This window comes from Rattus norvegicus, chromosome 2 (genome assembly GCF_021556685.1).
Source record: "Rattus norvegicus strain SHRSP/BbbUtx chromosome 2, alternate assembly SHRSP_T2T, whole genome shotgun sequence".
Lineage (NCBI taxonomy): Eukaryota > Metazoa > Chordata > Mammalia > Rodentia > Muridae > Rattus > Rattus norvegicus.
Genome location: NC_141535.1, coordinates 135,922,581 through 135,994,669, shown reverse-complemented (window position 1 = coordinate 135,994,669; position 72,089 = coordinate 135,922,581). Strand labels below are relative to the sequence as shown.

General features: G+C 39.5%; 1 long non-coding RNA gene across 1 annotated transcript; it reads left to right on the top strand.

Annotated features, from left to right (window-relative positions):
- Positions 1–35,987: 35,987 nt before the first annotated feature.
- LOC147996239 (uncharacterized) lies at positions 35,988–40,686 on the top strand. The gene is made up of 4 exons (XR_015674480.1): positions 35,988–36,413; positions 37,248–37,422; positions 38,283–38,490; positions 38,889–40,686. It is a non-coding gene; the product is annotated as an uncharacterized LOC147996239 (long non-coding RNA).
- Positions 40,687–72,089: the final 31,403 nt, after the last annotated feature.

The following is a 72,089-nucleotide window of genomic DNA, read 5'->3' as shown; positions in this document are numbered from 1 at the left end:
ACAAACCCACAAAACAGATGCTCAATGAACTGTTGGTGATGACAAGGAGACTGGGGAGCCATGATGTGTTAGCCTGAGGTTTTCTTCATGGGGCTGGGATTGAGGAAAGGAGTTGTAAGGAAAGAGAGGCTTCCACGTTTATGCAGGCGATCAGGGCTCCAGCCAAACACTGATGAATGCTATAAAACGTCATAGCATCAGCAAGGCCAGAGCAGCCATAGGAACTTCCGGCCTGTGGGTGGAAGGAGGGGAAAGGAGAGGCATCTGATTGCTCAGCTGCTTGTTTGCAAAGTGGAGACCTCTTGAGCTACAGTCTATCAATTTGTCAGGGCTTTGTTGGTTTGTTTGTTTTCCAGAAGTAAAAGGAATCAGCCACTTCTCCAGGGGATAAAACGGCCCTGGTTGATGTCTAATGATACGTTTTAAAAAGAAATTTAATTAAGGTCGTGGGTTTTGTCATATTTTGTGAAGCTTTCAGCTTTTGCTGAAGAAAACCCATACAGGGTGAGTATAAAGCACCCTGTGTGTTTTGTTTGGAAGATGTTGGTGTAAATGGCTGCTCTTTGATGCCCGGGGTGTGAAATTTTGATACAGACATCTTGATAAAGTCTGAATTCTCAGCCTCCTTACAAGTGTTTGATGCCTTGCCATCAAGTGAGTGACAGCTGCTGGTACAGGGCAGGAACGGTAAACAAGGCAGCTTCCAGAGTTTCTGTGAATAAGTCCTTAGATGTAACAAGTTTCTTCTCTTTCAGGATTCCATTGGTTGTTGCTCACTTAATTCAGCTGTCTGATTCCAGGGCTGCACAAAGGAGGTGTCAATCTGGGTTCTTGGTTTATGTCTGTCAGAAGTGTTCAGTCATTTCCCATGAGACTCTCCTTTAGTCGCTAAGGTGAATCGAGTCTGTGCTGGTCTTGTCACATTTTGAGCCATCTATATTTTGTTTTTACACTGGCTCACCTCTGTCTTAACACAGCAGCCAGAGTTATCTTGTTCAAAAATAAGTCATGATATCACTTCTCTGTCAGAAACCTTCTGGTAGCTTCCTGTGTCTCCGAATTAAAGTCATAGTCCTTGCTTTAAGAAACAAGTTTGAATGACCCCTTCTCTGTACCTCTGTGATGTCATTTGTCCCTTCATTCTGATTGTTTGGCATCTGTCACAGTTGTAGTTAAGCTATGTTCTTGGAATTCCTGTCTCCTCAGAGCCTTGGTCTTTTCTGACCCTGCTGTTTAGGGAATTCCCTCCATGGCTGTGCTGTGGTGCGCACTTTCTCTAGGACTCCACTTGAGTTATCTTTTCATCAAAGTCTCCTTTCCTAGAAGTCTCAACAAAAATGTCTCCTGTCACCCCAACAACTTAGATTCCATCCTCTCCATCAACTTATCAACTAATACTCCATCTGCCCATTGCCCCAACAACTATTACTCCATCCTTTCCTTTACCCTAATAACTAGTACTCCATCCTCCCCACCACCCCAACAACTAATACTCCATCCTCCTCTCTGGCTAGGGTTTTGTCCTTGCATCAGTTTTACTATTTGTTTTGATACTTGTCTTCCCCATGAGAATATAAACTCAAAGGAAGGCTATATTTTTATCTCCCTACCCTTACCCCATACTCAACAACCAAAGAAGCCCCAACACCAGTGGAGATTTTCACCTCAATCTCTTGCCTGCTAAATGCTTCATTCTTTCAGCCATAGTCAGTCTTCATTTGCCTAGAGCCCAGTATTATGCTGAACACGTTTACAACAAAAAGGAACCAGAGACAGGGTCTCTAACCTCATAGAATTTAAAATCAAGAGTGAAAAAAAGGAATTAAGCAAGTGTCCGTTTCATGCAGTGAAATTTGAATTTCTTATAGCTAAATTTTACAGCATTGACAATTCTTAAGTGACACAGCAAAGATGAACACCCAGAAGCTGAAAATTAAAACCGCAACCCCTTCCTTTATGCAATGCTAGAGTTAAGCTCCCTTCTCTGGAATGCTGTTAATTGTATCTGTTAGTGCTTCTTCCAAATGCCCTTCCCCCGGCAGGAGCTGTGCTGTTTGCATCTATTTTAAACTTATTAGATGAAACTCATCAATCATTATTATCATGGATCAGCTTCATTTGATCTGCCCTTCAAGGACTTCAAAATAAGAATAACAACTATTTTATCTCACGCATTTAAAATTTAAAAGAAACCCTTTAGCTCCCAATAGCACAGAGCAATGTGAGAATGGACTCTCTTGCTAACTGGGCATCTTATAGTTCACACCAGAAGTTGTTTTTTGAAAGGTTAGGGTGACTATTAAATTTCAGCTCTAAGTGGTAATTCTACATTTTTCAGTTTGATGCTTTTGAATTGGATGAAATCTTAAAATATGGATCTTCTTTGAAGTCAGTTGTTACTGTGAACTCTGCTTTTGTGACGTTGGAAAATTGCAGAGAATTTCAAGCTTTCAAGACTTTAATTTTTTTTTTATTAACTTGAGTATTTCTTATATACATTTCGAGTGTTATTCCCTTTCCCGGTTTCCGGGCAAACATCCCCCTCCCCCTCCCCTTCCTTATGGGTGTTCCCCTCCCAACCCTCCCCCCATTGCCGCCCTCCACCCCATAGTCTAGTTCACTGGGGGTTCAGTCTTAGCAGGACCCAGGGCTTCCCCTTCCACTGGTGCTCTTACTAGGATATTCATTGCTACCTATGAGGTCAGAGTCCAGGGTCAGTCCATGTATAGTCTTTAGGTAGTGGCTTAGTCCCTGGAAGCTCTGGTTGCTTGGCATTGTTGTACATATGGGGTCTCGAGCCCCTTCAAGCTCTTCCAGTTCTTTCTCTGATTCCTTCAACGGGGGTCCTATTCTCAGTTCAGTGGTTTGCTGCTAGCATTCACCTCTCTATTTGCTGTATTCTGGCTGTGTCTCTCAGGAGCGATCTACATCCGGCTCCTGTTGGTCTGCACTTCTTTGCTTCATCCATCTTGTCTAATTGGGTGGCTGTATATGTATGGGCCACATGTGGGGCAGGCTCTGAATGGGTGTTCCTTCAGTCTCTGTTTTAATCTTTGCCTCTCCCTTCCCTGCCAAGGGTATTCTTTTTCCTCATTTAAAGAAGGAGTGAAGCATTCACATTTTGATCATCCGTCTTGAGTTTCGTTTGTTCTAGGGATCTAGGGTAATTCAAGCATTTGGGCTAATAGCCACTTATCAATGAGTGCATACCATGTATGTCTTTCTGTGATTGGGTTAGCTCACTCAGGATGATATTTTCCAGTTCCAACCATTTGCCTACGCATTTCATAAACTCGTTGTTTTTGATAGCTGAGTAATATTCCATTGTGTAGATGTACCACATTTTCTGTATCCATTCCTCTGTTGAAGGGCATCTGGGTTCTTTCCAGTTTCTGGCTATTATAAATAAGGCTGCAATGAACATAGTGGAGCACGTGTCTCTTTTATATGTTGGGGCATCTTTTGGGTATATGCCCAAGAGAGGTATAGCTGGATCCTCAGGCAGTTCAATGTCCAATTTTCTGAGGAACCTCCAGACTGATTTCCAGAATGGTTGTACCAGTCTGCAATCCCACCAACAATGGAGGAGTGTTCCTCTTTCTTCACATCCTCGCCAGCATCTGCTGTTACCTGAGTTTTTGATCTTAGCCATTCTCACTGGTGTGAGGTGAAATCTCAGGGTTGTTTTGATTTGCATTTCCCTTATGACTAAAGATGTTGAACATTTCTTTAGGTGTTTCTCAGCCATTCGGCATTCCTCAGCTGTGAATTCTTTGTTTAGCTCTGAACCCCATTTTTTAATAGGGTTATTTGTTTCCCTGCGGTCTAACTTCTTGAGTTCTTTGTATATTTTGGATATAAGGCCTCTATCTGTTGTAGGATTGGTAAAGATCTTTTCCCAATCTGTTGGTTGCCGTTTTGTCCTAACCACAGTGTCCTTTGCCTTACAGAAGCTTTGCAGTTTTATGAGATCCCATTTGTCGATTCTTGATCTTAGAGCATAAGCCATTGGTGTTTTGTTCAGGAAATTTTTTCCAGTGCCCATGTGTTCCAGATGCTTCCCTAGTTTTTCTTCTATTAGTTTGAGTGTGTCTGGTTTGATGTGGAGGTCCTTGATCCACTTGGACTTAAGCTTTGTACAGGGTGATAAGCATGGATCGATCTGCATTCTTCTACATGTTGACCTCCAGTTGAACCAGCACCATTTGCTGAAAATGCTATCTTTTTTCCATTGGATGGTTTTGGCTCCTTTGTCAAAAATCAAGTGACCATAGGTGTGTGGGTTCATTTCTGGGTCTTCAATTCTATTCCATTGGTCTATCTGTCTGTCTCTGTACCAATACCATGCAGTTTTTATCACTATTGCTCTGTAATACTGCTTGAGTTCAGGGATAGTGATTCCCCCTGAAGTCCTTTTATTGTTGAGGACAGCTTTAGCTATCCTGGGTTTTTTGTTATTCCAGATGAATTTGCAAATTGTTCTGTCTAACTCTTTGAAGAATTGGATTGGTATTTTGATGGGGATTGCATTGAATCTGTAGATTGCTTTTGGTAAAATGGCCATTTTTACTATATTAATCCTGCCAATCCATGAGCATGGGAGATCTTTCCATCTTCTGAGGTCTTCTTCAATTTCCTTCTTCAGTGTCTTGAAGTTCTTATTGTACAGATCTTTTACTTGCTTGGTTAAAGTCACACCGAGGTACTTTATATTATTTGGGTCTATTATGAAGGGTGTCGTTTCCCTAATTTCTTTCTCGGCTTGTTTCTCTTTTGTATAGAGGAAGGCAACTGATTTATTTGAGTTAATTTTATACCCAGCCACTTTGCTGAAGTTGTTTATCAGCTTCAGTAGCTCTCTGGTGGAACTTTTGGGATCACTTAAATATACTATCATATCATCTGCAAATAGTGATATTTTGACCTCTTCTTTTCCAATCTGTATCCCCTTGATCTCCTTTTGTTGTCTGATTGCTCTGGCTAGAACTTCAAGAACTATATTGAATAAGTAGGGAGAGAGTGGGCAGCCTTGTCTAGTCCCTGATTTTAGTGGGATTGCTTCAAGTTTCTCTCGATTTAGTTTAATGTTAGCAACTGGTTTGCTGTATATGGCTTTTACTATGTTTAGGTATGGGCCTTGAATTCCTATTCTTTCCAGGACTTTTATCATGAAGGGGTGTTGAATTTTGTCAAATGCTTTCTCAGCATCTAATGAAATGATCATGTGGTTCTGTTCTTTCAGTTTGTTTATATAATGGATCACGTTGATGGTTTTCCGTATATTAAACCATCCCTGCATGCCTGGGATGAAGCCTACTTGATCATGGTGGATGATTGTTTTGATGTGCTCTTGAATTCGGTTTGCCAGAATTTTGTTGAGTATTTTTGCGTCGATATTCATAAGGGAAATTGGTCTGAAGTTCTCTTTCTTTGTTGTGTCTTTGTGTGGTTTAGGTATAAGAGTAATTGTGGCTTCATAGAAGGTATTCGGTAGTGATCCATCTGTTTCAATTTTGTGGAATAGTTTGGATAATATTGGTATGAGGTCTTCTATGAAGGTCTGATAGAATTCTGCACTAAACCTGTCTGGACCTGGGCTCTTTTTGGTTGGGAGACCTTTAATGACTGCTTCTATTTCCTTAGGAGTTATGGGGTTGTTTAACTGGTTTATCTGTTCCTGATTTAACTTCGATACCTGGTATCTGTCTAGGAAATTGTCCATTTCCTGAAGATTTTCAAGTTTTGTTGAATATAGGTTTTTATAGTAAGATCTGATGATTTTTGAATTTCCTCTGAATCTGTAGTTATGTCTCCCTTTTCATTTCTGATTTTGTTAATTTGGACGCACTCTCTGTGTCCTCTCATTAGTCTGGCTAAGGGTTTATCTATCTTGTTGATTTTCTCAAAGAACCAACTTTTGGTTCTGTTGATTCTTTCTATGGTCCTTTTTGTTTCTACTTGGTTGATTTCAGCTCTGAGTTTGATTATTTCCTGCCTTCTACTCCTCCTGGGTGTATTTACTTCTTTTTGTTCTAGAGCTTTTAGGTGTGCTGTCAAGATGCTGACATATGCTCTTTCCTGTTTCTTTCTGCAGGCACTCAGCGCTATGAGTTTTCCTCTTAGCACAGCTTTCATTGTGTCCCATAAGTTTGGGTATGTTGTACCTTCATTTTCATTAAATTCTAAAAAGTTTTTAATTTCTTTCTTTATTTCTTCCTTGACCAGGTTATCATTGAGTAGATCATTTTTCAATTTCCACGTATATGTGGGCATTCTTCCCTTATTTTTATTGAAGACCAGTTTTAGGCCGTGGTGGTCCGATAGCACGCATGGGATTATTTCTATCTTTCTGTACCAGTTGAGGCCAGTTTTTTGACCAATTATATGGTCAATTTTGGAGAAAGTACCATGAGGAGCTGAGAAGAAGGTATATCCTTTTGCTTTAGGATAGAATGTTCTATAAATATCCATTAAGTCCATTTGGCTCATGACTTCTCTTAGTCTGTCGACATCACTGTTTAATTTCTGTTTCCATGATCTGTCCATTGATGAGAGTGGGGTGTTGAAATCTCCCACTATTATTGTGTGAGGTGCAATGTGTGTTTTGAGCTTTAGTAAGGTTTCTTTTACGTATGTAGGTGCCCTTGTATTTGGGGCATAGATATTTAGGATTGAGAGTTCATCTTGGTGGATTTTTCCTTTGATGAATATGAAGTGTCCTTCCTTATCTTTTTTGATGACTTTTAGTTGGAAATTGATTTTATTTGATATTAGAATGGCTAGTCCAGCTTGCTTCTTCTGACCATTTGCTTGGAAAGTTGTTTTCCAGCCTTTCACTCTGAGGTAGTGTCTGTCTTTGTCTCTGAGGTGTGTTTCCTGTAGGCAGCAGAATGCAGGGTCCTCGTTGCGTATCCAGTTTGTTAATCTATGTCTTTTTATTGGGGAGTTGAGGCCATTGATGTTGAGAGATATTAAGGAATAGTGATTATTGCTTCCCGTTATATTCATATTTGGATGTGAGGTTATGTTTGTGTGCTTTCACTCTCTTTGTTTTGTTGCCAAGACGATTAGTTTCTTGCTTCTTCTAGGGTATAGCTTGCCTCCTTATGTTGGGCTTTACCATTTATTATCCTTTGTAGTGCTGGATTTGTAGAAAGATATTGTGTAAATTTGTTTTTGTCATGGAATATCTTGGTTTCTCCATCTATGTTAATTGAGAGTTTTGCAGGATACAGTAACCTGGGCTGGCATTTGTGTTCTCTTAGGGTCTGTATGACATTAGTCCAGGATCTTCTGGCCTTCATAGTTTCTGGCGAGAAGTCTGGTGTGATTCTGATAGGTCTGCCTTTATATGTTACTTGACCTTTTTCCCTTACTGCTTTTAATATTCTTTCTTTATTTTGTGCGTTTGGTGTTTTGACAATTATGTGACGGGAGGTGTTTCTTTTCTGGTCCAATCTATTTGGAGTTCTGTAGGCTTCTTGTATGTCTATGGGTATCTCTTTTTTTAGGTTAGGGAAGTTTTCTTCTATGATTTTGTTGAAGATATTTACTGGTCCTTTGAGCTGGGAGTCTTCACTCTCTTCTATACCTATTATCCTTAGGTTTGATCTTCTCATTGAGTCCTGGATTTCCTGTATTTTTTGGACCAGTAGCTTTTTCTGCTTTACATTATCTTTGACAGTTGAGTCAATGATTTCTATGGAATCTTCTGCTCCTGAGATTCTCTTTTCCATCTCTTGTATTCTGTTGGTGAAGCTTGTATCTACAGCTCCTTGTCTCTTCTTTTGGTTTTCTATATCCAGGGTTGTTTCTATGTGTTCTTTCTTGATTGCTTCTATTTCCATTTTTAGTTCCTTCAACTGTTTGATTGTGTTTTCCTGGAATTCTTTCAGGGATTTTTGCGATCCTTTCAGGGATTTTTGCGATTCCTCTCTGTAGGCTTCTACTTGTTTATTAATGTTTTCCTGTGTTTCCCTAAGGGAGTTCTTCACGTCTTTCTTGAAGTCCTCCAGCATCATGATCAAATATGATTTTGAAACTAGATCTTGCTTTTCTGGTGTGTTTGGATATTCCATGTTTGTTTTGATGGGAGAATTGGGCTCCGATGGTGCCATGTAGTCTTGGTTTCTGTTGCTTGTGTTCCTGCGCTTGCCTGTCGCCATCAGATTATCTCTAGTGTTACTTTGTTCTGCTATTTCTGACAGTGGCTAGACTGTCCTATAAGCCTGTGTGTCAGGAGTGCTGTACACCTGTTTTCCTCTCTTTCAGTCAGTTATGGGGACAGAGTGTTCTGCTTTCGGGCGTGTAGTTTTTCCTCTCTACAGGTCTTCAGCTGTTCCTGTGGGCCTGTGTCTTGAGTTCACCAGGCAGCTTTCTTGCAGCAGAAAAGTTGGTCTTACCTGTGGTCCCGAGGCTCAAGTTTGCTCGCGGGGTGCCTCCCACGGGCTCTTTGTGGCGGCAGCAACCAGGAAGACCTGTGCCGTCCCTTCCGGGAGCTTATGCCGCCTCAGGAGTGCCCACCTGACCAGGCGGTGAGGTCTCTTTCCCACGGGGTCTGGGCAAGACTTTAATTTTATGTGTGTTCTATGACAGAAATTCTAATTGTCAGAAACAGAGTTTTAGACAGACACTGGCTTGTCGTGGGAGATCATGGCATATGTTGTTCTGCACCTGGAAGCATAGTCCTACCTCCCAAGAGCACAGCTTCTCATTTTGCTGCTGTGTGATGGTGTAGACACGAGGCTACGACTTGCTTGCCGGTGAGAAAGCAGCAGCACCTTTGGCAACAATCCTGCCACTTGTAAACAAAGCTTGATGTAACAGATGTAAGAAATGGGTGACTTTCAGAGTCATTGCCCTCTCCCTTTGGGCTGTGGCAGCACACGGCAGTGAGCATTTGGACAGAACTGCCATAACTGTGCTCAGGAAGCTAAAGGTAAGAAGAGACGGAGGCTGAAGTCTCACCATCTCTTTAAAGAGCCAGTTCTTTAACAACCCATGTATCTGATAAGCCACATATCTTATAGATTCCATCCCCTCTCAATATTACTGGACCATTGATTAAGCCGTCACACATGGGCATTTCTGGGGTTGTTTCAAGTTCAAATTACAACACAGCTTCATATTACTGTGTGGGCAAAAGAAGATGTGGTTCTTTTGGGTCCCTGTGCTTCTTCTACATCCTGATTTGGGGTGAAAGAATTAGAGTGTGGTTATATCTCCCTTCGTTTATTTATTTCTTCCTGTCTGAGAGTTGGGCAGGAGGGATCTTTTAGTGAATTCTGAAGAGCAACTCCTGTTCATCGATCAGAGTGGAACTGGATCAGACAGCTAGCTGCGGTGTAAAGTCAGGACCCTGAGGGAGGGATAAGCTAGTGGGAAAGTTGAAACCACAGAAGAAAGACTTTCAACAGACTGCCTTAGCTTTCCTTCACAGGTACAGATTCCAGAGTCCTCAAACTGGAGCCGTCCTAGGCAGGCTCTTGTTTCAGGTGGCTTGTAAAGACACATTTATCACATGGCCTGAACATCCTCTATATTTCCCCAAACTTGAAGACAAAGCATTGCCTCCCCCAAAGACATTAAATATAATATGAAGACATAAAGTAGTTATTAGATATAATTTTCACCAATCATGACATTCCCATAGAAAATAGTAAGAAAATGGTAAAAGTTTTAGATGGGTAAACTATTCTTTCCACACAGCCTCATTCTCATTAGCATTAATATTCAAACAAGGGGACTGTAGGGTGAATTCAGCATGTTGCCAATGGTCTTTATCATTCACACCAACTGTTTCTTTTTTCTATGAGGGCAAAGTAGGGTAACTGTATTTTGTCCTTTGGTGGTTTTGTGGATCCTGCTGTCTTAGAGTTCTATTGCTGTGAAGAGTCCATGATCAAGGTAACACTTATACAGGAAAGCATTTAATTGAGGCTGGCATACGGTTTCAGAGGTTCAGTCCATTATCATCATGGAGGGAAGCAGGGCAGTGTGCAGGCAGACATGGTGCTAAGAAGGAGCTGAGAATTCCAGTAGGCAGCAGAAAGAAGAATATGAGTTGCTAAGGCTAGGTCTGGTTTGAACTTCTGAGACCTCAAAGCCCACTTGCTAGGGACACATGTTTTCCAACACAGCCATATCTATCCCAACATGGCCACACCTCCTAATAGTGCCACTCCCTATGGACCTAAGAGGTACATTTTTATTGAAACAAAGCAGCTGCTTTTGGAATAAAAATGTCTGGTTTTCTGAAGAAGAGAATGTACTAATGTACTCTTTTAACTCCTTCAGCCTTACAAGTCCAAAGAAAACAACAGCTTTTAAAATTTATACTTGTAAAGAGATAAGACATTTCAAATTGGGTTCTAAATACTGTAAACATCAACCTTTATTGCAGAGACTGTAAAATCAGAATTATTTACAAATATTTAAAAGCAAGAATAAGTGAGATCTGGGGGAAGGCAGAAGTCTTTTTCTGAGGTAGTGAGATGTATAATGTGTATGCGGTGTTTGTGCTTATGTGCATGTTTTTGTGTCCTCGTGTGGGTTCATGTGTGTATGAGCACATGTGTACATGTGTAAGTACGCATGTGGATGTCACTTATCAGGTGTCTTCCTTATTTACCGAGGCAGGTTTTCTTGTTGAACTCCGTGTTTGCTGTTTCTGTGACTTGGGCTGGCTATCTTGGTTCAGGAATCTCCCGTCTCTGTTTTTGGGGTGCTGAAGATACTGGAATTACAAGTGGGCTGTTGTACCCACCTACCATCTCCTGGGTACTGGTGATTTGAACTCTAGTCTTCATGCCTGAACAGCAAACTCTTGAATATCTGAACCCCAGAGCTCTTATGGCAGACCTCTTTTCACATGCATTTTAATTTCTCTGAAACTGTTTCCTTAAATCAGTTTTGTTAGCTATTACGGCTCAGTGAGATGGTGGCATGTTTAAGTTGTTTCTATACTACTGTGAGTTATTTGTGTCTACTTATCAGTTGTATAATCATTTATTGGAAATTAACATAATCCAGTAAGAAGCAGCAAGATCTGTAGTGCTTGGTACATAGTTCTTAACAGAATGAGACTCATAAATTTCAGCCCGCTCATGCATATGTCTTGTGGAATAGCCCAACTTAACCAACACTTTCGCCACTGTGTGCTTGTCTAAGTGCTTCTTGATCATTTACTGCCCTGAAATCTGCAGTCATCCTGCTTCTAAAACAATTGTGATGTCCACACTATTCTGAACTATCTTGGGTGCTGGGAGCTGGTGTCACTCAGATTAAGCTTTTTCTTATTGACCTCAAAGATGGATACTAATAAGTTTATTACTCTGTACAAGGACTGTTCCCTAATGGATCAGAAGTGAACAAGGTATTATTTTGCCTATTGAAAGCTTCATTGGCAATCACGATTAAGATACTCTTGCCCAAATTTGTTTTCAATATTTCTCCTCCTAATACCAAGATGGGGCCAAACTTAGGCACCCTCCACGTCTCTGAGGAGTAAGGACATGGCATTGCTGGACAGTGGGTGAGCCTCTGCAACAGGTATCATCACTGTCAAATGTTTGAAGTAGAAAATAGGTGATCCGTGCAAATTGTATTTTCTGGATAATATTCGAATGAGACAACTTTACAAGGCTCTAGGGAGGTGAGAACCATGAGTTTTATATAGTACTATACAAACAATGGCCATAGAAACATCCATTCTCGAATCAGCTTCAGATGGTATGTTTTAAATATAGAGAGTTTTCAAAAGCAAGGGTCCATGGAAGAATTCTAGCTGTCATTTGCCAAAGACTGTCATTAGTTCATGTCTTGCATGTTTTTAACTCTTTCTCATTGAGGAGCCTTTGCATCATGTAGGCTCTAGAACTTTCCTTAGAATATACTACAAAGATATCTTTCGCCTCACTTTTAGATGTTTCCAAAGTCAAAGCAGTCTTACTTAAATGAGTGGCATAGTGTTTTAAAGTGGCCCATAGGCTCTTGCTAAAGCCACACAATTTCTAATACATAAACTGTACAAGCAGTTTTGTGTATCTGTGCATTAGATTATTTGAGACCACCCTTACTAACTGGAGGCCTACATTATTGAGAAACAGAAAACTTGAACAGAAATCCCCTTTTAGTGCTTCCTGGCTAATTGTTGTGCCTGATTTATAATCTCCAAAGCAGATATAACAGTATATACTTAAAATGATTTCCTTCCTTCCTCCCTCTGTCTCCCCCCATCTCTCCATTCTCCTTTCCCTCTTTCTCTCCCTCCTTCTCTCCCTTCTTCCCTCCCTCCCTTCTTTCTTCCTTCCTTTCTTCCTTCTGTTTCCCTTCCTCCCTCCTTTTCTCCCACCCATCCTTCCTTCATTTCCTTTTCTTTCTTCTGTTTGCTTCCTTTGTTTTCTCCCCCCTCCCTCCCTATCTCCCTCCCTCTCTTCCTTCCTCCGTCCCTTCTCTCTGTTTTCCTCCCTCTCTCCCTCCCTCCTTTCTACTGGAAATGACCTCAGGGAGCTGGAGTGCTAAACAAGTACTTATCACTTACCTATGATTTCTTCAAGGTACATTTTATGGTTATGGTTGTCATGATAATGATATGGTTATGGCTATCCTAATAAGCATATCTGATAGGTAATGCATTAGTAAACTGCTTCTATAATAATTCCATGTAATGAACAGTCATCAATGTCTATCTCAGAGAGAAGACTCTATCTCTAACTAAACAAAACGAAACAAAGCAAAACAAAACAAACCCAACAACAAAGTTGACAGTGACACAATACCTCATGCCAAAGGTTGTCCTTTGATTTCCATATGTACATGTACAAAGATGTGCGTACATCTGTGCACACTTATATACCCTCCCACACATGAACACCCATCTTTCCATTCTTCAACACATGAGCATATACATGCCCCTCAGTGTTCTGAGTAAAACAATGTAGTCTTTGCTCTTGAGATCAGTTACTGAGAAACTGATCTTTGCCAGACTCAGCTGGACTTAGAGTCAGGCCGAGGACTGACTTACAGTTTATCTTCTATAGCTTTTTTTTTTAAGACTAGCATCTTTTTGTATTCTCTAGTCAGGACCACAGGCAGGCAACCAAAATCCCCAAGGATTTGGAGCATGATGCTTACTTACATCAACTTTGTGAGCATCCCATTGGGGTCATATGTCCAAATCCAAGTGGAGGCTAGTGTAACAAGGGGTGATATACTCTAGCTAGTGTATATCAGTGTTTCATTGAATCACAGATTCCCTTTGTTCTCTACCTCCCAAGTATTCATATTACAGATGAGTTCCACCATATGTGACTTAATCTCATTAGATGTTTGAGAGTTTCAGTTCTTGCAAGAAAGAAACAATGGTGGAGTTGACTACAGTGTTGTGGTTTTTATACCTTAGTGAGTGCTCCTGTTTCTAGCAACATCAGTATCATGTAGAAGGACATTTCCAGGTGTGTAGGCTTCTACCCCTGACTATAGGAAGATATAGCAGGTTCAAGGGCTTTAAGGGTCTTTGCTAGGGAACCCAGATGGATTCTGGAGTGAACATCTGTTACAGCATCACTTACTGCCACCATAGGGCTCATGGTCAAAGAATTTAGGATAATGTTGGTGTTCAGAATTCTCTTTTCTTTCAGTTTCTGAGTTTAGCCTTGAAGATACTGATTTCCAAAAGAGAAGGTTCAAGTAATTTTGCATTGTGTGATTTTCTTTATTATGCAGAAGAGGATAAAATAAACATGAAGACTGAGAAGCACTGAGAGCTCATTGGTTTTCTCTTTCCTCCACCCAGCACAGTGATGGAACTGATTTGTGAAGATGTGTCCCAGGAGGGCTTAGAGAAATAAATAAAATACTGGTTTCAGTTTTAAGCTTTATTGCATACAGACCTTGGGTGGGCCCTGACTACCCTGGGATTTGGAACTGTCATTTCTTCAGATTCATTTTATTTTCGCTATATTTTTCTGATACTCTATGTCCTTGGTTACTTTAGCTAGGAGTTCATAGCTTTTGCTCTCTTTGGGATCCTTTTCTATTAAATTATCAGAATTTAAAAAATCAATTGATTATACTCTTATTTTGAATATCCTTCCTTTTAATTTTATATTTTTTATTCTACTTTTTTATGATACTGGGAATTGGACCAAGGATTTCATGAATGCTAGAAAACTACTCTACCACTGAACTATATGCCCAGCCCTATGTTCCTAATTGTTTACATTATTTAATTAGAGGAATAGCTTTTCAAACTTTTATCTATTTTTAATTTAGATATTGAAGTTATTGATTTTTCACTTGTCTATACTTTATAAATGAATCCATTATTCTTTAAGTATCCTTCTAGGTACTATGAATATGGTGACCATATTCATTTTTGTATAGTGTCCTTTCATGGAATTGCAAATTAAGGACTTTGTTTGGGATTCATTCCTTTGAAGCTACTCTGGGATACCTACGATTTTAAGCTTTAGCTGTCAACATGGCAGAACCCAGAATCTCCTAAGAAGAGAGTTTCAGTGAGGATTGTTTACTTTCGATTGGCCTTAAGGCATGTCTGTGGGAGACTGTCTTAATGAAGTTGATGTGGGAAGACCTGCCCATTGTGGGCAGCACTATTCTCTAGACAGGCACCTTGAAAGGTGTAAGAATGGAGAAATTGAAGGAAACATACATGAGCAAGTAAGCATGTGTCCACTCATTTTCTCTGCTACTGACTGTGCATATAATGTGATTGGTTGTTTGAAGTTTCTGCATTAACTTTCTCCCGAAGATGGACTATAGCCTAAACTGAAATAAACCACCTTTGCTATCACTTGATTTTTTTTTGTCAGACTATTTTTATTGCAGTAACAGAAACGAAACTAGGACAATGTCTAAGTAAAAGTATCAACTAAGAAACTATATGTCAGTACATTGGTTTCAGGAAAGAGAGGCGAGTGAAGACAAATTTTCATAGTATTTAGCACAAGATAATATAAAATACATGGAATAGATGAGGCTATCTAGGCAGAATAAATACCTGGGGCCTGGCAAATTAGAGGCTGGGTGTAAGGGGCAAAAACAGCAAATGATGCTGGGAAGAAGATATCAAATAAGTAGGAGGTAAATCAGAAGGTACAGACTCAGAGTTCCACATGGGAGAAAGTAGAAATGGGACACAAATTTGTCATGTATACATAGAGAAATTAGCTGGTACTGGGGCAACAGCTCTAGTTCAGAGGAAAGGTGCCACTCTGCACTGTGGGGATGGCTTTGTCAGCTCAACCTAGAGTCACATGGGAAGAGAGTCTTCACTAGCGGTTGTCCAGAACATTTTGGGGATTGTCTTAATCATCTTAATTGGTGTGGGAAGACACACTGAAGATGGGCAGTACCATTTCCTGGCTTTGAGCCCTTGTTTGAATAGGGGATGAGAAAGCAGAGTATTAAGCATGTGTCCATCCATTCCTCTCTGCTCTTGACTGTGGATATGACAGGACCAGAGTTTCTGACTTCTGCTGCTGTGACTTTGCCCACAGTAATGAGTTGTAACCCGAAATGGAGAACTAAAGTAAACCCTTTCTCTCTTAAGTTCCTTGTCATCAGGGGGTTTTATCATAGCAACATAAATAAAGCTAGGACAGCTGTAGTGAGCTTCTCCCCTTCTTCAAAAGACTTCTTGAGTTTTACTCATCCTCTTTTTGAGCAAAGGCATCTCTCAGCTTTTTGTTTCCCATCAGTGTGGCAATATGAAAAAATCATAACCAACGGCTGGAAATGGCATGAATCTTCTGTACAGGGATTCTTAGGATGTGTTTGCTAGAGTGCAGATTGCTAGGTCCAGAAGTCCCCCTGGGCCATGAGGATATTCTCTGCTCATGGCAGAAGAGATGGTTAGAAGGGAGTTCTTCCTGATGATTTTGGAGAACTGCCCATGTGCCCTTGTCCCTTCGTTCTACATGGAAGTTACTCTTTGCTAAGACAGTTTTATCCGGAAAGCCTAACACAGATCTAACAGCTGCACTGGCTCCTTTTCTCCATTTGGTTTTAAAGATAATTTTATTGTACTTTCCATGTTGAACAATAAATGTTCTATGCAAATAAACTAATTTTTTTTGTCTTCCCCTTCATAGCACGTATACTTCATTAGCTTTGGATTTCAGAACATCATTACACAAGAATGAACAAAGGAGACATTCTTCTCTCATTCTTGACTTTAATGAGAAGGCTGTTACAGATTTAGTATCTAGCACAGTGTTGGTTGTGGAGATTCTTCAAGTTTAGAAGGGAAATAATGACATCTGCTTTACTTTATGGAATTGTTACAAAGGTTAAGTACACGAGTTAATATAAAAATGCCATGTAACTGTGAGGAGTGCTCTATGTTTGTCTGACACATTGATTGCACTCAACCAGTGCTTTCAATGTTATTATTGCTGTTGGTAATTAATAACCTCCTATGCTTAATAGCATAAGGAGAACAACTGGGTCCATGGGAGAATGAGTTGAATTTACATCTAGGTGGAATCCATTGGTCCCTCAGAAATAACCGAAACATGAGAGCTGATAGCTGGGTTTATAATACGTTAGATATAATTTACATTTAATAACTTTACATAATGTGCTTCTTTTCTTTTTTATGTGTTTCTTTTCTTAATTAGACAAATCCCTTTGCTTTGATCTATATACAAGTACTTAATTACCTCTGCTCAAAAGTGAAAATTAGAGGCTATTATCTGGAAAATCAAAACAAAATCAGTCAATAAATCAACTGCAGAAATGCTTTATGCTAGATGTGTGAAATTTTCTTTCTTCTATGTTGCTAATAATTACCTTGAATAATTAACTTGAAAATGACTTTTTAAAATTAAATTCATCTAGTATAACTATTTACTGAATATATGTTAAGTGCTATGTACTCTGGTGTATGTCTGTGTCAACAACAGTAAAATAACCTTGTTGTATATTTTCTAGCCTATTAACTTGATTATCATACAGTCATCTGATAAGAAAAAATATTGTCACATATGATATAGAGAACAAAGGTATATTAGTCAAACTTCTTATTCATATGAGAATTATTGGCTGAAAACAGTTTTACTTGAGGATAGAGTTATTTTGGCTCACTGGCTCAGAGGTTTCAGACTACATCTGTTTCTGTTGCGTCTGGGCCAGGTGAGGCAGAACAGATTACGTGAAGGTATGACAGGATGAAACTGGTTAGGGAACTTGGTGAAACAGGAAGGGGCTAGGACAGGATACATGTTTTTAGGGTCTACCTCACTTTCTTTCTCTGACTATTCTCCACTTCCCATTTTACATTACAGTAAGTTCATCAAAGGTTTAGTCCATTCAAATTACAGTTCCCATGGTCCAGTGGCTGGTGACCATGCATTCTATACAATAGAATTTGGAGGAACATTTCCTAACTAAACAGTGTCAGAGGTTATCTCATAGATAGCAAGTAACATACATATACGCATATCAAAAAACCCTACCATTTCAACTTGAACCCAGAAGTATAAGATTTTACCTACAACTTTTATATCTATTTCTCTAATAGTCAATATCTTTGCCATGTGATTTTAAATATATTTTGAAATACTATCTAGTAGCTAAGGAAGAATTCTAATTTTGTTCTGATATTCTCAAGTTCATTCTAGTAGCTTCTTTGGTGGCTATTGCCCTCTGTGGGTGGCAACTGCTTTTAACCTCATTTGCCTATACTGGAGCCTAGTGAATAATCTGTTCCAGATCCGTACAACTATAAGCAGAGGAAATCTATGCAAATCCAAGCAAACCGCTAGAGGGTTCTATCTCTTAAAATATTAGATTACCACACTGATTCTTTAGGAATGTACCTTCCTCTTCTTGTATCAATTTTTGATATACCTCCGAGCAGATAAATTTTTCATTAGAACTAAAATGTATATAGGTCTCCTTGCCATGTGTGTAGATAAAACTGGAAGATGGCTCATATCCTCAGCTCCTAAACTCTAAAATCAAACGACACACTGATTTTTTTTCAAAGCTGTAGTGAGTTTGTGTGCACAAATGTGGACGCTTGCAAAAATCGTTTGATTCTTCAAGCTGATCTGTTCTCTGCTGCTGTGTTGATGGAAATAAATGGCAGAGACTGGATTTTACAGTCCATTTGCACACAGAGGCAATGTACAGATTCAGCCCACATCCAACTATTCTTGGACTCACTTTTATTGCATTCCTCGGAAATGCCTCCAGTGCTTTATAACTACTACACACGATGATATCCAGAACTGACCAGTGCTTTGGAGGTAAAATTTGGCTCAGGATCATGATCCCTTTGAGCTCTCAGCAAAATTACATTACTTTCTACTTTCGTCGTCCCATTTCTGAATCGTAGTGCAAGCCCATAGATCATCTGTCTTCTGTTCTTTCTCCAGGTCTTTCGTGTCACTGCTGCCTTCTAGGAGTTTGAGATTATTTTACCTAAGATATATTAACTTTTTTTTTGTCCATAACAGGATATGATTTTCTGTTCCCTTCCCTCTTATGAAAACCACCTCTGTACTTGCAATGATGTTTAGTACGTTTTTGTAGATTTTATTCTCATCACAGAAATATAACATGAAGCATTGATTACGGTTGACTTGTTCAAGTAGCAACTTTCTGAATCTGAATTTGCTCCTAATTTAGTGATTTTCTTTTCTTTTATTGGATATTTTTTCTATTTACATTTCAAATGTTGTCCCCTTTCCTGGTTTCCCCTCCGCAACTTCCCTATCTCATCTTCCCTCCCCCTGCTTCTATGAGGGTGCTGCTCCCCCACCCCTTCCTGCCTCCCTGCCCTGGTATTTCCCTACATTGGGGCATAGAGCCTTGACAGGACCAAGGGCTTCTCCTACCATTGATGCCTGACAGTGCCATCCTCTCCTACATATGCAGCTGGAGCCGTGGGTCGCACCATGGGTCACTCTTTGGGTGGTAGTTTAGTCTCTGGGAGCACTGGGGAGTCTGGTTGCTTGATATTGTTGCTCTTCTTATGGGGTTTCAAACCCCCTCAGCTCCTTCAGCCCTTTTTCTAACTCCTCCATTGGAAAAAATTAAATGTTGGTTTCCTGTTTCCGATCATTGGGCATCTACTATGTTCATGGCATACTGTAACTGGGAACATAAATGCGAGTTACAGGGCTGTGGTCGCTCTGAAACTGCAGATTGACTTGTGATCTGCCTCTTCAGTTGCTAAATGGCATTAAATCTATTTTGAAAAATTCCGATGAGCACTAATAGAGATTAGTATGGGAAATTTGCCAGCGCATACGAAGGCCGAAAATGCCTGTCAGCTGTGCAGTACAAACCATATATGCATAATTAATCTTTTAAATAATAAATGTGATTAATTTTATTCCAGCTTTTGCAGATAATTTGCCTGGAGTTAATGACTTTCCTTAAGATCACTTAATTGCAAATAGTTGAGCTAAACTTGGACCTCTGTCTGTTTAATTCTGAAACATACAAGTTCACTGCACTGGCCAAACTCATCAGTTAATAAGCAGCATGAAATGTAGTACACAACGTAAGAACTGAGAGGTGTAATAACTTGCATATAAATATAGCAGTGCCCAGGTAAGTGAAAAATGAGGCTGGTCAGTTAATGAGACATGAATGATTTGTGGCATTTATCTTGAACTTGGATGAGACAGAATTTGGATTTCAAATGAAAAATGATGCACTCCTACCTAAAGATTGGTGTCAGCACTTTCAAAGTCATAGGTCATCTGTGGGCAATAGCTGCCGATGTTTCCCACAAGTGAGTGAGTATAAAGGCAACAGAAATGAGGTTGCATGCCTTGAACAGGGATCTTGGTAGAATATTTTCAATATTAGATTAGCTGTTCTCAATTCCAACAAGCAATGAAGACTCATGGGAACATTCTGAAGGTCTGGGAGAATACTTTAGTGAGATTAGTAACAAATGTGTGAAATAAACATAGGGAGAGAGTAGAGACAAAGCACTTCATTAGGATGCTATCCCAATAGCACATCCTGTAGGCAGGTAGTGATCAGAATGAAAAGATTGGCATTTGGAATCGAGGAGGGGAAAAAGTTAGGTAGAAATAAGTTGCACAAACTGCTTGGGTTTGTGGAAGTTCCAGTTGGAATGAAATAGGGGCACTTTATTTCTGACACACTGAATTTGAAGACATGGTGAGCTTTATGATTAAATGGGGATGTGTAGTAATCCTTGGGGAATATAGGATTCATAGGAGATGGCAGTCAGCGGCGAGAACTGAAGCTACAAGATTGGATCACATTCTGTAAGTAAAGAAAGGGAAAGACGACACAAGAAGTTAAAACAAGTTCCGTCTCATGGTGATACTTACACATAGGGAAAGCCATTAAAAATATACTCGGTGAGCATGTACTATGTATTTGAAATACTGTAGAATACTTCACAGGTATTTTTTTAAACTTCAAAGCAACTCACTTGTTCCACAAAAGGGAAGGTGTAGAGAAAAAAGTGGTTAGAACGATTGGACAGATAATCATTCATAACTGAAAAGATAAAGCACTTACCCACTGTTTGCTGCCCTCCAGGCACCACACCAGGCACTGGACATAAGATTACAAAAACTGATTCTGGTCATGTTTGTATCTGCAATACAGACATAATGTCTGAAATCAATTCACAACTTGCTAGAGATATAGAGAATCAGAAGAAGCCAATCTTTAAGTAACTACATGGGAGACAGGAGCCATAATGTGGTTCTCAGTACTTTAGTAGTTCATGTCAAGTGACCAGGAGCAAACATATCACTGCTTGACAAGCTGTTGCTTATGTTTTCATCACTCTATTTTAATCTACTTACATTAATTTATCTACTTTACCGAAATTCACTTCAACTTAGTTGTCTAGAGATGTTTTCTAGGAAAGGTGTCTCAGTGTTTTTAAAAGAAACTATATGTCTGTCTGTCTATCTATCTATCTATCTATCTATCTATCTATCTATCTATCTATCTATCTATCTATCTGTCTATCTATCTGTCTATGTATCTATCTATGTATCTATCATCTATCATCTGTCTTATCTACATTATGACTATGTGTCAGCACTAAAGTAGTAAGGACATGGATCACTTAGACCAGCCTCACTTATAGGTAATAGTATAAAATGGTCTTAGCCTTTGGAAAGTTTTCTGGGAATGTCTAGACCTTGTCATTTCTTTCTTTCCTTATTTTAAAAAGTAAGTTAATGCACATATACTCACAACTCAACAAATTACCTCCTGAAAATCTACACAGAAGAAATTAAAGTTTTTCCCCAAAAGACTTATATGGGAATGTAAAAGCACTAGCTTAGCGCTTAGGGTTCACTCATTGCTTCTATTTTCATAATAGCCAGAAACTGGAAACATCCTACATGTTCCACAGCAGAAGACTGGATAAAGATACTACATTTATACAATGAAGCACTGTTTAGCTCTTAAATAAACAAATAATGAAAATTTCAGACAAATGGTTGGAACTAGAAAAATATATCCTGGGTGTGGTAACCTAGACCCAGAAAGATAAACATGGTGCCTATTTGCTTGCATTTGAATATTAGCCATTAAATAAATGATAACCAAGCTACAATCCACAGACCCAGAGAGATTAAGCATAGAGGAAGGGACTTGGGTTAGGGGACACATGCGTCTCCCTGGGGGAGGGATATAGAATATATTTTATAGGTGGATAAGGTGTGGCTGGGTATGGAAACAAGAAGATCAAGTGAGAAGGGGAAGGGTTAATAGGATTAAGGGAGGGGGTGAGGGAAGAGATAGTATGGAAATACAGTGCTGTGGAAACTTCCTACAATATGTGAGTGTGGTCCTAGTGAAGTCTCCAAATAATGAGGGAGATAGAATCCCTCCTGGCCACCTCTTGTCATCAAATGACACTTGGTACAGCTACAAGTACATGGCTTGATCTATTTGAGTTGTTCACTGAAAAGGTTACATGAAAATCCCCGAACAGCCCAAATATAGTTTGGTCTTCACACTTGATATCAAGACCCCGTTGCTGAAAGCATCATACACTCAAGTCCTTGAACATGAATTGGTCAAGCTTATGCCTATATAGGGTCTTCTCCATGTTCTAGTGTCTATGTCATGGAAAGGTATTCTTGTAGGCTACCAAAAGTGAAATATAAACACCAAGCCAACCACAAAACCTTTGATCTACAATCTTTCCTGCCTGCAAAATATGTTAGGGCAGTGGTGATATAAACCTTAGGGAGTAACTAACTGATGTCTGATTTGACTTAAGGCCCACTCCATGCAATGGGACCCATACCTGACACTGCTGGGTCAATCAAGAACCAGAGACTAGACACCCCAGATGCCTATGGTAAACCCAAATATTACTGCTCTAAAATACAATAAAATGACTCCTAATGATATTCTGCTTTACTTTACTTATAGATCAGTGTCTTATTCAACCATCGTCAGACAGACTTTTCCTCCTGGATCAGATGGGAAGAGAGACCCACTATTCAGAGAGAGAGAGAGAGAGAGAGAGAGAGAGAGAGAGAGAGAGAGAGAGAGAGAGAGAGAACGTTGGGGAAGGGAGATCTTGGAACACACAGCTCCAAAGGAAACAAGTTCATCAAATCCCTCCTCTCAGGGCTCAGGGAACTCCTTGGAAGAGGAGGCAGAAGGAGTCTGGAAGACAGAGGGTATGGAGGACACCAGGAGAATGAAATCTGCAAAACAACTGAGTAAAGATGGTGCGAACACGGAGACTGAAGTATCAATCACAAGGCCCACATGGGTCTGCCCCAGGTCCTCTGGATACATATTACAGCTTTCAGTTCAGTATTTTTGGGACTCCTATGTATGTGAATGAATGGCTTTCTGATTCTTGAGCCTTCTCTCGGGCTCTTTTCCTTCTGTCGGTTTGCCCTGCCCTACTTGCTGTGATGACTTTTGTTTTATCTTATATTTTATTTTGTTATATTTGGTTGTTTTCACTTAAAAATTGTTCTTTTCTAGGAGAGACAGAATAGGAGTAGATCTGGATAAAAGAGGAGATGGGGGAGGAATTTGGAGGAATAGAGAGAGGGGAAACTCTAATCAGGATATATTGTATGAGAAAAGCATCCATGTTTAATAACGGAAAAATCTTTTGTGCTAAAAGGACTTGAAATCATAAAAATAAATAATTCAACAAAAGAAATTTTTTGCCAACAGCATTGCATATCTCCAATGGAATACCATTCAATAATGTACAGGAATGCATCTTATACATAAAGGCCACATGCTGAATGACAGGATCCACTCATGTGAAATTCTGTGTTATGCTAGTTAATCTGGCATGAAAATGTCAGGTTGGTGACTGCCTTTGTGCACGATGGCTAGAAACTGAGAAGTGACAGGAGGAGGCTTGCTGTGTTGTACAGTTGTGTGCAATTCTTATGACTTCTTAAGACTTACACTTAAGATTACTATATCCTTCAGGCCATTTTTTAAAATGGAGCAATGGAGGCTTGGGAGATAGTGACTCATTTTGTAAAGTGCTTTCTGTGCAAGCCTGAAAATCTAGTTTCAATGCCCAGAACCCACATAAAAAGCTAGATGCAAGGATGATGTGCCGATAATTCCAGCCCTGGATAGGTAGAGGCAGGAGAATTGCTGGGACTCACCAAACAGCTACCTTGTTGAAACAGTGGGCTCCAGGTTCAATGAGAGACCTTGTCTCAAAAAAAAGTAGGTGGAGAGCAATTGAGGAAGATGCCCAATCTCGGTCTCTGTCCTTCACACAGGTACACACATGTGTATATATACTTGATGGCCACCCAGCCTAGCCTAATGGGCAAAGTCTGGACCTATGGGAGAGCATGTCTCAAGAGCCTCAGTGAACACACTGGAAGAACAATACTGAGTGCTGCCCTCTGTTTCCACGTGCATGCATATATATGCATGCGTGTGTATGCTCACATTCATGTGTTTCCCCCCGACACAAATTAAAATCAATGAATAAGTGCATAAGTAAATAAACAGTACAGTTCTCGAGAGTATATAACAGCAACTTAGAGTTTATATAGTAAAAGATTTGATTCTGTTAATCTTTAAGTAGGTATGAAAGGGGCTACAATAAAATGTTAAAGGAAAATAAGACTAGGTAAGCATTATGAGATTATTGACCATCTTGTCAGTCTTACAGCAAATAAAATACTTCCCATGCACCATGCTCTTGTCTCAAGAGTTCTTCTAAAAACCAGAATGTTTACTACTGGCTGCTTGTTTTCCACAAATTCCGTGGATGGGTGGATTGAAGAAGATGAAGACAGCTCTGGAGGGAAATGATAGAGAGTACCTTACTCGGACATAGATCTTGGGAACAAATCCCTAAAATTTTTTCACCTCATTACTGAAATCTGTGTTGCTAAAAGTGGCAGGGCCTTATTTATTTATGGCTCATGCTTCAATATAGACAAAGCTGTCCAATAAAACCTATTCTTATTAATTGGTTCACAACTTAGTCGATGCCAAAAACTTCTCACTGTATAGATGCCTTTGTTGTACCTAGCTTTCATATTTATCAATTCGATTTCATGCTATAAAACAGATGCATTCTAAAAGGCAATTTAGAGCATAAGGATGTTCTATTAATCTCAAAGGAATAAAAATCAATGATCTTTACATTTAATCTGTTTCACTTAAGGTCCCACTAAGGCTCCTTTGTGGGGGGTCACTGGGCTTTATATCTTTTGCTAATTATCTACATAATCTTACACAAGGCATTTAATGTATCCAAGTTTCATTTTCTTTAGGAGTTTGTCAAATTGATTCTAATGGGTTAACATTTCTGTAACTTTGTTATGAACCTTACGAATCCAATGGAAGCTTTGAACAATTGCGCTTACAGTTTTATTGTTATTGTTGGTGAACATTGGCGTGTACTCACTGTACACAATAGTGGGTTCCATAAGGATGTTTTCATACAAGTAACTTTATGCACTTTAGCCATATTATCTCCCTTGCCTTCTTACCCTCCCCTTTCTCCTTCCCTTTCCCATGGACAGCTTCAGCAATCCTTTCATGTCATGCATCTATATGAAATCTACTAACTACAAATGAGAGAAAATGCATGCATGATGTTTGCCATTCTAAATCCAATTGAACTCACTGAACAAGATAATCTCATTACATCCATTTTTTCCCACAAACCACATGTTGATTGTTCATTATGACTGAAAAATCCCATTGTGCAAATATTCCACATTTTCTATATTTATTCCTCTGTGGTTGGAGACCTAATCTTCCTGATAGGCTGATTTGAAATCTTCAACGAAATTGTGCAGGAGAGGTAAATTGTGTCACAAAGTAGATCTATTTCCAGTTTTCCTACGAACCCTAGGGGTGGGCTAATTTATGTTGCCCACTGCAGTGTGTTAAGGCTCCCTAGTCTTCAGCTTTTCACTAACAGGCTTTTATTTATTTTCTGGATGATTGCTATTCTGATGAAGGTGAGATGAAAGCTCAATGCCATCTATGTCTTAGATGTTTGCCATGTGTTTTCTTGTCCGCCTGTGACCCATCTTTCAACAACTGTGTGTTTATTGATTGGGTTGTTTTGAGTTCTTACTGTTTAGTGTTTGACTTCTTTGTACATCCTGGAAGTTTCCATCTTGTCTTCATTCTTTAGTATAGGCTCTCTCTCTTAGAAAAGTAACCGGACAAAGAAGAGAAAAGGGGTAAAGAGGACGATTCTTACATGTTTAGGCAATGTCTATGCAACCTGTGGACAGATATAAATGACTTCATATTAGCTTAGGTAAAATCACAAGAGCAACTAATATTTGTCTACTGCTTATTGGATTATTTACTCTTATTACTGTTTTATGTGTATTAGCTTATTTCATCATCAGGAAACTTTATGGGGTTCAATAATGTAATTGAAATTCTGCAAACAGGGAAAACAAAGGCAAATTTATATACCGAGGCCATTCAGTTTGTGAGCAGGAGTTCTAAGGGCTAAATCTGATTATTTGTACTGAAAGCAACATGTTTAACTGTTAAACTTAACTGTTCTCTGGTGACTATAAAATCTGTGTTTATACCAATATTCATCTATCTATCTGTCTATCTATCTATGCACCCACCTTTCTCCCTGGATCCTGCTGGCCACCAGTCCATGAGGTCAAAGGGAGCAGATGTGTAGAACAGTGTTCAACCAGCTGTGTGTGTAGCAGAAGGATTTTCAGAGACCTCTGCAGTGAGACAAGTCTATTTTTTCCAAGGATTGGGGCTATAAGGGCCTTTTTAAGGGTATGGATAGAAAAGGATAATTGGTCTTAGCATCAAGTGAACAGGAAGAGCTGATTGGTTATAATACAGCATCTAATTATCATGCAGGCAGGAAGCCAGAGAGGGGCACTTGTGCTTGCAGAGAGTTCTATACAAGGTCACTTTTCAGACAAGGCCAGCCACCTGTGTTCAGGGACACTCTCCAGATAAAGGAAGAAAAAGAGAAGCCCTGATTAGAAAGAGATTCCCCCACTTTGCCCTGAGCTCAGAAAGCCATCCAGTCACAGGAGACTGCTACCTTAGTAGCAGGGTTCTCCAACATCTATCTATTCATCCATCGTCTATCTATCTATCTATCTATCTATCTATCTATCTATCTATCTATCTATCTATCTATCTATCTATCTATCTATCTTATCTATCTATCTTATCTATCTATCTATCATCTGTCTATATCTATCTACATATCATCGATTATCAATCTTCCGTCTATAATTATCTCTATGCACTGTCTATCATCTATGTATGTTCTATTTATCTATCATCTATCAATCTATAATCTACCTTTCATGTTTTTATTCATTAATCTTCCATAGAGCATGATATTACATAGCAAAAGCTTAAGGTTTCCTTATAAAGCACATTCAATTCAAAGCAAAGTCTTAATTGTTGGTAACCATTAATTTTGAATAATTATTTTAATTTTTTTATTATAATATTATTGCACTATTTCTCCCTTCCCTCTCCTCTGTCAAGACTCTCCCATGTATCATCTCCCTTGTTTTCTTTCAATTAATGGCTTCTTTCATTTAACTGTTGTTACATTGTATATATGTTACACATATGTGTATAATAAAATTACAACTTGCTTAGTCTAAATATGGGTAACCACTACTTTTAAAGTGTCTGTGAATTTTAAAAATTGCTTTGCTAAATATTCATAAAATCAAGTTAAGACTCTTTTTAGAATGGTTGAAGTGAAAAGATTGGTATTTATTAAGTATTAGAGAGATGTTAGTGGATAGACCCTTAATTTGGAGGCTGGAGGAACTACATGAGTAGATCAGCTTCAGAATAGATTCACCACAAAAGCTGAACATGTGTTTGTTTTCTGGACCAACAATTCCATTGTTGTATGCCTTTGAAATGTACTTAGGCATGAATAGGGCTATCCATCGTAGCCCTATTTACAGATGCCAAACTCGGGGAAAAGCTCAGGGCTCCTCAACAGTGGTTATGTATTTGCGGTCTGTTTATCACTGATTAATCAGAAGTGAGGATAAAAAACCCTTCAAGTAATGATGAGACGGACTCTGACAAACAATGCCATGGCAAAAGGCAGCAAAAGTCCCCGATGAGAGATTCTGATCCCAGGAAGTTACCAGAGCACGAACCTTAGCGCTCAGTAGTCTTTACCACTGTGCACAAGGGTTCAGGGAAGCCTTGAATTAAATCTACACTTCTATATCTGAATCAAATGGCTGCATTCAAAGACGTATTTACTTTTTGAACTATTTTGAATTTTTTATTAGAATATTATAGCTTTTCAAAACAGTTTCACCAGAAAACCCATGTGAGGCTTAGGGAGTCCTGTCTTGTTATAATACCCACAAGGTTTCAGGCTTGTTAAGAATACCATTTTTCCTGTCCTTTCTCTAGTTTTTATCTTCCCTTCCATCTCAATAGGACCCTTACTTTGAATTTGTATGAATTAATCCTATTAACCCACCATATCATGTTTTAAAACAATATATTTAATACTTTTTTGTATTGTGTTGCAAGAAATTAAATCCATGGCCTTAGATAATAAAACCTTGGTCTAAAATAATCTTTTTTTCCCATTTTTATTAAATTGGGTATTTTTAATTTACATTTCAAGTGTTATTCCCTTCCTGGTTTCCAGGCCAATATCCCCCTAATCCTTCCCCCTCCCCTTGTATATGGATGTTCCCCTCCCCATCCTCCCCCCATTACCACTCTCCCCTCAGGAATCCTGTTCACTGGGGGGGGGTCCAGCCTTGGCAGGACCAAGGGCTTCCCCTTCTACTGATGCCCTCACTAGGCTATTCATTGCTACCTGTGCAGTTGGAGCCCAGGATCAGTCCATGTACAGTCTTTGGATAGTGGCTTAGTCCCTGGAAGCTCTGGTTGGTTGGCCTTGTTGTTCATATGGGGTCTTGAGCCCCTTCAAGCTCTTCCAGTCCTTTCTCTGATTCCTTCAATGGGGGTCCCATTCTCAGTTCAGTGGTTTGCTGCTGGCATTTGCCTATGTATTTGCTGTATTCTGGCTGTGTCTCTCAGGAGAGATCTACATCCGGTTCCTGTCAGCCTGCACTTCTTTGCTTCATGCATCTTATCTAGCTTGGCGGCTCTATATTTATAGGCCACATGTGGGGCAGGCTCTGAATGGGCGTTCCTTCTGCCTCTGTTTTAAACTTTGCCTCACTATCCCCTCCTAAGAGTATTCTTATTCCCCTTTTAAAGAAGGAGTGAAGCATCTGCATTTTGGTCATCCTTCTTGGGTTTCATGTATTCTGTGCATCTAGGGTAATTCGAGCATTTGGGCTAATGTCCACTTATCAATGAGTGCATACCATGTGTGTTTTTACGTGATTAGGCTACCTCACTCAGGAAAATATTTTTCACTTCCATCTATTTGCCTATGAATTTCATAAAGTCATTATTTTTGGTAGCTGAATAGTATTCCATTGGGTAGATGTACCACATTTTCTGTATCCATTCCTCTGTTGAAGGGCATCTGGGTTCTTTCCAGCTTCTGGCTATTATAAATAAGGCTGCTATGAACATAGTGTTATATATTGGGGCATCTTTTGGGTATATGCCCAAGAGAGGTATAGCTGGATCCTCAGGCAGTTCAATGTCCAACTTTCTGAGGAACCTCCAGACTGATTTCCAGAATGGTTGTACCAGTCTGCAGTCCCACCAACAATGGAGGAGTGTTCCTCTTTCTCCACATCCTCGCCAGCATCTGCTGTCACCTGAGTTTTTGATCTTAGCCATTCTCACTGGTGTGAGGTGAAATCTCAGGGTTGTTTTGATTTGCATTTCCCTTATGACTAAAGATGTTGAACATTTCTTTAGGCATTTCTCAGCCATTCGGCATTCCTCAGCTGTGAATTCTTTGTTTAGCTCTGAACCCCATTTTTTAATAGGGTTATTTGTCTCCCTGCGGTCTAACTTCTTGAGTTCTTTGTATATTTTGGATATAAGGCCTCTATCTGTTGTAGGATTGGTAAAGATCTTTTCCCAATCTGTTGGTTGCCGTTTTGTCCTAACCACAGCGTCCTTTGCCTTACAGAAGCTTTGCAGTTTTATGAGATCCCATTTGTCGATTCTTGATCTTAGAGCATAAGCCATTGGTGTTTTGTTCAGGAAATTTTTTCCAGTGCCCATGTGTTCCAGATGCTTCCCTAGTTTTTCTTCTATTAGTTTGAGTGTGTCTGGTTTGATGTGGAGGTCCTTGATCCACTTGGACTTAAGCTTTGTACAGGGTGATAAGCATGGATCAATCTGCATTGTTCTACATGTTGACCTCCAGTTGAACCAGCACCATTTGCTGAAAATGCTATCTTTTTTCCATTTGATGGTTTTGGCTCCTTTGTCAAAAATCAAGTGACCATAGGTGTGTGGGTTCGTTTCTGGGTCTTCAATTCTGTTCCATTGGTCTATCTGTCTGTTTCTGTACCAATACCATGCAGTTTTTATCACTATTGCTCTTTAATACTGCTTGAGTTCAGGGATAGTGATTCCCCCTGAAGTCCTTTTATTGTTGAGGATAGTTTTAGCTATCCTGGGTTTTTGTTATTCCACATGAATTTGCAAATTGTTCTGTCTAACTCTTTGAAGAATTGGATTGGTATTTTGATGGGGATTGCATTGAATCTGTAGATCGCTTTTGGTAAAATGGCCATTTTTACTATATTAATCCTGCCAATCCATAAGCATGGGAGATCTTTCCATCTTCTGAGGTCTTCTTCAATTTCTTTCTTCAGAGTCTTGAAGTTCTTATTGTACAGATCTTTTACTTGCTTGGTTAAAGTCACACCGTGGTACTTTATATTATTTGGATCTATTATGAAGGGTGTCGTTTCCCTAATTTCTTTCTCGGCTTGTTTCTCTTTTGTGTAGAGGAAGGCTACTGATTTATTTGAATTAATTTTATACCCAGCCAGTTTGCTGAAGTTGTTTACCAGCTTTAGTAGTTCTCTGGTGGAACTTTTGGGATCACTTAAATATACTATCATATCATCTGCAAATAGTGATATTTTAACTCCTTCTTTACCAATCTGAATCCCCTTGATTTCCTTTTGTTGTCTGATTGCTCTGGCTAGAACTTCAAGAACTATATTGAATAAGTAGGGAGAGAGTGGGCAGCCTTGTCTAGTCCCTGATTTTAGTGGGATTGCTTTAAGTTTCTCTCCATTTAGTTTAATGTTAGCAACTGGTTTGCTGTATATGGCTTTTACTATGTTTAGGTATGGGCCTTGAATTCCTATTCTTTCCAGGACTTTTATCATGAAGGGGTATTGAATTTTGTCAAATGCTTTCTCAGCATCTAATGAAATGATCATGTGGTTCTGTTCTTTCAGTTTGTTTATATAATGGATCACGTTGATGGTTTTCCGTATATTAAACCATCCCTGCATGCCTGGGATGAAGCCTACTTGATCATGGTGTGATGATTGTTTTGATGTGCTCTTGGATTTGGTTTGCCAGAATTTTATTGAGTATTTTTGCGTCGATATTCATAAGGGAAATTGGTCTGAAGTTCTCTTTCTTTGTTGTGTCTTTGTGTGGTTTAGGTATAAGAGTGATTGTGGCTTCATAGAAGGAATTCGGTAGTGCTCCATCTGTTTCAATTTTTTGGAATAGTTTGGATAATATTGGTATGAGGTCTTCTATGAAGGTCTGATAGAATTCTGCACTAAATATTTCGGACTATTATCAAGGGTGTCATTTCCCTAATTTCTTTCTCAGCTTGTTTCTCTTTTGTGTAGAGGAAGGCTACTGATTTATTTGAGTTAATTTTATACCCAGCCACTTTGCTGAAGGTATTTATCTGGTTTAGTAGTTCTCTGGTGGAACTTTTGGGAGCACTTAATTATTCTATCATATCATCTGCAAATAGTGATATTTTGACTTCTTCCTTTCCAATCTGTATCCCTTTGATCTTCTTTTGTTGTCTAATTGCTCTGGCTAGGACCTTGAGAAATGTATTGAATAAATAGGAAGAGAGTGGGCAGCCTTGTCCAGTCCCAGATTTTAGTGGAATTGGTTCAAGTTTCTCTCCATTTAGTCTAATATTAGCTACTGGTTTTCTGTATATGGCTTTAACTATGTTTAGGTATGGGCCTTGAATTCCTGTTCTTCCCAGGACTTTTATAATGAAGGGGTGTTGAATTTTGTCAAATGCTTTCTCAGCATCTAATGAAATGATCATGTGTTTTTTATCTTTCAGTTTGTTTATATAGTGGATTACACTGAAGGTTTTCCCTGTATTAAACCATCCCTACATACCTGGGATGAAGCCTACTTGATCATGATGGATGATTGTTTTGATGTGTTCTTGGATTCTGTTTGCAAGAATTTTATTGAGTATTTTTATATCAATAAAATATTGAGTATTTTTATGTCAATATTCATAAGGGAAATTGGTCTGGAGTTCTTTTTCTTTGTTGGGTCTTTGTGTGGTTTAGGTATAAGAGTAATTGTGGCTTTATAGAAGGAATTCAGTAGCTCTCCGCTTGTTTCAATTTTGTGGAATAGTTTGGATAGTATTGATATGAGGTCTTCTATGAAGGTCTGATAGAATTCTGCACTGAACCCATCTGGACCTGGGTTTTTTTTGGTTGGGAGACTTTGAATGACTGCTTCTATTTCCTTAGGAGTTATGGGGTTGTTTAAATGGTTTATCTGTTCCTGATTTAACTTCAGTACTTGGTAACTGTCTAGGAAATTATCCATTTCCTCCAGATTTTCAAGTTTTGTTGAGTATAGGCTTTTGTAGTAGGATCTGATGATTTTTTGAATTTCCTATGATTCTGTTATTATGTCTCCCTTTTCATTTCTGATTTTGTTAATTTGGACACATTCTCTGTATCCTCTGTTTAGTCTGGCTAAGGGTTTATCTATCTTGTTGATTTTGTCAAAGAACCAACTTTGGTTCTGTTGATTCTTTCTATGGTCCTTTTTGTTTCTACTTGGTTGATTTCAGCTCTGAGTTTGCTTATTTCCTGCTTTCTACTCCTCCTGGGTGTATTTGCTTCTTTTTTTCTAGAGCTTTCAGGTGTGCCATCAAGCTGCTGATATATGCTCTCTCCTGTTTCTTTCTGCAGGCACTCAGAGCTATGAGTTTTCCTCTTAGCACAGCTTTCATTGTGTCCCATAGGTTTGGGTATGTTGTACCTTCATTTTCATTAAATTCTAAAAAGTTTTTAATTTCTTTCTTTATTTCTCCCTTGACAAGGTTACCATTGAGTAGAGCATTGTTCAACTTCCATGTATATGTGGGTGTTCTTTCCTTATTGTTATTGAAGACCAGCTTTAGCCCATGGTGGTCTGATAGGACGCAAGGGATTATTTCTATTTTTCTCTATCTGTTGAAGCTTATTTTGTGATAGATTATAGGTCAATTTTGGAGAAAGTACTGTGACGTGGTGAGAAGAAGGTATATCCTTTTGTTTTAGAATAGAATGTTCTATAAATATCTGTTAAGCCCATTTGGTTCATAACCTCTGTTAGTCTGTCTATGTCTCTGTTTAATTTCTGTTTCCATAATCTGTCCATTGATGAGAATGGGGTGTTGAAATCTCCTACCACTATTGTGTGAGGTACAATGTGTGCTTTGAGCTTTAGTAAGGTTTCTTTTATGTATGTAGGTGCCCTTATATTTGGACCACAGATATTTAGGATTGAGAGTTCATCTTGGTGGATTATTCCTTTGATGAATATGAAGTATCCTTCCTTATCTTTTTTGATGACTTTTGGTTGAAAATCGATTTTATTCGATATTAGAATGGCTACTCCAGCTTGTTTCCTCAAACCATTTGTTTGGAAAGTTGTTTTCCAGCCTTTCACTCTGAGGTAGTGTCTGTCTTTGTCTCTGAGGTGTGTTTTTTGTAGGCAGCAAAATGCAGGGTCCTCATTGTGTACCCAGTTTGTTAATCTGTGTCTTTTTATTGGGGAATTGAGTCCATTGATGTCGAGAGATATTAAGGAAAAGTGATTGTCGCTTCCTGTTATCTTAGTATTTGGAGGTAAGATTATGTTTGTGTGCTTGTCTTCTCTTTGTTTTGTTGCAAAACAATTAGTTTCTTGCTTTTTCTAGGGTGTAGCTTGCCTCCTTGTGTTGGGCTTTACCATTTATTATCCTTCGTAGGGCTGGATTTCTAGAAAGATATTGTGTAAATTTGGTTTTGTCATGGAATATCTTGGTTTCTCCATCTATGTTAAATGAGAGTTTTGCTGGATACAGTAACCTGGGCTGGCATTTCTTTTCTCTTAGGGTCTGTATGACATCTGTCCAAGATCTCTTCACTTTCATAGTCTCTGTTGAGAAATCTGGTATAATTCTGATAGGTCTGCCTTTATATGTTACTTGACATTTTTCCCTTACTTCTTTTAATATTCTTTCTTTGTTTTGTGCATTTGGTGTTATGATTATTATGTGACAGGAGGCATTTCTTTTCTGGTCCAAACTGTTTGGAGTTCTGTAGGCTTTTTGTATGTTTATGGGTATCTCTTTTTTTAGGTTAGGGAAGTTTTCTTCTATGATTTTGTTGAAGATATTTACTGGTCCTTTGAGCTGGGAGTCTTCATTCTCTTTTATACCTATTATCCTTAGGTTTGATCTTCTCATTGTGTCCTGGATTTCTTGTATGTTTTGGGCCAGTAGCTTTTTCCATTTTACATCATCTTTGATAGTTGTGTCGATGATTTCTATGGAATCTTCTGCTCCTGAGATTCTCCTTTCTATCTCTTGTATTCTGTTGGTGATGCTTGTATCTATGGTCCTTGTCTTTTCCTTTGGTTTTCTATATCCAGGGTTGTCTCCCTTTGCACTTTCTTCATTGCTTCTATTTCCATTTTCAATTCCTTCACTTGTTTTATTGTGTTTTCCCTTTCTTTCAGGGATTTTTGTGTTTCATCTCTAAGGGCTTCTACTTGTTTACTTGTGTTTTCCTGCATTTCTCTATGGGAGTTCTTTATGTCTTTCTTAACGTCTTCCATTATCATGAGCAAATGTGATTTTAAATCTAGATTTTGCTTTTTTGGTGTGTTTGGATATTCAGTGTTTGCTTTGGTGGGAGAATTGGGCTCAGATGATGCCATGTAGTCTTGGTTTCTGTTGTTTGGGTTCCTGTGCTTGCCTCTTGCCATCAGGTTGTCTCTGGTGTTACCCTGTTTTGTTATTTCTGACAGTAACTTGACCGTCCTACAGGCTTGTTTGTCGAGAAAGCTATAGACCTGTTTTCCTGTTTTCTTTCAGCCAGTTATGGAAAGAGAGTGTTCTTCTTTCAGGCGTGTAGTTGTTCCTGTCCACTGGCTTCAGCTGTCCCTGTAGGTAGCAACCAGAAGGGCCTGCCCCTCCTTCTTCTGAGTCCCTGTGCAAAGGGGTCCCAGATGGTGCTAGGTGTTTTCCTCTAGAGTCAGAAACGTGGGCAGTAGTCTTCTCTGGTTTCCCAGGCATGTCTACCCCTCTGAAGTTCTAGCTCTCCCTCCGACAGGATTTGGGTTCAGGGAGGTGTTTGATCGGGTCCCTTCAGATCTGGGCGCAGCCTGGACCGCAGGGCTCCTGCAGGTTGACTGACCCTAGCTTTCTGTGCCCAGAGGCCCTATACAGTTTCCTCTTGGGCCAGGGATGTGGGTAAAGGCGGGCAGAAGTGGTGCTTTCTCCTGTCCTGTAGTCTCAGGATTGCCTACACATCTAGGTGATCAGCTCTCTCTCCCCCGGGGTTTGGGAGCAGGGAGCTGTGGGCTGGGATCAGCGAGGTTTGGGCGACAGCTAGCAACCATAAGTGTCTGGTCCCAGAGGGATTTTGCCTTTGTGTGTCCTGAGTCTACTAGGCAGGTCACTTAGAGTAGAAAAGTTGGTCTTACCTCTGGTCTCGGGCCTGAAGTCACTCCTTGGGGCTAGGTTTCAGCTCTCCACGAGGGCAGCAACCAAAAGGGCCTGTCCCTACTTCTGGGACCCTGTGTGCAGCGGGCCCTGATGGCGCTAGGTGTTTTACTCCATCACTACTCCTCTAAGGCACACAGATGCAGGGGTCAATACACATCCAACTAATCCGTCAAGATTGCTCAGGAACAAAGCTGACTAAAATAATATCTTTAAATACATGATTATTTGTGTAGCTTTATTGACTTTTTATGTCTCATTTATTCAATATGAAATGCATATTTACTTATTTCCCTTTGTTCATACATCCTGTATCTAGCTGAGAGAGGTTTGAGAGCAGTGCAAAAGCTTTTCCACACTCTGTATGCTTTGGATAATTGTGGAAGAAGGCACAGACCTTAAGCATGGTTCAGAACAACGATCTCAACTTCATATATGTAATTAAATCAATAGTTTCCAAATTTTCTTTTTACTTCTATAATGTGTTTTTTTGAAATGCCTTTAGTGGTGAAAGTTTCATGATTCAGATCATACTTATGTGAGTATATAACATACAGAATGAAGACATCTTTTCTTTTTTGTTGTTGTTTTTCAGGATAGAAACTCACTATGCAATTCTGGATGCTCTGCAACACGCTATATTGACCAGGCTGGCCTCAAACTCAAACAGTTCTTAAATTTTTTTTATAAATGTAGAGTATCTTTTACATTTATTTTTATTTATGTGTATGTGCCTGGTGAGTTTATATGTATCATCTGTGTGGCGGTGCTTGGAGAGGCCACAGGAGGGTGTCAGATCCTCTAGAACTGGAATTACAGGTAGGTGGTTGTGAGCCACCTGAACTTGATATAAGCATTTGGAACCAAATTCAGGTCTTTGGAATATTACATGGCAATCTAAAAGACTGGGCCACCTGCCAGCCCTGATGCAGAGAATTTTGAGACAAGGACAAAAATGATTCATGCGGCAAGGAGCGTTCATGGCCTCACTTTTCATTCACAGCAAATTATGGTGACTCAGGTAAGCAGAAGAGTCAAGAGACAACCATGAAAAGAATGACCTTGTAGGAATCTCTGCTCAAGAAAAGACAGATAAATTCTAAACATAAAGAATGGGAGCAATGGGAGGAGAAGCTCTTGGTCCTGCCAAGGCTGGACCCCCTAGTGTAGGGGAATGTCAGGGTGGGAAGAGGGGGTAGTTGGGGAGGGGGAACACCCTCATAGAAGAAGGGGGAGAGGGGATGGGATAGTGGAATTATGGATGGGAAAGTGGGAAGGGGAATAACATTTTACATGTCAATAAAAAACATCCAATAAAAAAAGAATTGAGAGAAAATGTGGAGAATAGGTTAAAAATTAGAAGCAAAGCAGGGAAGGAACTGGTGAGAACATTAGGAGTGGACATGGAGTTGCTTTCCCAGTGACTTGCAGAACAGCATCACCTGGCTCTATCTATATCATCCTCCTGTGGGATGTTAAAATTAGAATAGCTTTTGTTTTCAATTTGTCTGTCATTTGAAAGTTACAAATGGCTTGGTCCAAATGAGGCTTCGCTTGTAGATGGGCTGCAGTTTTATAGTCAAAGCAGCATGAGGACATTCTAGGAAGCAAGAGAACCAAATGAGAATGACTATCTGGAAGTCTTGAAGTTATGCTAATTAGGCAGTGATTAGGCTTCTCCAGCAAAGGGTGGCGTTTTTATAGTGAAGCATTTGAGAAATGAAGCCGGCACACTGATTGCAGATTTTAATGAACTGAGATGATTAGGTTAAGAAGCTGGTTTGTAATGTACTCAGGATCTTCAAGTCCCTTTTACTTCTCATTGTTTAATCCTATGTGGCATGAACTGCGAAAGGAACAGTGTCAAAGCCTGTAGAACTGCAATTATAGAAATTCGTTACGGAAACCATGACGTTTGCAGTGGCATTATGACAGAGCAATCACACAGTGAACACAGGAGGGAAAATTCACTGAAGAAACATCAGACTGGGTGTGTAATCAGAGAGGAAAGGAAAGCATCAATGACTAAGGTAGGTTTTGAACACAAAGAGAGTAGAATAGAAAATTAAAAACAGGTAATCATGAAATCATTTAAACACTGAAATATTATTGATTCTTAAAAAGTATTCTTATGTATATGCTATGTGTGTATGTGTGTGAATGTGTGCACCTATGAGTTTAGGCATGTATGTACTCTAACGTGTGTGGAGGTTAGAGGGCAACATGGGTCTGCCTTTGCCTTCTGTCAGCTTTAAGACAGAATCTTTTGTTCTCTGTTGCATACAGCAGCCTAGCTGGCCTGTGAGTTTCTGGGTTTTGGGTATTCTAACCCTGATCTTTATGATTGCAGAGCAAACACTTTACCTTCTGAGCTACCTCCTAAGTCTTTTTACTTCTTGAGTAAACATGTTTATTGAGAAGGTCTATCAATCATTCAGTTCCTGTGGCTCACCAAGCACCTGATAATAAACAATACCACCAGTGAAAGCAAGGTCCCTTTGCCATTGTGTTTATGATTAAAATATTTTATTTTTAATTATGTAAATTGATAATATATTGTAGAGATATAGATGTGTGTGTGTGTGTGTGTGTGTGTGTGTGTGTGTGTGTGTGTGTGTTTCCTGTGGAGACCAGAAGAGGGTATGAGATCACCTGGAGCTGGAGTTACAGGTGGTTGTGAGCTACGCAAATGTGGGTGCTGGATACTGAACCATAGTTCTCTGCAAGGATGTACAATCTTTCAACCTTTGAGCCATTGCTCCAGTCCCACTGTTTATCATTTAACTGGAGACCTATACATTGTTCCAGTTCATGATGGCAGTTAAAGGAAATGTCATAAGACATTATAAGACTGACAGATAACAGACATTCTTTTCTTACCTTTTTGGAGATTGTAAATTCAACATCAAGGTGCTGGAAGACTGTGTGTTTGTTGAGTGCTGGCTTCTTCACAGCCATTTTCTCACTATAAACTCGTGTGGCAGAAGGAGCCAGAGATACGCCTGATGTCTCTTCTATAGCGTCTCTTCCTCAAGATCTGTCTAATTACAGCACACCCACCACTGTCTGGCAGATTAGATGTCAAAATAAATTTTGAGGTACGTAAACACTGAGTATGTCTCTGATGCATATTATCACAATTACACACAAATGTGCAATTATTAAAGGAAATGCTTATGAAAGGATGACCTTTTGGTTCTCTAAGAATGTTTAATATAAGGATCATATTTGGCTTGGGTGAGTAGGGCTACCCAGGGTTGAGGAAATGGCTCCGTGGGTAAAAATGCTTGGCATGGAAGCACGACTGCCTGCGTTGAAAGCCAATGCACGCAGAAGCTGGACACACAGAACAAGCAGCAGTAACCACAGTGCCCCCAGGGAAAGGTGGGACTTAGGAGCAGGAGGCTGATGGGAAATTAGCCTTTGTACCTCAGTAGTGAGAATTGGGCGGGGCCGCCCACAAGACCAATCTAATGGTAATTCTCCCGCTTTATAGGATGGTGAAATCAGAAGAAAAGACCTGTGGGAAATGTCCCTCACAGAGTTGGTTGTTGCACTGTGCAGCAGGTAACTGGAGTCTTGCATACGGAGATCACAGCAGCTCAGTTTGCAGCTCTCTGATGACTGGAGCCGGAACAGGAAGGCGCTACTGGGGAGATAATGATGTGCAGGCAGGCTCCAGTGCGTCTCAGTCATGTCAGACTCATAGAGGAACCCACAGCAGGCCCTGGGGACAGTCTAGATGAACGATTTATTTTAAAACAGTTTGGAAGCGTAAGTCTGTTTGCCAGCAATTGGTTAAGAAGTTTTGACTTTTCATTTGAACTCTATCACAAACATTTTCTTCCTCCTGTGTGGTATTTGAGTGGCCAGAGAGAAAGAAATACTTTTAACTTAGCTAGGGAGAAGCTGAGTCAGGGTGAGGATGAGATTAGAATGAGCAGGGTGTAGTTATTTGGTTCCCAGGCTCTTGCAGAAATGCATTTTAGCTAGCATGGCAATCTGTGGAGAAGGTTCCCTGAGGCCTTGGAGGCTGCTCAGATCTGTGTGATACTTGTCCTTAGAAGGCAGGAACCCAGAATGCTTTTAAGGATGCTTCTGGTTCCTTTTTATCACCAACAAGCTTGAGCTAGATTTTCTTCTCTACAGTCCTGCTTTGAAAGACTTCACCTGCTTTGAAGTCACTTTCCTTGAATCCCCTAGACTTTTCTCAAAGATCACCCATATCCAGGTCCCAGAAACCCAGGTTCCAAAACCCCATCTGAAATACTCCACAATGGCCTCCCTACCCATCTTTCCCTCCCCTGCTCAGCTACCTCATAAGACCTTGAAGCTTCACATGAAGTAGTTAATGCCTTTGTCTTTCTTTTTATAGTTTATCACATAGATAAGATAATATATTTTAATCACATATGCAAACTTCAGTAGTCTTTGAAGGTGATGGGTGACAGGACACTTTGAGTGGAAAGGTGTTGCAGATCTGGCAATGGGCATCCAATAATATTCAAGATACAGTGTGAAAACTTAAGAAAAGGTCTAAGAAAGGGGGCAGGGTTTAACGGCAGTGTAGAAGAGGAAAAGGGGGAAAAACACCAGGAAAGGTAGGGAAGGTAAGAAACAGTAATAAATGGAGTGGGTGAATATGGATTTTTTACATCTTATACATGCATGGGTATGCTGTAATTTAACTTGCTTTGTCTAAATTAATATACAGAAATGTAGCGGTGAACCACTGAGCTCCTGGTAGGTGATCACACTTCTTGCCACCAGAGTTCTCTGGATTTGCAAATGAAAAGACACATACAAGAAAAACCTATATACTTAATAAGCTCTAACTTGCTCAATGGCTGTGCACTTCCAACCTTCCCACATCTAAATTTATTGTTCATCTTTGTTGTCCTGTTTCCTTCTGGGCAGCCCTCCCATAGGGCAACTTTCTCTTTGCACGTACATTTCAGATGTCTCACCCTCCTGTTCCTTCACAGCAGGGTCTGTCCTAAGACCCTCTCATGGTGTGGCCGAATCCCCTCACCTTCTCCCGTATGTTTCTTTCTTGGGAATTCTAAAAGTCCCACCTCTTTTCTCTTGCTCAACCATTGGCCACGGGCAACTTTATTTCCCAATCAGAGTCAACTGGGGACAGGCTTCCTTTAGCCTACAGGCAGGCCACTGCAAACAGGTTCTTTTGGGTAACACAATTAGCATGAGAACACAAACCATTATACAGAAATGTTTATAAAAATGTTTTTAAAATAACTAATAAAGCCCAAACATTACGTTTGAGTTGAACTTTGGAAATTATTTCAGTGATTTGATAACTCTTGGTATCTGGGATTTGACTTTTGGGAAGCTAAGAGGATGTGCTGATAGAAATGGAACATTGAAAGAAATTATAGTGTGATATTAAGACCAATCATAGTCACAGCAGTGACAGGTTTAGGGGAAGAGGTATATTTGAAGTGTGTGTGTGGAGATGAGGGGTGGTGTGGGGGGTAAAATGTGAGCAGGATGAAGGTACCAGGTGTCCTCTCTGCCTTATTCTTTTGAGACAGAGTCTCTCCTTGAACTTGGGGTTGTCTTGTGTAAACATGTAAACTTTATTTGATCTCCACAACTCACATAAAAATACTGTGCCTGAAGGTTCATGCCTATCCCAGTGCTGGGAGGTGAAGTCTGATGGGTTTATGGGTTTGTTGGCTAGCCAGTTTAGTCAGTCTATGAGGTCAAAGTTCAGTAAGTGACCTTTCTGAACTACTAAGGTAAAAGAGAATAGGAAGACACTTGAGGAGTACTGGCCTCCTCTGATAACCACCATTTGGAGCTCAACTTCCCTCACACATGTCTATATGCACATAAAACACATGCACATACATCTTTTAAAAAGAAATTATACTTTAGAGTCCTTCAAACAGTCTGAAAGACATGAGATGCACTTGGTAAAAGGCACAGGAAAACTGAGTCTAAGACAGGAGGCCAGTAGGTTTATGTTTCTTATTTCACATTCCCTCTGGGGCAGATCTCCTTGAGGAGAGGTGGAAGGAGTCCTGGTTGGATTTTCAAAGTTTTTATATTAAAGTGATAAATGATTTCTCTGCTCTAAGTGTCTTGGCCTCAGAGCACATGGAGGAGAAAACTTGATGATTGGTCCCCACTGAATCCTTAGGATTTCCACGGCATCTGACTTAACTAGAAGTCTGTGCGGGAAATGTTTGGCCAAGTTAAGAGAGTTAAATCACAGTTCCTTCCATCAAATGCAAACAAGCCCTGCTCCCAGTCATTTGGAGATTCTGATCTTATACATGAAAACGTGATGATTGGCGTGCTTGAATGTGGACACTGACTGTTCGCTGTCTGAACCTAGGCAAATATCCACTGATATAAAGCCCACAATCACCAGTATAAAGGATGCATTTGGGGATTGAAGGAATTTATCAGGCTTGAGGATTGCCTTTGTGCTGAGCTGGAAGTAATCACTGTACAGTAATTAAAGCATTTAAAATATCCATGGTGTAATAAGGAAAGATTTTAGCATTTGCCATTTTCTGCACAATGGTCGATCTGCTACATTATTTCTTTTTCTTTTTTCTTTTTTTGTCTTCCCTGTGAATTCATTTATTGCCAATGTTTTTAGTAGTATTGTGAGCTTCATTGCATAATTAGTGGTATTCAGTTGCTGCTGTTTAGCTTGAAAGAGCTGTAATTAGTTTTCATTCACGATTGGCGTTTATGAACCATCAGGGTCATTGTCAAAAGGTATAAAGACTATCATTCTATCACCAGGCTTAAAATCCCTAAAACCATAAAAATCTATTTTTCTCATCTTTAGTAATAAAAGAGGACACGATCTACAAATGATAGAATTTATTCTGCTTGGAAAGACAGGAATATAGGATTTGAGTGAGCGAGCATATGTGTGTGTTCTCAGTAAGGAGTCCTTTGCTGGAGCGGGGAGTTATAATCCCTGCTAGGTAGGAGGGAAATTCTAAATAACCTTGATCATACTTAACAAGTCTCTGTCTCATGTCTTCTTTTCTACTTGTAAAGCTGACAATTTTACGAAGGGGAAAACCCTCCAAAACAAACAAACAAACAAACAAACACCCTCCCCCCAAAGGAACCCACACAAACACCACAAAACAAAACCTTAGTGAGTTCTATACTCAAGCCATCCTGGATTTAAAATGAAAACCACTTCACATATATAGTAAGCTTGGAGAGTTACTTCCAGACAAAAGTGAACCATGCTTGTCCAGCACACAAGACAGTGATTTTGAATAATATTTTAATTTTATTTATATTTTCAATAATACCTTAAATGTTATTTAAAATCACTAAATATTTCTAATGGTGTCACCAGCTCTCATGGTTTTTAAGCTGGGTTGAAAGATTTTGGTTCAAAGCCTTGAAGTCAGATAAACTTATTAGTGCCTGAATGTTTTGGAATATTAAACAGGGCAGAGGATGGTGGAAGCAAATGGGAGAATGTATCTTGAAATGTGCTTGATTAATACCGGGGCACGTATTGTGGCTCCATAGCAATGGAGATGCTAGGTTTCTATCCCACATGGGCACTTGTATTCGAGTCTCAGCCCGCTCCTTGGTTATAGTCCTGAGAATCCTTGTCAGTGTTAAGTATGTGGACCTACAAGTGGTGTATATGTGTGATGTGGAGATACTGTGTATGTGTGAGTGTGTGTGTGTGTGTGTGTGTGTGTATGTGTGTGTGTGTGTGTGAAATATAGATAGATAGATCGATGTGAGAATAATTAATGTGTGTATGTGTAAATGTGTGTGTGCTTTATCTGATTCATGATGTTGGGATAGTGTGTGAGTGTGTGTGTGTATGTGTGTGTGTGTGTGTGAAATAGAGATAGATAGATAGATAGATAGATAGATAGATAGATAGATAGATGTGGGAATACTTAATGTGTGTATGTGTAAATGTGTGTGTGCTTTATCTGATTCATGATGTTGAGATAGTGTGTGAGTGTGTGTGTGTGTGTATGTGTGTGTGTGTGAAATAGAGATAGATAGATAGATAGATAGATAGATAGATAGATAGATAGATAGATAGATGTGGGAATAATTGATGTGTGTATGTGTAAATGTGTGTGTGCTTTATCTGATATATGATGTTGGGATAGTGTGTGTGTGTGTGTGTGTGTGTGTGTGTGTGTGTGTGTGTGTGCCCTTAGTGGGGAGAAGAGGAAGAGTTACCCTACCCATTCCAGGAATCTCCTTATCTTCAGGACATAAGTGCTCTGCCTGTGTAATGAGTAAAGAGTTCAGGTAAATAAAAGCATTTCACCTCTTTCATTTTTGTCTCCCAGGTTGGAACCTTTGCCTATTGGCTATATATACCACAATATGGACATCATCGTCTTACTTTAATGGACATTATCAAAAATGGGTCCAGAGTTTGAAAAGAAAAATTTCTAGGTGCAACGAATCTACTGAGTGAGCAAGAACTATAAGAACTATTATCTGGCAGCCCTTGATTTGTACTAACACCAGGCTTATAGCCATAGCAACTTACTTCATACACTGATTCTAGGAGGCCAGAGCATCTCATGAGAGACAAGGCAACAGAGACATTGCAGAGATATGGTCATATGGTCTCTGCTCCTCACTCGTCTCCCTGTTGCCTTGTTGTCATAGCTGCAGAGACATTCTTACCTCTTTCTGCTGATGTTGTGCTGCCTGGACCTGTTCATCTGTGACACTGTCTGAGCCAATAAGTTAGAATCCCTTTTTGCATACAATGATTTTTTTTCTGAAATTAAGAAAAAGACACACTTTGTGTAACAAACACAGTCAGTTTTATACTTAATGTGGACTGTTCTTATACAAAAAGAAAAAGAAATTGGCAGTTGAATTAAATATTTGGATATTTAAGCAAATGAACAAACTCGTTTTTTGATGAATGTGAGATTGAGTTAGGAAAGTCAAAGGCACGGATTGGTCATGTGCACATGTGTTGGTGAATCTTGCGGCCATGAAACTTGACTCTATAAGCCTTTGTTACATGGTATTTTTCTTTTAATTTTTAGTTTTAATTATGTACATTTAAAATATGTTTCTAGAGATGCAAGGGTTTTCATTTTTTTCTCCTGGATGTGGAGCCCAGAGAGAAGATAATGTGGGAGTGTTAGGAAATTTTAATTAAGGAAGAGGCACCAGAAAATGGGAGATAAAGTAGTAGAAAAAAAAAGGCTATAATGTCATTCTTGCTGGTACTTTTAACTAATTGATAATTGGCTGAAAACTAAAGAATTTTAATTGTTTATTCAAATGATCTGTCTTTAGGGAAATAGAATTTCTGTAACAGACCACTGAAGGTGTTGCTGAATGCCCTGATAGAATTCTCATGGGCTGAATACAGGTAGGCAGCGGGTGTCAGCTGCATACCATGTGAGCTCTCTCTCCCCTCTCATGGCCATCTCCATGGGTGGTCTCATACTGCAATTTTATGTGCAGATCAATAATGATTGGAATTCCAGGCACAGAGCACAAAATCTGTGGGAGGTGTACCAGATCCGGCGTGTGAATGTCCATGTCCTTTTAATGCTCAAGGATTTGGTTAGTATATAATATTTGCATGACAGAAAGAGTTTGATCATGGCATCTTGAAGGATGTTTATAGCTGCTTTGACCATGGTCAAAGCTCTTACCCGTCCTTAAGCCCTGCCCTACAATGTCTAGTTCTCTCCCTAATAGTCTTACTTCTTTCATATCTTTATTTCCTTCTTAAAATATTGTAGAAATGGGCGAAAACTTGCTAAGCAACTGATCATTTTGAAATGTTTATATCCATGCATAAGCATATTTCATATACTTTATCTTACAAGTAGCATCTAACTTTATTTTATCATGATCTGATAAAATATAAAAAGTCATTTTAATTATCTTATATGCATTAAGATATGATTTACTATCCTAAAATGTAATATACTTTAGATAGAGTCTGCTGGGCTGCTGTCCTAGTTAGCTTTCTCTATTAGTGTGACAAAATATCACAACCAAAAACAACTTGGAGGGTAATGTCCATCATTAGGGGAAGCCAGGGCAGGGGATCAAGCAGGAACCTAGAGACAGGAACTGAAAGAATGTTACTTACTGGCTTTCTTCTTCTGGCCTGCTCAGCTACCTTTCTAATATAGTCCATGCCTAACTACCAAAGAATGATGCTACTCAAAGGGGAATGGGCCTTCTTCTAAGGATGGTGCTACCCACATGGTATATATGCTCCACATATATGCCTGTAGACCAATCCAATGAAGGAAGTTTCTCAATTGAGGTTTCCTCTTTCCTAGTGTTTCAAGTTAACAACCAGGAGTAGTCATTGAAGCTGCTGTTGTGACATGTTGTTCTGTAGCTGTCTGATAAGTCTATTTGCTGGTCTATAGCATCACTTAATGTTTCTTTGTTGGCTTTTAAAGTGCAGTTGACTTGTGTATTCCTGAGAATGAGGTTGTAAAGTTACTGTTACTTCATCGGGTCCTATCTGTAGGTTTATAATCAGCAGTGAGTTTTATAAAATAGGTATGCCAACATTTGGTACATACATGCTGATAGATGTCATATTGTTTTTGTTAAATGACTTTTGTCTCTTTGCCTTGAAATATACTTTTTGGATGTGAGTCTCTAGAAATCTAAGCTTGCTTTTGGGTACCATTTGCTTGGAATCTTTGTTCATCCTATTGTTTTCAAGCTCTATGTATATCTTTGTGTATCTTTGCCAGTGGAGTGCATTTCTTGTTGACAGCAAGCAGTTGGGCCTTATTTTTTAAGGAGCCATTTTTTGTCATTTCATTGGAAATTTGAAACCATTTATACCCAGAGTTATTTTTGAGATATATGCATTATTTTCATAAATTTTATAGTTTTTGTAATATTTTGACTAATTCCTGATTACCTTTTGTTTGTCCATTTTTTATGACTTTTATGTTTCTTGTATTTTCATGGCTGTCTATATTTTTATTTCTTATCTATAAGATTTCTTTAATAACATTCTGTAGTACTATCTTAGCAATCATGAATTCCTTTGATTTGGGTTATCATGGGGACTCTTTATTCTTCAATTTGAAGGAGCACTTTTAGTGTATGGTAATCTAGGATGGTGGATTTTCTTTCTGGGATTGAAGCACATCGCTCCACATTGTATTAGCTAGTATTTTGTTGCTGCGATAAGGTTATCTGACAATGCTACACAAAGCAGGATGAGTTAATTTTGTTTATTTATTTAGTTTGTTTGAGGGTTATAGACCATCAAAGCCTAGCAGCTGTTGAAGATGTTGAGGTGGCTGGTCACATGGCACCTTCAGTTAGGGAATAGAGGGAAATGGATGTGGACGTTTACTTTGTATTTAGTGAGGGATTACAGCCTGTGGATCAACATTTGTGGAACTACTCAAAAATACCCAGAAGTATGCTTTCACAGTGATCCTAAATCCAATCAAGTTAATACTGAAGATTTCAGTGGTTATCACATGCCATCCCAAGCATTAGAGTTTGTGCTGATAAATCTGCTATCATTCTGATGTGCTGGCTTTATAGGTGACTTGAAGCTTCATTTTTGCATTTTCAATATTCTCTTTATTCTGTATATGTAGTGTTTTAGTTATAATGCGGTTTGGGAAGATTCTTTCCTGGTTGTATCTATTTAGGCTCCAGAATCCAGATCCCCACCTCTTCCCCAATATTTGTAAAATTCTCTGCAAGTTTTTATTAGATATATTTTTCTATGCTGTAAGCTCACACTTTTTCTCCTTCTGTAAATATAATTTGTAAGTGTGGAATTTTATTGGTATCTGAAAAGTCTAGGCAGTGTTGATCCTTTCTGTTATAACTGTCTGAATATTCTAAGTAATCCACCTTACCTACGAATGAAGTGACCTATTTTCTATTTAATCTAGCTATTAATTGAGTTATTTTTTAAATTTAACTTGTTGAGCATTCCATTTCCGAAATTTCAGTTTGGTATTTTCCTTCAGAATCTCTGTATCTTTATTGGATTCTCTGTATATATCTTGCATTTTCTTCCTTATTTCATTTAGCTCTTTATTTTTATCCTATTTTAACTCATTTAGGTATTTAACTATACTCTCTGTAAACAGCAAGCATTACTATAGTTACTCCTTTTAATTCTTTATCCAGAATTTTATTCACCTATCTATCATTAGAACCAGATGAGTATTTGGAGGAGTCACATTGCTTACTTTTATATATTTTAATTTGTCTGTATTGAGATTTATGCATTTAGGATAAGTCATTTGCCTGGAATTTGAATGTCTTATATTCTTTGACATGAAGTAATCACTGAGCAATGGGCAGGTCTAGGCCATGGCAGGGAAGGTAAAGATTTAATTTATCATAACTCTGCTGGCCACTTAAACCACAGTTAACATCAAGGCAGCAGGCCCAGTTCCTCAGACCAATCTGAGACAACAGAAGAAACCACAACCTATAGAGAAACCACAAAGTAATCATGGTCGTGATTAAGTACAGTCAATTTTATAATAATCCCATTAAAATTAGAAGAGGAGCAAAGGCATTGTTAAATTTAATATGACATTAATGAGAAGTGGAATGGCAAAATTAAGGAAAGTACCAGAAGAAAGAAAAAATAGAAAGAGAGAAGAGTAAATTGAAAGGACAAGGAGAAAGATGAAAAGACAGAGAAGACATAGTTAAGGATTAAATAAAAAAAAAAGGAATATAAAATAACAAACCAACCAACCCCACACAAATAGAGACAGAAAACAATAAAAAAAAACTAAAAAAGAAAAAAAAACCCTAAAGGTCAAAAGATGAAAAATGGAGAAAGAGATTATTATCGAAGAAATAATTTTTTTACGATGATTAAGAATAAAGGAGAGAAATTAAAAATCAAATACTACAAGGGTGTGGTGGCCCATATTTATACTGTCATTGTTCAAAAGTATGAGACTCTTAGTTCTAGGTCATCTTGGCCTCTTTGAGAAGAGTCTTTCTTAGATTAGAAGATTTGACAGGATAAAATGAGACAAAGAGAGTAGACATTAAAAAGATAAAAGAATAAGAAAAATAAAACACACAAAAAAGAGCAACTTTCTTAGTCAATATTTAAACTGAATGATGACAACATACTGGTCTATGATTAACTCCTTCTTTCAAGCCATTTTGGCTGTGTGCTACCTTAGAGGGCTGAGTCTCTATGTAGATTTGCTTCCTCTTTCTCTTTCACTGTGTCGACCACAAACTGGAAGGTGTAGCTTGTAGGCAGAGCTGCCTATACTTAACTCTGAGTTGCTGTGTTGGTCAGGTAGGAAGGGGCAGAACAGAAATCTTTCTCCATCTGGTCCAAGTCTCAGATGTCATTAGGTGTTTGCTCATGGATATGGGAGGTCCTATGTGGATGCCATCATCCAGTCTTGACCTTCTCCTGCTCCACTTTCCAGGTCTGGAACTTTTCCAACTTACTTCCTTTACACATTTACTTGCTATTTCTTCCTACTTTCAGAGCTCTGCTAGCTTTCTAACTTGATGGCAGCCAGTAAAAAGTTACCTCTACACTCAACTAAATTTCAGTGTTTCTCAAAGGTTGATCAGATTTCAGGACTATACTCATTGGTTTTGTACTTAGACACAGTGGTAGTTTCTGAATAAGTCATCAATGGCTTCTAATAGAATGGCTTTTTATAACTTTCCCAGTGACAGCATGGCATATAAGCTTGAGGTCTGTTCTCAGCAGCACTGAGATGGATATTAATTGTAGGCTTTTTATTTTTATTATTTTTTAGTGTCTTCCCTCCCTCCCTCTCTTTCCCTCACTCCATTCCTTTATTCCTTCTTTCTTTCATTCATTTTGTCCTTTATTTTAGTAACTTAAATCAAGGCACTCGTTTTCTGGAACACTAACTTTTTTTTAGCCTGCGCTCACACTCTCTGTCACTGCCTTTGGCTTTCCTTCCACCTAAGCTTTCTCTATTCCATTGTCTAAGTTCTCTATTTTAAAATTCAGGCTCCATCTGAGGGCTTCCAAACCCATAGAGCCTGCATCATACACAGGAAGCGTCTCTCTTCTTCAGACTTTCTAGATGTACTTCCTCAAGATAATAGGTCTTGGTGGGTGACATTGCTCTGTCACTTTCTAAGACTCTGAGTTCTTCTTCTCACTTCTTCATTTATTATCTGTGGTCCTTTGGAAAACTGAAGGATTTTTCTCCTATAAAATGGGTAACATATGTGCCACTGGTCACACAGGCACTTAAAAAAAGATGATAAAGCAACTACTGTATGAAGACTGTTTTGCAAAACTGTCAGAGCCAGAACAAGAAAAAAGCTTAGGTGAGCATGGTGGAGGCTGCTGCCTGAGAGTAATTAAAAGGTCAAGGCCATCCTGGGCTGCAGAAGAAGACCTTGTCTTAGGAAAAAGAAATGGAAAAATGATCAGGGAAGAAAAGAAGGCATGGGTTTTAAAATTTCAGTAGCAACTGAACAAAGACTAACATGAGGAATTCAGTTCCTCAAGGCCAGTAGTTCAGCCTTGAGTACATGTCTTCTCTAACTCTCTCTAGCCATACTAATACCTGCTCCCTACTCTAGGAATCTCAAGTGTTAATTCTGTGATGGAGCTCAGCTGTAGACTTTGTTTTTTGTCTTTGCCAAATTCTCCAGGTGTTTCTACAGGGGAATCTAGGTTAGACTCTCTACCGTGAGATTTCTGGAATAAATCTTGCAATTTGGTTAAAATGGACAGTTTACATTTTCTAGTTTTAAAAATCAAATTCATTCTGTTACAAATAGGGATCGGGCATATGAAGTTCATGAGGAAATGTCACTGACAAGAAGAGTTGATTTCTAGTCAATAACACCATAATAATACCAGAGATATTGAACATTCCTTTCATAGTTGGGAGTTCTAATGCAAGGATGAAATTACTACACTTACCTAACTTTTACCATCGTTTTTCACATTAACGAGCCTTAGGAGCCAGTTTCATGGAGCTCCAATTACTGAAAGGGCTTCGCAAGTATGATACCATACATCACCGGAAAATATAATAACTCTGTTACAAAGAGAGCTGAGGTAATAAAATTATCATAAACAACGTGATTCAGTTATGCCACAAAACATCCCGTGATTAAAAACTCCTATCCCTGCAGCTTCACGGTTTGGATTCAATCCACTTACATTTTGCACCACTGCTAATTGTATTGTTTGAGGATTCAATGATATGTAAAATATAAAGCACCGACCTAAACTAAATGCATATCTACTCTAGGATGTCTCCATTTGCTACTTAATTTGAATAAATTTTATGACTGTTGGAAAGTTGCTAAGAAGAATTAGTTTAAAAACACTTGGGACAATTTTCTTTCAAAAATGATGCTTAAAATAGCGCTTAACGCTAGAAACGTTTATGTTCCGGCCTCCCATGGATTCTAGACAAAAGCTTTTCTCTAAATGACCATGATGCTGAGCAGAAGAATCCTCCAAGTGGGACACTGAATCCAGGTGACATTAATTGATTTTCCCAAAGTCACACAATTAGTGACAGAATCTCTTAGTTCTGGATTTTCTGTCTCTTTCTGGGGAAGCTTGATAAATGTCAACTGTATTTCACATAGGACAGACCTTGGAGTTGATTTGTAATGTCTGGCTCATTTTATGTCAAAGCTATACTAGAGATTCTTGGAGAATCTGTCATGGATGTGCCCAATCGTGCCACAGCTAATTAGTAGGAACTCTCCTCATTATTACTTGAGGTCTTTTGAGAAGTTTCAAAGCCTCCCTAGACTGTAGAGTTTAAATAGTGGGGTGTGATTAAGACTTTGATAGTATTCTCCGCAGAAATGGCTTTAGTGACATTAACTTGTAGGGACCCGAGGTCATGGTGAATTGGTCATGACTGGCAATGAAAATTACAGGCATCGTTAGGGAGCCGAGTCATATATTTTGACTCCTTACGAATTTGATGTCATTAGCATTCTAAAAAGTTGAATCTCCATGTTAACCAGGATGATAGCCAATGACTACCTGCCTTCAGATATATTATCCTGACCACTTATACTTTGCTCCTGTTAAGTTCCAATGTCCCAGCTCCTGAACCAGTCTGCATCGTGTAAGTCCTGCCTGCTGTTATGATACCCAACTGTATTGAGTTGCTGATAGAAGGGATTACGCTCATGGACAAAGATAGAAAAAATAGCTAATGCTGAAGCACAATCTCTCTAATTGCTTGTCCCTGCTAAAATGGAATATGTGATGTGTGGCAAAAATGTAGGAAGACTAACAGAAGCATGGTGGGGAGGATGAGGAGTGGTTTTTAAGTATTTGAAAATGCAATGTTACTATTGAAGAAACTGAACACCTTTTATCATTATAAATTGTATCAATTAATTTTCTAACTTCTAGGACTAAAATGCCTGACAAAAGCAACATACAGAAAGAAGTGGTTAGGTTGGCTTACAGTCTGAGGGGAGGCAGGGCAGGCAGAGGGGCAGGAGAATGCGAGGCAGCTGTTGTACTGCTTCTGGAATCAGGAAGCACAGAAAAATCCTGGCACTCCACCCACTTTCTCATTTTTATCAACCTGGGGCCCATACTCGGGGTGTGTCTTCTCTCCTCAGTTATACGTCTCTGAACTACCCTCAGAGAGACACCTAAGGGAAGTGATCCATGGTGATTGGAAATCCCCTTCAGTTGACTGTGAAGATTCACTGTCATAACAAGTTTGAGAATTATTATGAAATATCAGTTTGTAAGGGAAATTAATTCAGAGTACACAGTGAGCTGTGTGAAGTCCAAGGTCTATTCTAAATTATGCTTCTAGCATTTTATGTATCAAAGAGAAGCTACTCCTCTGCCCTTTAGTGTGTCTCAGACTCTTCAGTTTCAAAGGCTGGCCTTCTAGCCCCACAGGTGTCAGGAGAATGTATGCCCATCTCCTTTTAGGAGTTTAAGGTAGGTGTCAGCTGAAGTAGGCTCTGCCTGAAGCTGGTGTCTTCTCAAAAGAGCCAGCTAGCCTAGGTTTTAATGCTGCCATCTTCTGTCTTGTTTGCCATGACAGAATTGTACCAGTTTTCAAAGAATTCTTTTGATTCGAGTTTCCCTCTGACAGAGATGGCAATATAGAGTGTCACCATGGCCATGAAGGATTATTAGTAGTTTTATGTAAGCTCTGTTAATCATCTGTCTTCTGGCCCAGTCTCCAAAGGTTTGTCTGACACTCCCAGGGAGAAGAGGCTCTTACAAAGTGTGATCCAAGGAAAGAATATCCACATGGACTAGACCCCTGGCCATGTGGTGTTGTTGCCTAGTAACAGAGTTCAATTTTAAGAACTCAGGGGTAGAGAATGAACAGCTACAACTGTGCTTTCAATGTGGCAGCTGACTATAAGCTTGAGTATCTGAGCTCAGTCAGGGGAACTGGTGATGAAGGGAAGAAATAACCGACTGCTACCAGCCTGCAATTTCACATGTACAGGACAGCAGAAATGGTAGATCTCACACACACACACACACACACACACACACACACACACACACACACACACACACAAACACACACACACAAAAGGGAAAAATGATGGTCATGTGTGGTCAAAATCAAATGGGAAAAAATCTGATGACCTCCTTGAATAGTTGAAGAGAGTTTCCCAATGAAGTGTCTCTGCTAGGCCAGGCAGAAGCTGCACTCTTTGCTCAGATAGTTTGCTGTTGGGGTTAATCTGATTGGCAAACAGAGGCTACCTCTTGATGCATCATCATCAGTTGTAGAGACTTAATGGCTATCAGACATTGGGATTATTATTATTATTATTATTATTATTATTATTATTATTATATTTGTGACCCAGTAATAATATTTTCTTATGGCAAGTGTACAATATCACTAACCAAGAAATCTGATAGACATCAATGAAATAAAGTTGAACAATAGAAACTTATAAAAATCTTAAAAAAATAATCTGTATAAATATTGGCCTGTAGACTCCACCATGAAGTTTGAACAGAATGTTCTCAAATAAAAGTTCTGAGATGTTTTACAGAGTTTGCTTTCAGATTTCATTTGATGCCAAAGGATATGCTTATCATTTGCATATCAGAGTGTTTAATTTTATTTTCGAATGGGAAGCTGTTCCCAGGATCAGAAGAACTTCACAGCACACATTCAGCTCAGAACTCTACCAACAAAACTTTTCTTAATATTTTACTTCCTTGAACAAAGATCATGACTCCTTTACAGATCTTCAAACAGTACAGTGACCTCTCTTCAATAGATGTTATTAGTCCCCTTTTCATAAAACATTTTGAAGTTTGTTAACTTAGTAAGTTCCAGGACCATTTGAATGTCACAAGGCCTCTTCCCCCCTGTGGACCACAAAGCAGTTTTGAGACAGGGTGGGGTTATGATTTGCCCTCATATCAAAGTGAGCCATGCAATTGATGTAGGAAGACTCAAGTGTGGGACTTGCTTGACTTCTGGCTGGTAGTTCCATTTCATACCGAAACTTTCAGTAAATGATAGAATTCATCAGAATTGAAGATTCAGTTCTGAATCTTCAAGCTTTTCCCTTTCTAGTCCAAGTCTTGAGGCCCAGAGATCATAAACTTGTGACTCTGAACCTGTATTTAACCACGTATTGGCACATAGGATGATGATGTTAGGAATTTGAACATTCAGTGTTTTTCCTCTCTACCTCCATGATTCATTGCTTAAAGATTAAAAATTCACAAATGAAATAGGAAGCTCTGTGAGGCCATTATGGCCAATATCACAAGGCAGAACCATCTGTTCCACTCTAAAATTTCAGAGAAATTTAGACGGCATGTTGGTAGGAAAACCCTGCTAAGAGGAATCCATGACAAAGACTTCCACTGATGCCTCCTAGTAAGCCAAATTTAGTGTGTTTTATGGCCCAGAAAATGATGCTAGTCAGGAAAACTGGTTTTGTAAATGCCTTAGAAATTAAAGGAACAATTCCCAATTCAATTGTTGTTCACAATGCAAATGTGCTCAGTAAAACTCAACACCAGCCATTCCCAGGAAACCTGCAAGACATTACAAAACACTCAGTTACCACTCATCTCTGAAGCATCGGGAACATTCGGCATGAAACCAGAACCAAGATTATGGATGGAAATTCTACCCTTTGAGAGCGTGTGCTCTTTCAAGCATAGTAGGATAAAACCTGAACAGTTACATAGCAACAGATAGTTCTGCCATTTTGAGATCTCAGTTGTCTCACATTTGTATTCAGATGACTCCAGGTTTTTGCAGCCTCTCTTGGATGAATGGTTGAATGAATTTCATTAATGCATACAATAGCATCACTGGGCAAATTCACAGAGTACTTGCAAGTCAGTGACCACGTCACCTGGCTTCAGTGCCTTAACCTTGTTGTTTCCCAGAATCTCCAGTGATAATTGCTACCTTCCATATTGCCTAGAAACTTATGCCTGGAGAAGTCCGTCTAGGTACCCTGCTCAAGGTCACACAATTCTACCGAGAAGAATTGGTTTTTATTTTGTCTTTTTTTTTTCCTTTTTCTTTTCCTTCCCCGGAGCTGAGGACTGAACCCAGGGCCTTGTGCTTGCTAGGCAAGTGCTCTACCACTGAGCTAAATCCCCAACCCTGAGAAGAATTGGTTTTAAGTAGAAGCATTTCGCTCCAAAGTCTCAACTGTTGACTCCTATCCCATGTGGCTCATACATTCTCTTTACGAATAGAGATTAAACAGTCTTGCTCATAGTTTACTAGAGTGAAAACAGATGAGATGGTAAACAGATGTATAAACATGGGGTAAGTGATTAGAACTGTGACAAAGAGAATCACAGTTATCATTCTTATCTGTAGAGGATATATGACAAGACCTCCAGGAGGTGATAAAACAGCAGATATAATATTGAAGCATGTATGTCTATATTCATGTTTGTATTGTATATATACATATACATATGTATAGTATGTGTGTGTGCACCACTTAGCCATATATGGAACCATATATATATATATATATATATATATACAGTGTGTGTGTGTGTGTGTGTGTGTGTGTGTGTGTGTGTATTTGCGCGTGCGCATGTGTATAAGAGGGGGGCTCTTTATATACCTATCTTAGGATTTTGTTGCTATGAAGAGACACCATGACCACGATAATTTTTTATAAAGGAGAACATTTAAGAGGGGCTGGCTTATAGTTTCAGAGGTTTAGTCCATTGTCATTATGGTGGGAAACATGGTGACAGACAGGCAGACATGGTGCTGGATAAGCCAAGAGTTCTACCTTTTGATCCACAGGCAGCAGAAGGACACTGTGTCATACTGGGTTTAGCTTGAGCATAGGAGACCTCAAATCATGCCCCCTCAGTGACACCCTTCCTTCAACAAGGCCATCTGCTGCTGCGACAAGGCATGCCTCTTCAGAGTGCCACTCCTTACAGGTTAGGCATTCAAACACATGAATCTGTGACTACCAAACATATTCAAGCCACCACACATACCTCTGTATGTAGCACGTAAAGCTTGTGCTAAGAATGGTATGATATTAACAATGACAACCAATAATAAAATGTAATTACTAGCAAAATGGTAGAATAGGCCATTATTAAGTAAAATAATGGTTTGTGGAACAGAAGCATGAATCCATGACAGTCGATCTGATGACCTGCTCAGAGACTCATCAGTGGCAGTGTACTCAGAGTGGATACACTGGGTAAAGGGATAATTTGTACTCTGAAAATGACACAGCGTTTGCAGCCTGGGACTTTTACCACAGCAAACAATGGTACAAAACGTAAGACATGTGGATCGTTTAACTCTAGAAAATTTTAATTTAATCCGTTTAGACTGTTGCTGACCTCTGACCCCTGATATCACAGAAAGTGGACCTGCAGGTGTGGAGACTAGTGTGACAAAGGCGGGATTAGACGCTGTAAATGGCTGCCCAGGGAGGCCTTTTAGCTGGGTGAGACCCATGCCGTGAATGGAAGGAGGAAGGATGTATGGGCTTTTGAAAGAAAAGCCAATCCAGAGATAGACAGAACTGTAACTAGACGTGTGGGAGAGCAGCAGGAAGCCAGAGGCTGGAGAATAGTGACAAAGAAGTGAGGAGCTGGGGTGGGTGGGCAGAGAGGACAGATGCAGGGAGCCTGCTCATATGCCACGATGTGTTATAGTTCATAAATATATCCCTGGGACAAGTGTTTGTGAAGCATCATAGACAAGATGAATAAACTGTATGTACATTATTGAAGATTATCAGGACCATTCGGTTGCTTCTGTTGAGGACTGCAGGCATGATCCTCTCCCACTGGAGCTTATTAATTTAATTGGATTTAAGGTGTGAGGTATATTTGCTTGAGTAAACGTCACCAAGAAAAATTCACCTGAGGAAAATTGTTGGAGACTGTTTTGGCTTTAGTGGCTTTAACTCTCCCACCTATGGTAAGTACTGTAGTTTGTTACCTTCTAACAGTTACCAAAGTATTTCCTAGACAACGAATGCTAACGAAGGAAATACGGTGAGGTGGTGTATTATCCTGACAACGTACCAATTGACTCATGGTTTATAGATCATTAGATAGAGAAATGATAGAGGGAAAAAAAAACAGGTTTGCAAGTATAGAAATCAGAGCTTTGAAACTGACAAAACACTTAACATAAACATCACAAAGAAGGGAGGCTTTATTTTGTTACACAGTCTCAGAATTTTCAAGTTCCTGGCTCTGCTGACTGTGGGCCTATGGGAAGGCAGAGAGCATCATTGTGGCAGGAGATGGCCTTACACCTCCTGGGGGACAGGATGCTGATGGAGAAGGAGGAACCAGGGACCGTGTAAGGACTTCAAAAGCATCCCCAATCCGTCAGAATTCACTACCTGGACTAGAATCTACCCTTTACGTTCTCACCAGTTTCAAAAATGGCAGCACTGGTTGTGGACCAAGCATTCAGCAAGACAGACTGTGGGGAAATTTCATATTTATACTTCACAGCAAGTTTCCTTCAACGCTAGTGAAAATCATCTTTAGGATCTTTCTTGATAGTCAAAGCTCTAAATAACAACACGGGTATATTAAATGCACAATGTATTCCTAAAGACGATTGAAGAGCATTTTGTAAAAACCAACATATCTTTACCACGTTTTCCTCAATTCGTAGTGGAACAGGAGACGGAAAAGGAAAGTAACAAGTAATTTTACAGGTACACGAGAAATACTAGATTACTTCTATGAAAACATTTGCTTCAATTAAAAAAAACCCTGCTGTTTAAGAAGCAAACCGAATATAAGTAGTATTTAAAAGTACAGTAAATACACTAATTTTTACTAGAAACCAGTATAGAGCATTTTGAATTTGAACATTACAAAACAACAATTTAAAAATCGTTATTAGACTTTATGGTACAAAAAAATTGATAGAGGAAAATGCTGGTGATATGATGTTAAGTGAAAAGGTAAGGTAGCTGGGAGTGATGTTACACACCGGCAATTGCACCTTTCTCTACTGAGTGGCAGGAGGAACATGAGTTCAAGGACAGCCTGGGCTATATAGAAATATTTGTGTTTCAACATGGCAAAGTTGAAAATTAAAAAAGGAATATCATGTTTTAACTATTGTTGCCTCTGTGCAATTTGGGTCCCCCCCCCCCTGCCTTTTAAAACTTTTTACTGTATAATATACTTGCAATATGCCCCTATTGTTTTCAAAATCTAGAAGATAAAATTAAGAAAACAGTTGTAGAAACAATTTTGTTTCCCTGTTGGGAGTTCCAAAAATGCAAATTACTGTTAAAGAAGTTAAGAATTATCAAGCTGTAGATGAAAAACTCCTCCTGCCCCAAATGGCCAAGGCAGAACTCCAGACGTGGATGGGGAGGGTTGGTTTATTCTGGTTTCATATTGATGTGGGATTAAAATGGAGGAGCTAAAAGTCACTGTTTAAGTAGAGAAAAACAGAATTTGGAAGATAAATTTTGATAACAAAAGTTATTTCGCAGTAAACTTTCACCATTCCTTTGGAGGAACAAAGGCAGAGATATTTAGAAGCAATTGGCTCCATGTAGAAACCCAGTAAGTTGCCCTGAGGCACATGAAAGTCGTCATTCATTTTGTGGGGTAAATTTAGGGTTTTCCTGGTGACTTTGGGATTCAACCCTACACAGTCCCTTTCTTCTTTAAGCTGTTACTTGTTTAGGCACATGCTTCTAGGCTTACATATCAGACCTCATCCATGATGTCCCCTCCCTTCACCCCTCCCTCTCATGACTGAGACTTAGGAGGATCATGAGTTCAAGGACAGCCTTCCTCTCTCCATCCTTCCCTCTGCAGCTCTATGTTTCATTCTGTTCTCACTGGCTTGCAGTTCTCCCTCCCTTTTGATTTCCCCTCCCTCTCACCCTCTGATATATTCCCACTTCCATTTACTGAGACAGAATTTCCTCATTAAAACCTTGAAGAAGCCATAAAACACACTGTTATTTCAAATTACTTCATCTTCATACATTTCATGTTCACTGCCTTACTGAGTCCCAAAAGTAACTTGTGAATTATACTAGATTAGTATCGTTTCGCATTTGTAAAGATAGAAAGCCGTGGCGTAGCTAGCACCCCATCTATCTGCAACACTGTAGTGTTATTCATCATAGTCAGGGCCATCATTCCCAGGACAGTTTTCCGTTTCCCATCACACTGTGTTTGGGGTGTGATTCCTAAAGGCATAAAAGAAAAAATTCAATGAGGTGATGGTTCATTTTTTTTAAAAAAGCAGGACAAGTACCCATTAAGCTTATGTATAAACAGGCAAATTAACAAGGACATTCGATTTGCTTAAGTCAAGGAGATATTTGCTTGTTGTTTTGCCGAGATTTCCGTACAGTTGTAGAGTTTTGATATTACTTCAAAGCTCTCCAGGGTATGAACCTTTAAATCTTTTCCTGGAAGGATACTGCCTCCTTCTTTTGATTTGCATTCATTAACATGTGAGCCACTATTTAGAAAGGATAATCTTAAAAGTCTACTTTCTTTTCATTTTCTTTCATTCTTTCTCTCTTTCTTCCTTTGTCAAAGTCTGGATATGTAGTCAAGCTAGGTTCAAAGTCATGTTCCCTCTGCCACCCACGAGCTGGGGTTAAAAACCTGCCTCAGCACACTGGGCTTTAACAATGCTTCATAAGGTCTCCAGAACAGGCCTTAGGAGGGGCCGTTTCAAGGTGATTCCTTCAAAACATCTTGGGCAAAGATGGGGAAGGGTGCATTCATGCCTTTCTACATAGCTCTATGTGGGGTGGAATGGAAGCAATAAGCAGTAATAGTTGATCCAGAGATGACAAGTGTCATCTGCCAATTCAGGGGGATCTCCATAGCTTCAAGAATGTCACTGGTTTTGTCTGGCAATGGCATCTTCATTCCTGGGAGGGCTGTATTTTTCCTTGACAGGAGCATTTCCCCCTCTTGTAAGGTTAATGATTTCATTCAATTGGGATGGCCTGCAAAACAAAATCATAAGGTCGTTTCAGTCTCCTCTCCTTCTGTTTTAAATATAGACTATGATTGGTTTTTCTCACTTCTATGTGCAAAGTCAGGGAAACTTAATGTCTTCTGTGTTAATACTGGGTCAAGTCCTAGAAATCCACCTTCATTGTGTAATTTGACTATCAGTAGCCCACGTTACCGTCATCTTGTATTTAAAGTTGAAGTTTCCTCCTGTCCGTCAGTGTAGGTCTTCTGAGTAAACATAAGCCTTCAGCAAACCTTCTAGTCCTCCCCTTCTCCAAGTGGCGAGTGGAAGGTTCTAGATATCATCAACAATTGGAACAACAGGGACAGAAAATGAGAAAGACTTCCTAAGACACTGCTTTCCTGCTCCATGTGTGGCCTCCAGAATCCTGTGAGTCATTCACAAGTGACAAGAGGACAGAGGATGGGTGACTTTCCTAGGGGTTTCTGTGACTTTTTTTTATAATTTCTATAAACACTTGAGTAGAGCTCAGTGACTCTTTGCTGTATGATTGGTAAATGTATCATGAAGTGCAGACTGTCCCTTTCCCCTCTGTGGCATGCCATGAATTTCACCAAGTGTCTGATGACTGTATGACTAATAGGAGATAAATGAACAGACCTGTACATCATGTTGGTCAAACATTTTGAGGAAGTAGTTTCCCTGTTAGCAAGCATTGGAATGGAAAGTACATGAAAATAACAAGAAAATAATATTGAGGTTGCTTGTACAGAGAAGCAGAAATGATGAGATTAAAAGGCATTTAGAACAGAAAAAGACAAAAGGAAATAAAGTAGAATGTAAAAGGAGAGGCTGTGTTTCTAAAAGCAAAGCGAGTATGTGTGGTTCATTAAGAGCCCATTAGTCAGACTGTCACAATGTAAAGAGGAAGTGGTCCCAGCATGCTGCGTTGGTGGTTAGGTGGAAAATGGCACAGCAACATGTGACCCGGAAGGATTAAAAGAATGGAGTGTCTTTGCCCACAGATTTGGAAGATTAAATAAGAAAGAACAATAGATACTTTTACTTGCTTTTTAAGAAGACTTTCTGTACTTGTTTTTAAAGGGTGGAAGTATAAGTTATAAGCAATATTAAAAGGTTGACATAAAGATTTAATTTAAAGGCAATGCAACCATTACTATGTCTCTTAAATAATAGTTGGCTATTAGGAACCTTTTTAATGAGACTCAGTAGCCACGAAAACCAGCATGTCTATCTGTTAAGGTAAATATTAGTAATTTTGCTTGTTATAGGAAATGCAGTTTAATTCTTCTAACACAGTAGGAGAGCTACAAATAATAACAATGAGTTATATTTGCTGAGTGTGTGTAACAAAGTCAGCAAATGGAGTGTGCATATGGAGGCAAACGTCCACTTTCTTTAAAAGTGTCATTCTTCAGGAGCCAGCCACTTTCTTTGTTGAGATAGGGTCTATCACTATTAGAGTAAACTGGCTCACCAGGGGACTCCAGGGATCTGTTTGACTCCACTCTTCAGCGGCTGGGATTGTAAGTGTCTGCTCTCATGTCAGACCTTCTCATGTGAGTGGCAGGGATTGAACGCTGGTCTCATGATTGCACTTCTGAGCTTTTGGTATCACCTCACCTTCTGTCTTCCACTTTGCTTATGGACTAGGGTAGAGGTGGACAAGACTCTGGCTCCTGAGAGTGTAAGCAAATGCTTACCGAAGTCAGGAACTATGCATGAAGACCACCTAGAAATTGGTACCTGTGGTATTGTATTATAGTAGTAATATTGGGAAATGGTGAATGGAAAAACTTTAAAATATTAACCAAGGGCACTGGGAGATGGTTCAATGCCACAGTGTCGTGCAAGCACGAAGACTTGCGTTTGGATCACCGACTCCCTTGTTTGAAGCTAGGTACAGTGGTGGGTACCTGTAAAAATAGTGCTTGAGGAGAGATCGAAGACAGGCAGCTTCCAGGGGCTTGGTAACTAGTTAGCCTAGCAGAATTCATGAGCGACAGCTCCAGTGAGAGATCCTGTGGTGAGCAATAGAAGAAGACACCCAACATCGGCCTAAGGCCTTCACATGCACACCCTGTACACACAAGTAAGTTACTATTTCACAAAGAAACTTACGCAAAACCAAAACTTAGAAAATAAGAACCAACTTCCAGAGGAGTTCTGTGCTCAGATAATCACTGTCAAAACTTTATTTAGCAAATGCAGATACCACAGAAATTTATTTTCTTCAACAGTCAATAATCAAATCTCAGAACTCATTGTCTCCTGCTAATGAATACACAACAAGCTTATTACTGTAAATTCTAGCCCATATGTGTCTATTTGTTTTTTTTCTTTATTCCTTTGCCATTTTCTGTGTTTTTAAAGGTTGAATTTAATATTCCATATGCTCCGATAATGCTTCTAAGACCCATTTTTTTCCTCTAGAGATTGCCGACCAATTAAAGTTTTAAATAATCCAAGTATCACCATCTCCTTATCCTCCACAGGCTGCGTTTTGGATAAGGTGCTTAGGTTAAGAACTGCACCTTTTTTGCCTGGGTGTGGTGCCCACCACATTGGCAAAGTTTTACAACTCAACATTGCTAAGGCCTTTGAACCTTTAACCTGAACATCTACTTTAAAGGAAATCCTTATGCGTGTACACTAGATGATGTGGGAGTTGAAAGTCTGGAAAAGATACAGCAAGACCTTTATGTAAGAAACTCAGCCAAATGAGTTCAGTTGAAATGAAGCACACCATTCTAGAAATAACGCAGTGATGATACCAGTAAGTTAAACCAGATGGCATGCTCGGATAGTGTCCTATGTTGTGTTAGAGACTCTCTAGTCACCCTTCGAAAATCCATTCCTTCCTTAATACTGAAGTGGGAAGGAAGCTCTTCACATGCAATTTCTATTTTTCTTGATGTATTATCGTCCTGTTTCTTCTCAGACTCTCTGCCTTACAATTGAAAATAGACGATGCTTAAAAGCACCTTTCCGTAAACCTAAGGAGTCTTAGGTTTTATACGTCTTTCATTAACCGTCGCACCTTCTATAAGGAAGAAGGGAGTGGAGTGTGTGGGTTGGGGAGGTGAAAGAGAAGGGAGGAGATGCTATTCAGTTGTAAAATAAAATAATTAATTAATAAAACTGTAAAAAATTTAAAAAATGAACAAAAGATGGCAAAGAAGAAAAAAATTGCTTCATGCTTACAGCAGATCTCGCTGATTCTCGTTGATGAGCTTTGTGTGGACTTTATAGGAAAAGGTTTATTGAAATGGAAACTTCTAGTTTCTTTGGAAAGTTAGTTATGTCAAATGCTGTGTTTTGCTGGGGCACACAGGTGAAAGGATGTCTTGCTAAAGCAAACACTTGAAAGACTGTTTTCCTGAAGCAGACACAGGTGAAAGGACATGTGGATATGGCAAACATGTGACAGAGCCTGTGATGGAGGAGTATAAATATGACCCCACAGACACCGGGGGGATGAGCACTGAGCCTTGGTTCGCTTTGCTCTGCCTCATTATTTTTCGCTAACGGCACACACGTATTGGTTTGCCTTACATAGTGTGGTTGAGCTCAACTTGTGATAACATTGACAGTGATAGAAACTTGCCCAAGAACTGCTCTCAGGGTTCCTGCAGCAGCTTGCAGCTTCTGCGGTTCATTTAGGATTGAACTATAGCTGCCTGGTGTCTGCTCGCTGAAAGGACTGGACTGTAGCTACCGGTCTGCCTGCCTAGAGGACTGGCCTACAGCTGCTGTATCATATTTAGTGTTTGCTACAGGATTGAACTGCTGTCAAAGAGGATCAAGCTCGCCTCAAAAGAACTATTGCTGAACAGGTCCACTTCCCCTGTATCCTAATAACTTTTCTCTTTTGTTACCTCTGGTGTGTAGTTAGAGGAGAGGTCGAACCCTTGCAAAAAATTTATGCCTACAGTTTATTATTTTATGATACCAAATTATGTGTACTTGTGTGTGAGATGGGGTTGGTGTACATAAGTGCAGGTATCTGCAGAATCTCAATGTATTGGATCCCCTGGAACTGGGGGTCAGTAGTTGTGAGGCACCTGATGTGAGTGAACTCGGAGCCACTACAAACTCTCGAAATGCTATGCCATCTCTCTAAGTCTTGGGTGTCCATTTTCTCAACCATCCTGTCAAAGGAAGTAGCCATTAGCTGCAGCGAATGGCTGCATGAATGTGACAATTTCAACTTAAGTTAGTTCAAATTAAATAGGAAAGATCTGTTTCCCTAGTCAGAGCAGTCATGCCTCACACTCTCAGTGCCTATGTGAAGCTAATGGCCACTGCAAAGGCTGTGTAGCTATTGAGTGCTTTCAACAATGTAGAGAGAGATAAGGGGACTTACCCAGAGTGCCGAAGAACTTGTTGTTTTGTCTATACTCTCATTATTACCCAGGAAAGTAGCTTTCAAAAACTTGCGATTCTTTTCTCAGGTGGTTGAGTGTCTGCTAAAGGTTGATCAATGGCTGAAGTTGAAGCAAAAATTGATTCTCGGGTGCTAAGTTATACGACGAAAGGGACCTAGAGTTCTGGTGTGTGGTTGCCCGGTGGAGTTGCTGTAGATAATGGTAATGTACTATGCTTTTCAAGAAGTTAGAAGGAGTTTGAATGCTTTCACAGTAAATAGGTGAGCAATGGGCACATAGATATGTTTACCCTGATTTAAATGGTGCGACATAGGCATTCAGTGTCTACCACCTCCATATCTCTGCTCAGAATTTCTATAGATGCTTCTTCCTTTTTTTCTTCCTTCCTTTCTTCCTCAGGTTGGTAAATCCACACATATTAGGGGTCCTTTTAATTCGTTTTTAATATCACTCTCTGCAAAAGTTTTCTTCAGCTCCTTAGACAATGAGAAAACCGCTTGTGTCTAACTAGAACCTATGCCATTGCCTCTGGGAATCCAGTGGGGTTCAAAGATGAAGTGACCTGGGGCAGCAGCTCTCTGCATTACATTATCACCTGTCACTATCTCTTACATTTTTGGTAAGAACAAGGTGGCCCTCACCACTCGGGGCAGGACCTTGAGCACCAGCCAGGTGCCCAGCAGCTTGCTTGACCTCATTAAAATTGAGCGATCATGTTAATGTTTGGGTTTGAGGCCAAATCTCTTGAAGCTGTTTAAAGTTTTCTGAAATATTATCAGACGGGAGATTTGGGTTGTGATCTTTGCTTTGTATTTTCTAGAACAACCTGAATGGAAATAGATCAAGTGGGAATTAGATCTGTAGATTGGATTAAAGGCAAAATTTATGTGTGCTAGAAAATTGCATTTGGTACTTGGCTAGTTACCTTATCTTTATTTTTAGCTCTACAAATCTAGAAAATAGAAAAATTAATCATTAGAGTTAAATGAAAGCTCGGAAGCTAGAAAATTGACACGTTCACTGGCCAGGAGAGCAAATCACGATGGCGAGTGTTTGTTTTCATGAAGTAGAGATGGGCTCCTGACAACTTCTACTAAGTGCCATGCTAGCTCACAGCCTGACCTGTGTTTTCATGTCCGCCCTGCTGAAGGTCAAAAACTGAATTTAGATGACAGAGAAAGTAGAGTACAAGGGAACTGTGCAGTTCCTAGCTGCTTTGTCAAGATCATGTGGGACTGGTAACTGATCAGGTTTCTGAAGGCTGCAGATTTTCCTGAACATAAATCAAATCTCCACCTATGAAGCATAACGCCTTTTCCTTTCAGTTTAATTATTTACTGCCGAAGGACACGCTTCCGCTCTTGTGTAGGCTCCAGTGAACTTCCCCGCACAGTGGTCCTGTCAGGCTGGTGCAAATGCCTTCACTAATTGGTGTCCTGCCCTGTTGTCCTCATGCTGAGTTCAGCATGAAGCCGGTCGCTCTCAAAGAACAGGCTTAGTGTGATGAAAGTAACCCTGCAGACCACAGATGTGTGGTGCCTGGGAGTGTTTGTTCAGTCAACATGGACACTTTTCAAACACAAATAATACAGGTGGCCAGAGCTGATCGTTACTGTTAACTCTCCTGGTCAGACTACTCCCTGAACTTATGGGCATTCAGATACCCATTAGAAATTGATGACCCTGGTTCTAATCACCCTAAGAAGTATTCTTGGCCACAGAGAACCCAGAAGACTAAGAATAAATTTTCACTGTTGTGTGCCTACAATTTTCTTGAGCTTGCAAAGGAGACTTCTGGGCAACAATGTTGTCCAGAACCTTGTTTTAGTAGTTTCCTTGTGTACAAAATTATCATTAGTGTCTGTGAGTTGGTTAATGTCCTCCTTATATCTGAAAGTCTAAAAGATTATGACATGAGAGGGAGGCAGAATAGAAGTGAGGATTCGAGGGCAGATCATGACTTAAGTTTTGAAAATTATTCTTTACAGAGATTGAAAGTAGGAGTGAGTGAATGAGGCAGGCATCTTTCCCATAAGACTGACAAAATCATCACACTATATTTATATACCCAGAATCTAACCGTTCTCTGAGTATATTACAATTTCCACATGCCCTTACCTTCATCTCATGAGCTGAACTTTACAGCTTCTCAGTGAAGTAGATGGACCAGCTATCACAATGAAGAATTTCAGATGCTCAGGTTGGAGAGTGCCCATTTCTTTAGTTGCAAGCATAGTTCTCCATAATGCACAATTAAAGCCCGACTTCTGTGCTTTGGTGCCTCTAGTCAACCTTTTCAATATTTTCATATATAAAATAAATAAACTCTTACCTAGGCACAGTGACATATTCCTGTAACCAGCTCTTGGGAATCAGAGCTGAAGGACCATTTTAAGATTGAGGCATGGTCTGTATAGCAAGTCAGGCCTATGTAATGAACCAAACCCACCCAAAGCCTGGAACCCTGCACTAGGCAGCACGTACACTGGCTTAATTGGACAAAGATTGGATGGTTTTTTCAATGTTCTGGTTATATTTCTATGAAATGAGTATACAGAATTATGTTTTCCTCATTTTTAAAGATGTATATATATTTTCAATATTTTTAGAGATGGGGTGGAAGAATCTTACCTGTTTATAGCTGTACTGGCAGGTGTTTGCGTCAGGTGAGTAAAGGGGAAAGGTACACAACTAACTGTGAAACCCAACTCCCTAAAGCTGGAAGGAAGAGACTCAGACGTAATAGGATTGAATACTGAGATTAGCCTTGCAGACTACTACAAAGCCTATTGTGGCTCTGCCACTCTTCTGTCCTCCTCTCCCTTCTCTTCCAAGAAGAAACAAGCATTGGAAAATTCTGGAAACTTTATTTTGCAGTGTGACCATTCTGCCTAAGCAATAAAGAGGAAGAGTTCAGTGTGAACAGATTGTCATGACTCCTTGAGACATTTTGACCTTGTGTTTCAGCAATGATCACACATCTTCCCACGCCATACCAATAAATCACAAGGGGAACCTCAAAATCACTCTTTCCCAAGTCCGAAGAACAGCCACGGGCTCTCGTGTTAAGTGGTGTTTGGCTTTCTGGCAATGATTTTTCTGAGGAGCCAAAATTTTCTCTAAGCAAGAGGCAAATGTTTACGTGAATTTTATCAAGATTCAACAAGATTATTATATGGAGCTTTGGATGTGCTAAGGTAGACTTTTTTGTTGGGTTTAAATTGCTTGTAGTCGTATGACTGTTTTCAGTGTGTCAACACCTTGATAAATATCTTGTTTGGAACTTCTAACCTTACAAAAGACGTCTTCTTCAGGGGACCTGGTCTGGCTGTTTTGAATGGCATTAACCTCAAAAGGGCATTCTCCACATTCACTCATTTTTACACCAAGTCTCCCTTTAGTAGTTGGGCCAAATCCTCTTTATCTTGGGACACAGGGAAACGACTTTTATTCTTGTTTTCAAAAATCTTGCTGATTTGCTGAACAAACCTCCAGCTTGATCTTTTTCCTTTTGTAAGTTACATAAGTCATGCTGTGTGAACTAACATCTTGTCACTCATTGTCCTAAAGCAAGCCAAACTGGTGAGAAGCCACCTACTGCTGAACTTCAAGCCTGTGCCAAAAAGGCAAGAGCTACATGCTGTTCTGTTGTGCCCTTGAGTGATCAAACAGTTCTGAGAGCAAACAGGAGCTTCAGCAGCAGGAATCACAGGGCTTTAGGAGCCAAGCAGGGGACAGAGAAGCCAGGGAGGGCTTTTCTTAAGGTGAGGGGACACTTGGAAATACAGGCACACTTGCTTTGCTCTTTGGTCCAGGGCACTTGAACACTCCCAGAACAGTCTGGCTGATACAAATGCTGCTTAGAGACTGAAAGAACATCCAAGCATCAATGGCCTGGGTGCTTTTATTTCTCTCTTGCTGTTATTTATTGCTATTATTTATTCTCACTTGCCAATATTTAGGTGCATATTTATACTCTGAAATTGTTCTGCAATCCAAGGTATCTCAGTCTCCTGTGTGGCTTCACATACACATTCACATGTATGTGTATATGTATGCACCACAGTGATCTATTCCAGCCTTCTAGTTAAGGCCGTCCAGTTTGTCTTTTGTAGAGGGAATGAGAGAACTGATCTGAATAATTGAGTGAATGAGAAACAATTATTTTTAAAGTCACTGTTTACAGCCACTGGTGATTCAGAAAGCTGCTTATCTTGACTAAAACAAAATTTCAATATTGCCAGGCACCGAGAAGAAATATTTTTCGAGAATCATCTTTGCAAGATCAGTAATTTAGTTAAAAGTGAGTAACTTTAAATTCATGCAGTTTTTGTACCGGAAGGTACAGAACTAATATTGTATTATAGGTTAAAACTTTTAGAGTAACATTAGGTCTTGAAGAAGTTGAAAAGGGGTAGCTGCTATTTTTTTTAATTTAATTTAACTGTTTTGAAACTTAACCGCTTTACATCTTGCTCACTGCCCCTGCCTGGTCACCCCCACCCACAATCCTTCCCCTATCCCCCACCCCTTCTCTTCTGAGCATGTGATCCCCTCACCCCACTCCATGTATCCCACCACCCTGGTACTTCAAGTCTCTTCAAGGCTAGGTGCTTCCTCTCTCACTGAAGCCAGACAAAGCGGCCCAGCCAAAAGAACACATCCCATGTACAAGTACAAGCAACAGCTTTTGTGATAGCTTCTGCTCCAGTTGTTTGGGCCCACATGAAGACTAAGCTGAGCCTCTGATAACTGCTATTCTAATCACAATATTTGTACTTTTATATTCCTCACAGATTGACCTCATCACCGAGTCACAGGCTTCGAAATACTGAATCCGTTATTAGATTTGGTGTAAGTGATGGGCCCAAAGTACTGGAAACGGGATGAACACGAATGCATGCATAGAGCACTTATATATAATGTCTTGTCTTCATTGTGTCTTAGTTTAGGTTGCTGTAACTAAGTGAAACAGCCTGGGTATTTATAAAAAGAAGTTATAAAACCTGGAAGTCTGAGCTTGAGGTAGGATTCCATACATTTTTGAGAAGTCTTCTCTCCTGGAATGCAGATGGCTGACTTCTTAGTCCTCACACTATAGAAAGACTTGAGATGTTTAAGGAACTCTTTCATAAGACCATTCATCCATTCACCTTCATGCGTGTGACTTAACCACATCCCAACGCCCTTCCTCCTTTTGCTATCCCAGGGAGCAGGAGCTTAGAGATGCTATTTCTTGAGCCTCTGTGGACTTATGACACATGTTTCACCCTTTTCCTGCCTTCTCTCTGCCCTTCATAATGATTAATTTATACAGTTATAAATATTAATGGATTCACCGTGACATTTCTATACATGCTTATTGTCATGCTTCAGTCAATCTGTCTCTCTCATTTTTTTTCATTCTCTTTCTCTTTTCCTTGAATTCATTCTGGTTTCACTATAGTGTTACCGTCTTAAATTCTCTCTTTTACACATGAGGGGAAATGCAGTGTGCAATGCTTGTCTTTCTGCAATCACTCTACTTCACTTGATGAGATGACCCCTGGTTTCATTCACCCCCTCCCCACTTGCTCTTCATTGTGCACTGTTTTCTGATGTCCTTTCTTCCCTTAGTCTGTGCTGCTGTTCAGACCATCACAGCTATCATTCCCCATAGTTTGTCTCCTTGTCTCTTCTTCATTACCATGAAGATTTCTTGGCTGCAGAGACTGATGGGTTCAAGTCTATTTAGCCAGCATCTATCAGAGAACCTGGCAGATAGCAGGTGCTCTATAAAGGTATATGGGATGGAAAGAAATAATTATGGGGAAAATCTATGATCGATTTAAAGGCATTAACATTGAATTATGAGTGTGAAGTCCAGGAGTCATAAAGGAAATTCCTGAAAGTGATTTATTTATTTACTTATAAGCTGTTTGTCATTCACATTGCTTTCTTAAAGGACTTCAAGTCCTATGATCCTAAGGATTCTGGTGATTTTTCTCTACGGGTTATTTACCCCTGCCTCCAAATGTCCTAACAGTGTTTGGGAGCTGGAGCCACATGAACTTCCTTTCCTGCATAACTATTCTGGTGGATGTTTCCAATCAGCATAATTATGAGGGTGAGTCTGTGTGTGCACCTTGGCCAGAAGTCTTGTATTTGAGACCCCGAATCTAAACAAGAGGATGGGAATTGAAAATCTGATATGCAGTTCTTGGCACCATGGAAATAAAAATGGAGACCTAATAAAGTAGCTCATTTAGAGTCAATGATTTTTAAAATGAGGGTCAGAGCAGCTTGCAGTGAGTGAATTAGAAGGCAGCAGACCAGGCCTTAGATCAAAGGGCAGTTTCCAGGCTTGTTTCCAACCGTGGCACCTGTCAGTCTTCACCAGCCTTCTTTCCACCTTGCACATGATTGACATCTCTTCACTGGTGAATATTGTATCTTCTCATGTGTGGCCGTTCTATCCTCCACACTGGGTTGCAGGCTCCTCCGGAATAGTGTAATGGTGGGGAAACACACTGCATTTCTTGAGCGATTAATTCTCCTTGTGTTTAGTAGAAGCACACAGAAAGCCTGTTGTTCAATCCTTTGTAACAAACACAGAAAGCAGAAGCAACTTTCAAGATGTGAAGAATGAAAATACTCACAAATCCTTTGCCTTTATTCTCTAAAAGGCAAAGGAATTCTTCCATTATTTGATGTTTTCCTTATCTCCCTTTTAAGTTTTCCATAGTGCCAAAGTAAGGCAGATTTTTTCTTCTATCAAAGGGTTACTATATCTGAAGATAAAATAAGTGAAATGCTGAAGTGTTTTTGTCACTTCTGGCTTTAATATTTGTAAATAATGTGTTGCGATTCATTTCTCAGGAAAAACAAATGCTTCAGCTTCCAAAACTGTCTGTTAAACTGAGAGACAGGTGTATCGTGTTTACAAGGGATGTGACATTATAAACTCAGCCAGAACAACCCATCCAGATGTGCAGTGATCTGTATCCGTGAACCCAGAGGTCGCTGTCACAAGTTTTATGGGTAATTTCTGTTTCTGAATGTTTAGACACCTTAGCAGCCAACTGGAATGGGGCCAATATCAGTGACAACACACAGATGAGAAGCCATTATCTAATCAACTTCCATCAAACCAGTCAGAAGTGAACAGCACTTCCTCGAAACACTTATTACAGATAACATTTTGGTTGTTAAATTTATGAAGTGTAAAGTGATGTAACTTCTTTGCTGAGAAAGTCAAGACTGCATTTTCATGCCCACGTCCACCCACAAACACAGTTCAGCAAGAGAAGCACTAATAAGGTCATTTGACAAAAAATAAATCACACAAATTGTGTTTAGCAATTTTCAACATTTACTGAGAAAGTCCAGGCAGGGGGGCATGGCCTTGCCAATTATGAAAAATGTTATCCTGAATAATTAACAGAATGTGTTGACAAAAAATGTCAGCATGAGAGGAGGCAGCAGGCTTCATCTACTGGTGTGTGAGAGAAACCTTTTTGAACCCGAAGGCTTGCTAATTTAACATGTTTTCACATTACTATAAATCATTGTTGTGAATTTGCTAAAGACAATGTGGTCTTAGAGGAAACGATTTGTGTTGTACATCATAAGACACAACAGCAATTATTTGGGTGGTAGAATGGCTACTCTATTGATCTCTCTCAGAATTAGGTAGTCTCTGCAATAAGGACATCTACATGCTGATGAATTATTTTGAAGATGTGCCTTGTAACTACTTCAGTTGTAGTCCTCTGGTGCTCCATGTATAACACAGTTTCTTGGGTTTTCTCTGTGATTAGTACCATTGGACTCCTGTATGAGCAACCTCATCTCCCAATCCCT